Source organism: Acomys russatus, chromosome 1, assembly GCF_903995435.1.
Source record: "Acomys russatus chromosome 1, mAcoRus1.1, whole genome shotgun sequence".
Lineage (NCBI taxonomy): Eukaryota > Metazoa > Chordata > Mammalia > Rodentia > Muridae > Acomys > Acomys russatus.
The window spans coordinates 67,690,776-67,762,864 of record NC_067137.1 but is presented as its reverse complement, the minus strand read 5'-3'; the positions used below and the strand labels follow the sequence as shown (position 1 = coordinate 67,762,864).

Below are 72,089 nucleotides of genomic sequence, written 5' to 3'. Positions count from 1 at the left end.
ATCTATTTTCATTGTATTTTATCGAGAAGCTGTAGGCTCAATTTTTTTAACCAATATATTTTGTTATGAACTTATTAACTGAGCGTACATCACTTATAACCTAACTAACCTAAACAATAGGAAAAGAGGATTAAATAACAACAAAACCATAAGAGTATCAGTTCTGAGGAATGATTCTCTTGGAGTAATCAGTAGGATTTCTCCTGCTGGAACCTGGAGTAACCAGAACCCAGAACCGCAGCAGAAGCCCAGAGCCCCGAAGCCTTCCCTCGAGTGGTTCTCTCTAGGAGTGTCTCGAAGTGGAGCCATGGACAGCCACAACTATCCCAAGTCTCCAAAAACACCCCACTTCTTGTTTCTGGCTCACTTATATATCTCCTCTCAGAGTCCATTCACAGATCTTTTCAGCTGGCAACAATCAAGCTCCTGCACAAGGTGGTTTGCCTTCCAGTGGATTAACATCATCTGTTCTCTCAAAAGACCATTCCCCATCCCACACTTGGGATCATAACAAAATCAGGTTTATGTCTCCTTCAAGAAGCTCATATCTACCCACCCAGGACTATTTACTTAAACTATTCCTTTCTTTCTCTTAAAAACTAATTTTAATTATGTGGCTTGTGATGTCTTTGTTTGCATAATGCATCCGAGTGCTAGTGGCAGAGCCCTGAGACATTGGATCTCTTAGAACTGGCGGTGCAGGCTCTTGTGAGCCTCCTGGGAACTGAACTTGGTACCTCTGCAACAACAGGCTTCCCTCAAAACCTCTGAACCACCTGTCTAGTCTCTATTCTTTTCTTACTAAATTGAAGTGGGACATTCATTATATGTGTCTGGGTCTATTGTTGGCCCTGTTGGTGAGCTATTTGTCTCTCCTAGCCTTATGATACCATCTTATTTGGGGGGGGGTCACCATCGCATTATAGTAGGTTTTTTACCTGATACATATCTTCCCCTTTTCAAGAATCCTTTATGGCAATGGAAAGAATATGTATTTCAGTTTCAAGAAAATCCTTTTGGGATTTTGAGAGGAACTAAATTAGATGTATAGTTCAATTAGGAAAAATGTGACATTTGAATCATTTTTATGTCTAAGAGGCAGTATGCCTTTACATTTATTTATGGCCTAAAATATTATTATCACTATCTATAACTTCTGTTTTCTTATGTATAAAAATGTTTTATATGTTTTCTACTCACTTGTGCCATATGAAGCTGACTCTTCAATGGAATACAAGGAATCTATCTTATTTACATATGGATACCTAAATTTTAATTAAATTAAAATTGGAGCCTGGCATGGAGGCATGCACCTGTAGTCCCAGCACTTGGAGGCAAAGGCAAGAGGATTGCTGTAACTTTTAGGCCAGTCTCATCTACATAGTGATATCAAGCTATGACGCAGAGCTAGAGTTATGATGCAAGATTCATTCTTTATCAAGAGCAATAATAAATAACAATAAAATGAAAATAAATAAATTGGTTAAGACTGAATAGGTTAATTTAGTCCTAGTTTTAATTGGCTATTACTATATTTTCTTTGATATTCATAATTAGCTACTTCACAAAATATGTGTCTTAATCCTAATCATTTTAATACAGTCTCACTAATTTTCTGGGTATATAATCAAAACATCTCAGGTGTTTAAGAAGAGCTTTGGCTAACTTAACCTGGCAGGGGAGAACTTACATCAGGTAAAACCTCAAAAGCTATAAATGATGGATTTGGCAACACACAAATTTAAGTTTCTACATAACTAGCAGCTGGTGTACACTGAGCAGTATCACATGATGTTTATATTAGAAAGAGATGTAAATGTGCTAGAGAGAAGAAACTGGCTACTTATAGCATCTATTAGAGTCATCAGACAGTTTGGGGCATTGATATTTTGAACACAGAGGCAATAGAATCAGAGATTCAAGGTCGTTCTTGACTACATAATGGGTTCAAGCCTAGCCTGGGCTATAAGATCCTACCTTGAATAAATAAATAGGCTACATTGTAACAAAAATGATATTAGAGTCCTAGGCTTCTAACAATCAAAGCCCAGTACTCAATTGTTTAATACCTTATTACTGGGACAGTAGGGTGTCTTGGTGGGTAAAGACATTTGCCCTCCAGCCCAAGCACCTGAGTGGGGTCCTACATGTGGAAAGAGAGAACCAAGTCCTGTCAGTTTCCCCCTGACCTCCACATATGTACTGTGGCATGTGAACACACACACACACACACACACACGCACACACATGCACACATGTGTGCACATGCGCACACAAATCACATCTTAAAGTACCTTATTGTATATTTTCCTGTTGCTCTGGTTTTAGCATTGGAAGCCCTGCATGTCCCAGAAACTCTAGACCCTGGCAAAGCATTTGACAAGTAGAAGTATAAATAATTAAATGCCAATTATCAGTAAATAGCCACGCTCAGGGAGTTAGCTCATCGGTTTTCTTATCTCTGCACATTCACTGCTGTCGGGCTAGAAGCTGGCAAGCCGGATGACTGGCAGATCACCTATGTCTAACACACTGAAGCTCAAAGCCCCAAACCCTTGCTTTACAATCTAACAGACGTATGAGAGACCACCGATGGGCAATGAGAGGCTTGATTTCTGATTTGCCTCTACAGCTTAAGGTTGAAAATGACTTTATGCTGTGAGAAGACCCTTCAGCTTAGGAAGTGATATTAAGTTGAATCATCTTGTGCCATGTTTTACTCTTTCCACTTGTCTGAGAATCGGAGGATGAGAAGTACACTTGTTTCAGTGGACGAACAGCAACAGTAAATGCACAAAACTCTCCTATGATGCCCTTTCCACATTATTTTTCTTCTGAGACAGAACATATCTTGCCTCTCTTCTTAAATGGACTAAATAAGACAGAGCATCAGGAGACTATCGAAAAGTGAGGGCTGTCGTTTATTTTTTCAGCTTTGCAAGACTCTGTCTACTCTTCAGCCCTGCTATTATAATGTGAAAGCCAACATGGAGAAGAGACAGAGCAGTGTTTACAATACATATAAAAACATACAACAGAGATTGGTCTGTTGGACAGTCGGTAGCTTACTACCCTTTGCTTAGGGCAGTGGTTCTCAACCTTCCTAATGTTGCGACCCTTTAATGCAGTTCCTTATGTTGTGACGATCCTCAACCATAAAATTACTTTGTTGCTACTTCATAACTGTAATTTTGCTGCTTGTACGAGTCATGATTTAAATATCTGATGTTCAGGGTATCTGATATGTGACCCCTGTGAAAGGGTCATTTGACCTCTAAAGGGCTTGTGACACCCAGGTTGAGAACTGCTGGCATAGAGTCTTATTGATTGGCCACTGGACCTCAGGAGGATGAGCATCATTAACCAAGATTATTAAGTAAAAGAAGTGAGAAATGAGTTTAAAACAACATTGTTCTTTTCTGGATCCAATACAGTGTGGACCATATAGTGAAACCAACATATGGCAAGATATCTCTATATCCTTGGTATTTCTCTAAACTGCATGACTGTAAGTTAATGTATCACACTTTATCTGACTAAAGAGATGACAAAAACAGAGAACAATGTAACTTCAAACATAGCTTTCCCATGCCATTTATGCCAATAGTAAGATTAGAACTAAAATGTTCAACAGAGAAAAGGATGATGTCACTATGGACAAAATCAAGGATAACATCTTCATTGTAATGTTCTAAGAGTACATGTAACTGTCAATCAAAAAAAAAAAAAAAAAAAAAACGATGCACACAGAGGCACACCAACCAGGTAAGAACACATTGCATTCTAGGTTGAGAATTCCTAACGTACTGTGATGACCTGGAGTTGTGCCTTCCCAAGAAGGCTGGTGTTATGAAATTTCCCAAACTGTAGAAAATGGCATCATTCTAGGTTGAGAATTCCTAACGTACTGTGATGACCTGGAGTTGTGCCTTCCCAAGAAGGCTGGTGTTATGAAATTTCCCAAACTGTAGAAAATGGCATCATATTAACTTTGGCATGAATGAGCAGCAAGTGGTGCACAGGGCACAAAAGCATGGTGTCTTAGGAGCTGCTATTTTGCTACTTTCTCAGTACTGGTGCAGTGGCAGGGAGAAAAGGCCCATAGGAGATTATGTGGGAAAGGCTGTCTCTGTAGAGAACACGCTATTACATCTGTAATTGCATGTGGCATTTGGGCTCTGTAGCTAAATTCAACACAAGTCACATGTAGAAATGCATTAAATGTAAACACTATTGCCAAAATGTAAGAAAGATCAATGGATAAAATGAGCTTCCAGATTTATGAATATGATTTGGAAAGACTGACATTCAATCAAAGCAGCAGCAGGGTTTATGGCTGCAAAAATAAACCAAGTAATACACACTGCTGAATCTAGCAGTGATGAGGGCACCAGACACTGTGCCAGTGAACTCTATCATACAGGAAATAAATACAGTCACCCTTACAGTTATAAAACTCAAATATTTTAAGTTAGAGATAAGTAATGGTCATAGTCAAGCTTTCATGCACTTTCTAAGTGATTTGTTACATTACAGAGCAAATAGTAAAATAGGATAGGATTTTTCTCAGTCCTTAGGGAAGTAGCCCAGGAATAAAAAAGAGAGATTCATTCAAAGTGGCATCGAGGGCTGGAGAGATGGCTCATCCGTTAAAGGCTAGGCTCACAACCAAAGTGGCATCGAAATCACAATTATGTGGTGACTATTGTTGGCGGCTCACTGAAAAAAAAAATAATAAGTAGTAGTAGTAGTAAAAAGAGCTCTTGTGCTCGCTTTGGCAGCACATATACTAAAATTGGAATGATAAAAAGGACTCTCATACTGGATGTGGTGGCGCATGAACTGAGGAGGCAGAGGTGGGTGGATCTCTGAGTTCGAGGACAGCCTGGTCTACATGGTGAGTTCCAGAACAGCAAAGGCTATGTAATAAAACCCTGTCCCAAAAAACAAAAAACCCAAAAGTGCTTTCACATACTATCTCAGTTGTTTGTATCCTTGCTGGGGCAAAATACCTGATGAAAGCAATTTAAAGAAGGACAGAAGGAAGGAGTTGTTTTGGCTCACAGTTGAGGGACTCGCAGTTCTGGGTACCTTCCATCAGGTGGGGAAGCATGGCAGCAGGAAGTTGAGTCAGCTGGTCACATCATGTCTCCAGTCAGGAAACAGAGGATGATGAATGCTGGTGCTCAGATAAAAGCAAGAAAGTTTAATTTAACCTTTGACATTGATTTTTTAAAAATAGTAATAGACAGCAATTGCCAAGGTATTAAGAAATGTCTTGTTAGGAGAACTATAAAGGGAAGCAGGGATTTACAGAATGACTCATTCAGATCCATAAAAATCTGAATTATTTCAATCTAGTAATCTTACTTCTAAAAATATATCACAAGGGGACAAAAATAAAAAAGGATTTATACTCATGGGCATGACTAATATTAATTATAACAGGGAAAACTGAGGAGTGGCCAAATAATAATCCAAACAAGAGTTGTTAGATAGACATTTATTCACTTTGCAAAATATAGTAATTTTGTTTTCAAAATAATAGAATAGTGTGTACTAGACTTATAATTTAATGTGAAATGCAAGTAAAGAAAGGCCTCATGCACTTGGATGCACTGGTTCCCTCATCTCAGCATCAAGGTTTGGTTCTGGATAAAGAAAAAAAAAAAGCAGGAAAGCTAATAGTGCATATAATCCTTACTATAATGCTACAGGGGCAGAGAAGTTTCCCACGTAGTACTCCTTCTCTTTTCACTACAGCTTTTCAAAGTAAGGTGTTATTATTCTCATGTTATACCTGTGTAAAGTGAGGCTCGCCGTGATTAGGTAATCCAGTGGGAGTGCATTCAGAGACTCTATTCTTTTGTTTGTTTGTTTTCTTTTTGCTTTTTTGTTTTTCAAGACAGGGTTTCTCTGTGTAGCCTTGGCTGTCCTAGACTCACTTTGTAGACCAGGCTGGCCTCGAACTCACAGCGATCGCCTGCCTCTGCCTCCGGAGTGCTGGGATTAAAGGCGTGCGCCACCACACCCGGCAGAGACTCTATTTTTAACTGAATCCTACCTTATCTAAGCCTACACAACTGACGCCACGGTCCATGTGCTATGTGGGCTCAGAGAAGAGCCAGGGTCCCCGACTGACTGAGACTACGCTCATGACTTCCGCCAAAGACCACCCCAGCCCTTAAGCAAACATCCTTTGTCTTCTACAGTTTGGGCGCTTTCTGCCTCCGTAGACTAGTCTCGGCTGGCACACAGGAGGAAAAGCTTAGGTACTGAAAGTCTCTGGAGATGGAAACAGACGAGCAGAAGGAAGACAGAAGTAGACACCAAAAGAATCTGAGCTAAGTTTTCAGTTTCCACACCACTGAAGAACTAGGTTTTGGGTTTGCCCGTCAAGCACACGAACGTTCTGGCCAGAGATTTCAAAGCTGAACTCTTGTGATCTTAACTTTGTTCATAGTTTATATTCTGGAAAAATTTGGAGCCAAACTGAAGGTGAAGAGTGAGTGTGGCAGAGGCTTGTGTCCTTCACACTCGAGGTCAGCTGCCTTCTATTCTTCTAGGTCAGTCTCCTGAGGCGCCTCCTGGGTTCGCTGGAACAGGTGTGAGTACTCACCCGTCCCTGGTGAGGAAGTAGTTGTGACTGACATTGCAAGAAGTCATTTCGAATAAAAACTTCTATTTTGAATAGGAGTAAAAAAAAAAAAAAGTATGTGTTCCCAGAACCTCCGTGGGTAACTGACATCCTGGCTGGCAGAAAGAGATATGTACGTGGGTGTTGGCTTCACTTTTTCCAAACCTACTTTATTTGGAGTTCTTTAAATGCTTATACCTCCCTTCCAATCCACCTGCCCTACATAGGAGAAGAAGGAGGTTTATGGGAACAGGAGAAGTAGACCTTGTTGAATTCAGTTCCTAGGAGTGATTCCCCGCTTGTAGTCGGCAGGATTTCAGCAGACCAGCAATTCCACCAAAGCTGCTTCTGGAACCCGGAGCCCCGAAGCCTTCGCTGGAGCGGTCTCTCTAGCATCTCGAAGTGGAGCGATGAACAGCCAAGCAATGCCAAGACCAGAAAAGCCCCAGCCTCCAGTTGTGGGCTCATATATGCATCTCCTCTCAGAGTTTATACTAGGATGTTTTTCAGCTGGCAAAAAACAAGCTCCTCACCCACCCCAAGCAACAAAGTAGTTCAATTTCTAAGTAGATAAACATCACCTGTTCTCTCACAGGTCTGTTCCCCATCCCATACTGGGGATCAAAATAAAAACATGTTTACATCCAATACCTATCCCATACTTGGGACCAAAACAAAAACATGTTTACATCCATTACACGTGGGTAACTGACACCCTGGTTGGCAAGTTGAGACATGAATACTGGCAAGCCCCCCACCCCCACATACACACACAGTTGAATACCCCAACCAATGGGAGGGAACAGGGTAAGTGTACCACAAAGACATGTTCCTATGAGTCCCCGATCCCTAAATCCTCAGCTGATCGGTGGGAAAATGTAACTAAATGTTACTGAACTTGGCACAGATGTTTGTGGATTTCAGGCTTAAAACTCCATAGCACTCTGGCTCGGCTCGCAGTTCAGCTCCCAAGTCTGTTCTGTGGCCCTGATCCAGCAGCAGCAGCCTGAGCACAATACATTTTTGTCACCTGCTTAAACACTTACGAAGACGAACATTCCAAGTCAGCTCCCGAGTCTGTGCTGTTGTCCCCGACTAGTCAGTGTTTGCTGCCTAATTCAAATAAAGATCTTGCTTTGCTGGACTCTCTCATGCTTCGGTAGTTTGGATTTTCAGACCCCAACAACAGGGCAGGCTGAAGTGTTTCCCAAAGTGCGCAGAAAAGGGGATGTGGAATATGTTTTAATGCTGCTGGATTCTCACTTCTTCCCACACTTCTGTGAACATGTTAGAAATGCCCATCGTGTACCTCTCTGACTTTCTGAGACCATGTGTCTAGCTTAGCCTCTGGATCATGAGCACAAATCAAATGGGGCTCTTCCAAATCTAGTGGTTGCTGCCCTTGGCATGAGAGGGGCACCCTATGAGAAGGCCCCTTCTCAGACATCCTAGATCCCTATGGCGCTACAAAGAGAGGCCCCCACCAAGTACTGATGGACACATTGCTTGAAGTTACTCAGACTGGTAGGATGTCTTATGGTTTCCTGTGGCGTTCGCTGGTTTTGATGCCTCAGCAAGCACAGGATAATAACTGATGACCTTCATTCCCTGTTGAACAGATATTCTGTCCTTTTAAGGCAATATGATATAATGTGTCTCAAAACAAAAATATACCACTGTGTTAGAGATGATCTAAAAATGAACTGTCCTGCTGGGAGGTGGTGGCGGCACACGGTTTTAATCCTAGCACTCCAGAGATAGAAGCAGGAGGATTTCTGTGAGTTGGAGGCCAGCCTGGTTGGTCTACAGAGTGAGTACCAGGCAGGACAACCAGGGCCACACAGAGAAACCCTGTCTCAAAAACAAAAGCAAAAAAAAAAAAACAAAAACAAAAAAACAAACAAACAACAACAACAACAAAACCTCGTAAAACTGTTAAAGTTCTGTCACAGTAGGAATACAACTACACAGCCACCATGAAGAAGTGATTGTTAAGCTGACTGAGGATGTCTGAACATGATATGGGTAGCAGTGGATCCTGAAGAAGTATTGCCCGTCTCATCCGGTGTGAGAACGGATTTTCAGCTAGATTTGCAAAAAGAAAAGGAATAAAGAAAGTCTTTATGGATCAGAGACAATAAAGTATTTCCAAGTAAAATCACGTTATGTTTTAGGTTGCCTTTAAAATAATCTAATCAAAACAGTGAGCTGAGGGAAATAGGTTTGAAAATGATTCACAAAATGTTAATAATCACCTGTGTATTCTGAGCTTTGTTTTTTAAGTTCCAATTGTACCACTTTAAGTAGAAACTTAAGGCGTGTCACTTCCTTATTAAATTTTTTCCATATGCTTCCATATTTCTGCTTCTTGATAACCCCTTTTCCACATGTGTCCTGCTTTATCTCATTTATCATGTCTCATTTCAGAAGAAGTTTAAGCTTTCCTTTTTATCTCTCTAAGTTGATAGACCTCTCTCGCAGACAGTCCTTTTCCAGTGCAAATTCTTCTTAACCATCTTGAAGCTGCCTTCCCACTTTGCATCCTTGCCTGCCCCCTAGGATAGTTATCACCCACCTGTTTGTTACCCCTGAAGGTACAGGCCTGGCTTCCTCCACAAAAAACATCAGTGTGCGTGTTTCCCTCACTGTCACCGGGGTTAGATTTTCTATTTCAGTCCAACTCTAGTTAATATAAATTTCAGTTAGCCAGAATGCTAGAATGCTGGAGAAGGATGCAGAAATACTGAAGGTTCCAGGCACAGGAATCCCTCCTCCGTTATCCTGCCACTGTCACTAAAGAAGCCGAAAGCTAATATTCTGTTTCCTTTTGGCCAGTTATTCATGTTAAATGAAAGTGTTTTTGCAAAGTCTCTTTGATGCCGATGCCAGTTCCATGGGTCTCAGGGTCCTGCAGTGTGACCAGCCTGTCCTCAGAGGTCCCATGGTCATTCTTTTTAATAAATGCTGATTTGCACTAGTGAAATAGAACCCAAGTGAGTTCCATGGAAACAAACACTTACATGATAGCTTTGTGTTAACTGGCTATGCTGAGCTCAATTTCCACAACCCTCGTTCCTGTATGTTTGCAATTTCGGTCAGCCACACAGACATTCTTATATGACATTTAAAGGGCAAAAGTGAAGCTCCAGACACTTTTAAAAGTCACACACACACACACACACACACACACACACACACACACACACACACAAACACACACACACACACAAACACACACACACACACACGAGTCACCCTCTGGCTCACCTTTGTTTGCTGGATTTCTGTCTTCTGAATTCTTCTTGAGCTTTTCCGGCTCCCAGGAGAGATGTGTTTACCTCCATCATCAGGATACCTATGCCATCGAGGTTTAGTGAAATGACACCGATTTCAGCTTCTCTGTGAAGGTTACACATTATGCTACAGAGGCCTCCCAGCCCTTGCTCTCCTACGCTTTACACCTGTCTTCCTTCCTCAATGGGTTGTATTGCGATCCAGTTTTTGCAATTGATGTCAAAGCCCTGTGATACAATGCTGCGCATATTTTTTTTTCAGTTAGCCAGAATCCTGGCGTGCAAGAGAAGAATACAGAAATACTGAAGCTCCAGGCAGAAGAATGCACATGGGGTAAGTATAGCATATACCATATTATATATAGGGTACACAATTCAATTGACTTACCATTCATTTATCTATCCATTTATCTTCTATCATATATTTTATTTATCACCAATTTAACATTTATGTAATCTATATGCCTTTATATTCTGTTTCTTACTGGTCTTCATTCTCTTATTAAATCATGATTTAAAAATTTCCATATGATCATGACTCACTTTACTTCCTGCTGTTTCATCTCAAAGTTTGAGACTGTTAGTGTTTCACAAACTCATTCTATAGTTACCTTGTTTCTCATCAGGGGGCTTTCACTTTAATGCCTTTACTTTTGGGCACATGATTTCATCCAAGTAAATTAGAAATAATGGCTAAACCACAATACATTTAAGTACTGGGCCTATGTTACCATTTTCCCCAGCTGTTTGCTAGTGAAAAAAAGGTTTGAAACTCGGATACAGTTTTGTCTGTTTGAGAATTATATAAATGTGGCTCCAGTAACTTTAGTCCTTGGCTTGAAAAATTCAGTACGAATTAAAAAAAATAGGTCAACTTGTTTCAGTTCCAGACATGACTGAATATATAACATCTCCTCCTACTGCATGTAAGCAGAAAACTTGACAAACATACAAAATAACCTTTCAGATACTGGATCCCAAGTACTGCAGGATTTTGATTGTCCAACAAAAGAGAAACAGTGAGGAACACTACATAGCCACCCAAGCCTTTTCCCTCAATAATAATCTGGACAGAGACATAGGAAGGGGATTCGAAGTGGTGTTTGTCAGTCTGGCTTAGCTGAGAGAGCGGATGTGAAGAGGGTGAGGTAACTGGATGTGTGAAGCCGAGCACTACGGAGAGAAGGGAGGCATGCCAAGAAAGAGCCCCAAAACGTGCATGCTGCCTTTGACTGAACACAGGCCACACAGAAACAGAATGAAATTCTAGAGAGCTAAGCAGTGAATGAATACATAAGTTGAAAACTTCCCAGAGCTCCCACTGGGCTGGGGAATGTTTGAATTCTAATAAGACCTCGTAAAGAACCATGTTGGCCTGGTTGCATTTAGTACAGATTGCAGAAATGTTATACCTTAGCCATGAAATTATAATAGCCACAGAATAAATCTACTACAGCTTTGCTCTGCAAGCTTAAAGGTAACCTTCAAAATGCTCCAGCAGACCAGAAGAAACATATCTTCATCGTGAAAGGAAAAGAAGAAATCAATAAAACGTAACTAGCATCCATTTGAAAGTGACTACTGGGCTGAGGAGGTACCTCAGTGGGAGAGGCTTGTTTGGCTGCATAAAGCTCTTTCTTCATTCAATACTCAGGGGGAAACATAACCATACAAAGAGCACTTCCAAAGCAGAATAAAAATCAGATAGTGAGAAGAATCCCAGATATGACTTTAAAATAGTTGCAATAACTATTTCAGGGACTTATAGAAAATATAGCATAATGAATGAAGAAATAAAATACATGAAAACCATCAACAAATGCAACTTCAAGAAATAAGCATACTCACACAAAATCACATACTCAGTAGATGAGCTTTTAAAAAGATTAAACAAGAAGGGGTAAGAAATTGTTAAATTTATATACATGACAATAGAATTTATCCAAACCATTGACAAAGAAAAAGTGCACAGGAACTAAATGATTTGTAAAAAAAATTTTCAGCTGTCTAACTTATAGTTAGGGTTTCTACTGAAAAAAGAACAGGAAAGTTGAATAAATAATAACCCAAACTCACCAAATTAGGTGAAAACTATAGATCTTCATGTTCAATAAATTCAAACGGCTTCAAAATGATAATCACAAAATACAAAGACATATAATAAACATAATTAAATATCTTCTCCTTGAGGAACCATGTTGATAGTTGATATTTCATGATAGTTGAATTTTCATGAAAAATAGTGAAGCCAGAAGACAGTGGAATATTATCTTTAAATTTCTAAAGAAAAAAATTGTCAACCTTGGATTTCATAATGGGCAAAGAATATTCCTTAAATTAAAAAACATAAGGGTCAGATATGGTAGCTCACACCTTTAATCCCGACACTTGAGAGACAGAAGAAAAGGCAGGTGGTATGAGTTCGAGGCCAACTTGGTCTACAAAGTGAGTTCCAGGACAGCCAGGACTACTTAGAGAAGCCTGACTCAAAAATAAATAAATAAATAAATAATAAAAAACAAAGCAAAAAAGGAAAAGAAAAAGAAGGTCTTTTAAGAGTGACAAGAATGAGCCGGGCATGGTGGCACATGCCTTTAATTCCAGCACTCAGAAGGCAGAGGCAGGTGGATTGCTATGAGTTCGAGGCCAGCCTGGTCTACAAAGCAAGTCCAGGACAGCCAAGGCTACACAGAGAATCCCTGTCTCAAAAATCTATGTGTAGCACCTAAGGTGTATTCTTGTGGTAAGAGTAGACTAGTAATTGATATGCCATGATTTTTATCAACTAACAATTAATTTGTATAACTTATTTATCCTAAGCAGTCTGTAATAGAACTTTCAAAGTATTGGAAGTAAACCTTGTATTATAATTGAGTTATATGGGTACAATACCTTATATTAAAGTATATGTATATGTGTGTATATATATTGTGTGTGTGAAGAATAATCTTACATTTGAATTAAACTTATTTTGCATCTGTATACAAAATTCTATACTAGTGAGTTAAAAATAACTTTGTGAGTGACAATTGAGGCATTAAGTTGACGAGTAGATTCACTAATCTACTTTTTGTTCTATTTTCCCTATATATTTTCATATCCACCTTTCTTTCTTAGGTGCAACAGATAGATGTGATTCTATAGAAAGATAAGGTAAAATAGTTAGATAAGGTCTTCAAAAGCTTCAGAGACATGCAGAATATGGCATTTTAAAGTGGTTTTACTATTTTAAGGACTCACTGACAATGAAACAGGTTAGCTCCTGGCAACACACAGGATAACGAGCATCAAAAAACTTCTTTATGGAGATAGATTCAAATATGGCAAACAAGCCACTAGGCAAAATGTCCTTGTTTCTATCACAGACAGAATTCTGGCTGAAAACGAGCAAGCTTGGATGCAGGCAGAGTCGACAGGCAAACTCTGCCAAGACAGGCTAAGCAAGTCCTCAATAGTTCTTACCTCACAAATATGTCTGTCAGATATATTGGGCCAGAAGACTGAAGAAGATGCTCCAATGTTGTACAGAGTTGTGGGTGACTATTCAGGTAGCAAACTGTCTCTGTCATCTTCTCATTTAGAAAGCTACTAACCTGCACTCCCGGCATACTCAGGTAATCAAGTTTATTCCTTCTCAGGTCTCTGATGGAGTTGAAGACCAGGTAGCTTAGGTTTACAATGAAGCTTAGTCATTCAGGGGTTAAGATGTTTTTAGGTCTAGGTAGATGTTTTAAGCTGCTAATGACTAGATGTGATGGTGAATGATTTACATTTAGAACTTTAGATAGGAAAGATGTTTTCTTCAAGGCTGTCAAATACAAATAGCCAAAACAGTAAGAACGTAACATTTATATAATTCCTGATTGTGTCTTGGTTCTTCTTGCTATAGGCAGTTTAATGTGTGTGTGTATATATATATATATATATATATATATATATATATATGTAATTATATATATGTAATTATATATATGTAATGATATAAATGTATATGCAAAAGATAAAAAATTTTTAGTTAAAAAAAAAAAAGAGTAACAAGAGAGGCAGATGTCCTTGCCAACAGACTTCAACTGCAAATATTTAAGGAAATTCTGAAAGGAAATACTGGAAGGAAAATAGGGTCTACACAAAAGGATGAAGAGTGCCCCCAAAATGTTAGTATATCAGTAGATACAAAAGGTGATTTTTGTGGCTTTAAATTTTTAATAATCCATTGTTTCTGAATAAATAGAAATAAAACATACAACAGCACAAATTGTGTGAGGGAAAAGCAAACTGCACTGTTGTGAGCTGTTTACGTTGTATGTGAAGTGTTGTTTGGAAGTAAACTACAAGCCTCCTGGAGAAATGGGTCAGCAGTTATGAGCACTGGCTGCTCTTCCAGAGGACCCAGGTTTGATTCCAGCATCCATATGGTGGCTCACAGCCATCTGCAGCTCTCGTTCTAGGGGATTCAATGCCCTCTTCTGGCCTCTGTGGGCACTACGTGTGGTGCACATGAATACGTGCAGGTAAAATACCTATGTACATTTTTTAAATTTTTAAAGAAAGTAAACTACTGTAGGTTAAAGAGGCATATTCTGATGCTAGATATACCTTTTACAGAAAGAATGACAGAAATGGCAATGACAGTATTAAAAGGTAACACTTAAAATGTCTCAAGTAATAAAGGAAGGCTGAAGAGAGACAGAAAAGAAAGAAAAACATTAGATAAATGCTAGTTTGGTAATATTTTAAATTACTATAAATACAGCCAGGACTGAGATGTAGCTCAGTGGTAGAGTATTTGCTTAGCAAGTACAGAGCCCTGGATTCAATCATTTGAATTATAAGATGAAAAAGCCTAAACGTGTGTGTGTGTGTGTGTGTGTGTGTGTGTGTGTGTGTATCACATAAACACACACATATATAAAATCTTCATATATAATATATTGTGCATAATGTTTTATATATGGTATAAGCATTTAATATGTGTGTGTGGTTTTGGTGATATATATGCATATACATATATACATGTATATACAAGTATATTACCACCACAATCTTGTCATGATCAAATCTCTTATATGCTTTAGTCAATCTTAAGTGAATAAATACCTTTATTTAAGACTAGTAATTAAGATATTTGTGCCAACAATGGTAATGATATTGATTGAGTGCTGGAAGCAAATTGTAAGTGGAAAATCCACTTCTGGGTATCTAATAATAAGAAAGCATAAAACCAAGCATCTGCTACAGGCTTTTGGTCGTTTATTTGATGTTCCACGTGCTACTGCAGGTGTGTGTCTGTCTGCTCTTACTCTTTCTCACTCTACTTCCCACACTGGACATTTTCTATTGATCTGTTTTCAGGTTGTCTCTTCTGCTGTTTCCAATTTTCTCTTCAGCTCACATAGTGATTTATCTTTTTTTGTGGAACATGTTACAGCTGTTTAGTTTCCACATTTCTACTTGATTCTAAAAACAAGTTCTATTTACTTGACAATATTCCCTATTTGTTCAATTACTGTTGAAATATTTTTGTCTTTGGATATAAATATGCATGAGAGAGAAGGAATGAGAAGGAAGGAGAGAGAGATATGCATATTTGATATACTTTTCTGCTACTTCCAAACCTTGGTCATCTTGAGTTATGTTTTGATTAACTGGTATCCTCATATCTTAGAAATTATTTGATGTTTTGTATCCCAGTATTTTTTACTATAGCATGCTATTATGATGAATATATTTTAGAATGCCTGAATTCATCTATTCTAGGATTTTAGATTATCTTCTTACCTCCAACTTTACCATTTGATATTTCACACAAACACATTGGCCCTTGGCTTGCCTTCCATCTTTCGTATGCTATGCCCTGCCCATATGACAGCTTGTGGAGGTAATTCTCACCCAGAGAATGCTTCCATTCAATGTCATGCCTACTTTTTACAACTTTCTGGTGCCTTCAAAAGTGTGTGTGTGTGTGTGTGTGTGTGTGTGTGTGTGTGTGTGTGTGTATGAGAGAGAGAGAGAGAGAGAGAGAGAGAGAGAGAGAGAGAGAGAGAGAGAGAGAGAGAGAGAGCCTGTGTATGTCTCTTAGGGAATGTAACTGTTATCTTAGAAGGGCCTAGTATGGTATAAGGTATTTTCTATTACTGTAATCAGAGCACCCACTCAAAAATATACACTTAAAACAAGTGTTTGTGTGCTCCTTGTGCACTCTGAAGCTTGAGAGCTGCTGTATTAGATAAACTTGTGTGTTTAACTTTGTCTTCTAAGAAGTTCTTTTCCTTACTCCAAAGGAGACATCAAACTCTTCAGGTACATTAGTCACTCTCCGTTAAGCTGAAAGAAAGCACTATAACCCTGCTGGCAATATTTCCCCTACAGTGTGCTTCTTCAATTCTATTTCCACAAAGTGACTGACTCGCAATTGCTAGTTGAAACTCGGGCAAATATTGTAACAGAGTGGAAATAGCGGTGCTATCTCATAGCACCTTGGCTTTAAATGTGGTAATGCTTAAGGTAGAAATTCAGTAACATAACAATAGTGGGACAGCTTCCTAAAATGGTGACAAAAATTTGTATATATAATTTGTAGAGTAATTTTTAAAGATTTATTTATGTATTATTATGTGTACATGCTTTGCCTGCATGTACACCTGCAGGCCAGAAGAGGGCATCAGATTGTTTATAGATGACTGAGCCACCATGAGGTTGCTGGAAATTGAACTCAGGACCTCTGGAAGAGCAGCCAGTGCTCTTAACCTCCGAGCCATCTCTCCAGGCCCTGATAGAGTAATTTTATACACATTAAAGTTTAGCTATTGTGTTAGAAAAAAAAAGGGGGGGGAGTAATACGGAGAAAGTCTCTAAGTAGTAAGTGGGTTTCAAATTGTCTTTCGTTCAAATAATTCCAAAGTTCCAGGATATTAGTGAATGCTGCGTAGGTAGAAATTGCTCTCGCTTGGTTGCTTTTGTTTTTGCAACATGATCACCCTCTATAACTAAGGCAGTCAGCCCTTCTGCTTCACCCTGCCCGCTTCCGGAATGGCAGGCCATACCCAGCTAAGAGTTCTTGAATGTCCCTCTTTAATTGGTGTATGACTTTTTTTTTTATTTGGGAGAGAGAGAGACCAAAGTGTGGATGGAGTCGTTGGAGACTCTAGTGAACCTTTCACAATGCTACTGATTTTACACATCTCTGGAGACAGTAGAAACCAGAAGATACCTTTAAAGTGCTGAAAGGAAATTTATGCTATCACCTGTAGTCCTATACCCAATGAACGCGTCTTTGAAAAATAATGGTGAAATAAAAACATTTTCGAGCATGCAAAATCTGAAAGATGTCATCACCATTCCACCTGTGTTGCAAGAAACACTTAAGCCCCACCCTAGTGGAGGAGCTCCTGAGTGATGGCTGCTGTGGGAGGGAGCTTTCCCTGGAAGTGTGCCCCAGGTGGGTGGCCCCACACTCTGTGTATTGCCAGCACTAACTAGATTCAATGAATTATATAAAAAGAAAAAATAAAAGAGAGAGAGAGAGAAAGACAGAGAGACGGGGGGGGGGTATTCATTATTACTTATTTTAGATACAGGGTCTTAAAATGTAGCTTTAGTTGACCTAGAACTTGCCATCTTCCTGCCTATAGGTCCCAAATGCTGAGATTGTAGTCATGCACCATCACAACCAGCTGTATATTTTCTTGAGATGACACTAATTTCCAGGATTGAATCAAGGGACATGAACATTTATAACTGTACATTTATAAAATAATATATGAGCCAGGTGGTGGTGACACATGCTTTTAATTTCAGCATTCAGGAGGCAGAGACAGGTGAATCTCTGAGTGCAAGGCCAGCCTGGTCTACAGAGCAAGTTCCAGGACAATGAGGACTATACAAAGAAATCCTGTCTTGAAAAACCAAAAATAAATGAATAAATATATATATTGTATAAATTACCATATAATTATTTTATATGCTTATATATTTACCAAAAAAGCTTTATCCAGAAGTGTTACATGTAGAATTAAAAAAACTAAAATGTAGAAAAATTATTAAAAAGAAATTCTCACAGAAAGAAAATAACTCTCACTAGAAATAAAGAGTTACACAAAGAAATGGAAATTCAGGAAATAACGACTATGTGTATGATATAAGAGACTCTTTCGTCTTTAGATGGCCTTCAGTGGTAAATGTGTGGGGCTGGCAACATAGCTCAGTGGTTCAGAGTGCTTACTGGTCTTACCAAAGATCCCAGCTCAATTCTTAGTGTCCGTGTCCAGTGGCTCATAACCACCTGTAACTCCTGCATCAGAGAAACTGGGTCCCTCTACTGGGCCATGGGAGCCTGTACTCACATACCACCACTGGACACATACATGTACACATAGTAAATATAAAATTTTACATTTGTGTAAATATAAAAATAAAACAAATCTTTAGGAAAGAAGCACAAAAAATCTAACTGTGTAAAATAAAGGTAATAAACACTTGCTGTAGAGTTTATATTTAAAAGTATGATATATGACAGTAATAAAACAAAAAACTTAAGAAGAGAAATGGAAGAATGTGGCTTCAGGGTTCTAATACTACATGAAGTGGCATATTACTTGAAGGTAGACTGTGACAAACTAAATAACAAAGTAACTACAAGAATGCCACAAAGAAATTATTGCTAGTAGACTTTTTCTTTTGTTTACTTGTTTCTTATATATTTTGTTTGGGTTTTGCTACAAGGTTTTACTATGTAGACCAGGCTGACCTCACACTCAGAGATCTGCCTGTCTCTCTCCAGAGTGTGGGGATTACAGGTGTATGCTACCATACTATACTGGACTAAGAATTTTTATAGGAGGTAAAAAGAATTGGAGGAAATATTCAATCTAAACAAGATGAAAAGAAAAGTAAAGAGAAAAAGATTGGTGGTGTCTCAGATAGAATACAGGCAACGAGATGGCAAGTTCAAACCCAATAGTACTGTGTGGAGGATGTAGCTCAGTGGTAGAGAGCCCTTGCCTAGCACATTCAAGGCCCAAGGTTAAGTACCCAGCACCTCCCCCTCTATACATGCAAATCAATAAGCCTAATTACACAAATGAAACTAGTCTACGCATTCCAATTACAGGTACACAGGTGAGATTGCCAAAGAGACAAAAATAAATTAATAAAAGCAAAATTCAGCTATATGCTACTCACAGGAACCCACACTGATTACACAGGCGTGAATGTTCTAAAAATAAAAGTAAGAAGATAGATTTCCACTCTACTAATAAACGGAAATCTATATTCATATTGAAAAAGAAAAATGACTTCTGACAGTGGTATGCCAGCAGAGACAAAGGCAGGGCCATTCCACAGCAATAAAACTCTGAATTCAAGAGGCCCTAGCCATTCTAAGTGTTTATAAAACTCATGAGAGAACTACAAAATAGATAGATCAAATGCTGTTAGAACCACAAGAACAAAGAAACTCACAATTATAGCTGAAGATTTCTACATCTCTCTGTAACTGATGAAACAAGTGGGCAGAATTACAGCAAGTGTCTGAAAGTCTTGAATAACGTTATAAAGCAAGCTGACCCAAATGACAGTTATAGAACATTCCGCTCCACAACAGCAGTGTAAACGTGCTGTGCAAATGTATGGACACATTTACCAAGATAGGCCGTATTCTAGGACATTGAATACATCTCCTCGATTCTGAAAAGATTCCAGTTAGACAAGATAAGTACTCTAGTCCCAATAAAATCAAACTAATGGTCAATAATCACAGCAGCTCCAGAAAGCCCACAGGTGTTTAAATTATATAACTTATGCCAAAAGACATCAGAGAAAGTAGGTCCCAGTAATCAAGAAGCTAAAAAAGTTTCAAAAGTTAGAAGGAACAGCTGAGGGAACATGCCACTGCCTGTGCAGAGCCTGTCTTCCTGCTGGCATGGTCATTTAAGACTTCTGGCTCCCCAAAGTGGGAGAAGGTGAATTCTGTTCTCTTCACACCTCCAGTTTGTTCTAACTTATTTCAGTAGTCACAGAAAACTATTATAATCTGAATTGAATTACCTTCCTTTCCACTCAGAAGGAAACACATACATTTTGATATGGGTATAAAAACAAAATGCTGACACTAGAGAGATGGCTTAACAGTTAAGAGCACTGGCTGCTCTTCCTAGGGACCCCGATTTAATTCTCAGCATGCACATGGCAGCTCACACCTGTCTGTAACATCAGTTCCAAGGCATCTGACACTTTCTTCTGGTCTGTCTCTGCAAGCAATAGGCATATATTAGGTACATAGAAAAGCATACAGGAAAAACACTGGACCATATACATGAAATAAAATTTAAATTAAAAATGGAATAGAATTCAAGAATCAAAAGAAAAGCTTCTTTAAGCATCAAAATTGATATGCAAAAATACTGATGAATCTCAGTGATTATAATAAGAGAATAAAAGACAAAATAATTTGATTTCATTTATGAAAATTTCTAAAAGTTAGACACTGTAATATATAGTGACAGAGGGCACCAGAGTAATTGCCTCATGGTAGGGATGAGTGCACAGAAGCACAGGAGATGGGGCTTGCGGAGACATAGATTGCACTGCGAACTGTGGAAAGGAACATGGAGTAATCTGGAGTAAGCCTGATGGCTAAAACAACAGCTAAAGATGAGGCAACTAGGGATGGATGGCTATGGTTAAGAACTGGGTCCAGAATCAAGCGACATCTAAGAAACAGAATAAGTAGGAAGAAAGCTATCTGGCTAGGGAGCTGCTATGAGCTGAGCTGCATGTTACTAAAATGTGTATGTTGAAGCCCGAATTTCTGTTAATATATTTAGAAATAATATTTTTAGGGCAATCATTAATCCATGTGTTACTATAACTGAATACATAAAGATGGCTATTATAAAAACAACCGAAATGTATTCCCCACAGTTCTAGGAGAGATATAAAACGTGGGACCGAGCTTACAGAGTCTGATGGAGACCTTCGTATTGCATCCCCCAGAGGAGGACAGGAATGTTATGTGCTAACACCACAGTACATCACAGGGGCAAGCTGCCAGATGACTTGCGAAGTCTGTTTTACAGGGTGCTAAAGACCAGTAAACAGGAAGAAGCCATTATAGCTACATAAGTACTTAAAGGCATCATCTTTGGATGAAATCTGGATTTTAGAAGGGATACTTTCAAAGTGCAGCATGAGGCAAAATTAAATCAAGTCATAAGCATGGAGTCCTGACAGAATAAAACCCTAGTCTTATAAAAAAAAAAAAAATGTATGCCTCTCAGAGCTGTAGCGATGGTTCACCCACCAAGAGCACTAGCTATTCTACGAGAGAGCCTGGCTCTGTTCCCAGTGCCCACATAGAGGCCAACAACTCTCTGTAACTCCAGCTCCAAAGGATCTGACTCCCTCTTCTGTCCTCTGCAGGCAGTGCAGGCATTTGGTGCATAGACAGACTTTCACCCACACACATAAAATAAAGATAAGGAAACCTCAAAAATTAACTATGTATCTTTCTTCACTATGAAGAAGATGGTCATCTACAAACCAGAGAGAGTCCTCAACAGAAAATTAATCCTGGTGGACCTTCATCTTGGACTTTACACTGTTCAGACAATGAAAAATTAAATTATGTGGGTGAGAAAGTTGGCACAGCAGGTATACACTTGCTGCTGTTACAGAGAGCCTAAATCAGGTCCCAGCACACACATGACAACTCACAGATAATTGTTACATAACCCCAGTTCCAATCATCTCCTTCCTTGAACACTGTATGAATGTGGTACACACACACATTTATACAAGCAAAACACACAATACAATACAAGTAAATAAACATTTTTTTAAAAATTCTGTTGTATAAACCATCCAGTCTGACCTTTTGTTACAGTAGCCCAAGCTGATTATTAAAAGAGCTTATTGGAGGATTTGTATGGTGGAAGCAAAGACTGCGCAAATATACTCAAGGTGTCACTACAATAAGAATACAAGGAAGCAACAAACATTGAGATAGCCTTCATAAGTTTTGATTGGAATGTGTCAAGAAGAGTGGACATGGGCCGGAGAGATGGCTCAGAGGTAAAGAGCACTGACCACTCTTCCAGAGGTCCTGAGTTCAATTCCCAGCAACCACGGTGGCTCATAACAATCTATAATGTGATCTGATGTCCTCTTCTGGCCTGCAGGTATACATGCAGCCAGAGCACTGTATACATAACAATAAATAAATCTTTTTAAAAAATAGTAGTAGATATGTACTAGAAAAAGTAGACTGGAAGATAACTCAGGAGCATGAGACAGAAGTTGGCTAGAAATATGAATTTCAGAACTTTCAGAAATAAATGATGATTGATGGACCATGGGGATAAGTATTAAAGACAGCAGTTCAACAATAGAGTCTGAGAAAAAAAATGTCAAGAGACAAAAGAAGGAAGCTATGGCAGAGTGGTGACTAAAAGGCCAATGTGGTTGTAAGTCCCTGTAAAACATTTTTTATTAAGTTACAAATTTTCTTTTTCTTTTTTTATTAAATTAATTTATTCAGATTGCATCTCAATTGTTATCCCCTCACTTGTATCCTCCAGTTCCTCCCTCCCTCCCACTTTCACTTTGTTCCCCTCCCCTATGTCTGTGACTGAGGGAGACCTCCTCCCCCATTATATGGTCACAGCCTCTCAAGTCTCATCTTGATAGCCTGCTTATCCTTTCTCTGGGTAAGTTACATATTTTCAATACACATTGGCACAAAGTAAACATTTCCTTCCAAAAAAGAGAAAAATCCAGGCATAGGAAGAAAAAACCAAACCAGCAAGACTGGAGGTTCCAAGAAGACAGCACCCAGCCTCTGGTCAACAGATCTCCTGGGTCCCCTCTGGAGACCTACTGGACAATAGGAGCATACAGGGTCCATGTTCTAAGATATCAGCATCCAGCTGAGTCTGAGTACCAGTGTCTGCTGGGCAAGAAAGCTGCAGCATGGTTGATTCTAAAATTCCAGTGTCCATTAGTGTTCCCACAGAGAGAAAAGAAGATCCTGTGTGCCAGACACACATGCTGCTACTACCTCAGACTTCCCAACGACCCCTGCCATGCATGGGTGCAGTTCCAGCCTATGGTTCTCAGCTCTACTAGCTGTCTTGAGGAAACCTGCAGGACCTCATTGGATCACACAGTTTACAAACCCACACCCTAATTCCTTGCCTATAGGTTCAACAGGGACAAACCCAGCAAAGCAGAGCTGTAAGGTACAGGAAGAAATTCAGCCACCACCCCACAACCTAGAGCTGCTTCCACATTCCCAAAAAAGTTAGAAGATTCTGGGAACAAGTAGCTAAATAACCAGGTACAACCAGATGGCTAAAAGCCAGGGTAAGAACACAATCAACAAAAACCAAGGCAATATGGCACCAAGCTCTGGATATCCTACACAGCTGAAACACAGGGAAATGACCTTAAAACTATGCTTATGGAAATGGTAATGGCATTTAAAAATGAAATAAATTAATTCCTCAAAGAAATACAGGAAAATACAATTTAAAAAATAGAGGCCTTTAAGAAGGAACCAAATAAATCACTTAAAGAAATAGAGGTAAACACAATCGTACAGGTGAAGGAAATGAATAAAACAGTTCAAGACCTGAAAATAGAAATAGAATCAATAAATAAAACACAAATTGAGGAAATCTTGGAGATGGAAAACTTAAAGAGAACAGGAACCACGAAGATAAACATTACCAATAGAATACAAGAGATGGAGGAGAGAGTCTCAGATGTAGAAGATACAACTGAGCAAATCAGATATGTCTGCCAAAGAAATTATTAAATTGAAAAAGTTCCTGACATAAAACATCTAAGAAAGAAAGGACAGCATGAAAAGATGAAACCTAAAAATAATGGGAATAGAATAAAGAGAAGATTCCCAGCTCCAAAGACCAGAAAATATTTTCAAGAAAATCATAGAAGAAAATTTCCCCAATCTAAAGAAAGAGATGCCTTTAAACACCAAATAGATTAGACCAGAAAAGAAATCCTCCTACCACATAATAATCAAAACACTAAATCTATAAAACAAAGAAAAAATATTAAAAGCTGCATGGGGAAAAGACCACGTAACATACAAAGGCAAACCTATCAGAATTACCCCTGACTTCTCAACAGAGGCTATGAAAGCCAGAAGTACCTGGGCAGATGTCTTGCAGACCCTAAGAGAGCATAGATGCCAGCCCAGACTGCTATACTCAGCAAAACTTTCAATTACCATAGAGGGAGAAAACAAGACATTCCATGACAAAACCAAATTTAAACAATATCTATGACCAAACCCCACCTTACAGAGATACTAGAAGGAAAACTCTGACCATAGAAGGTGAACTACACCAAGGAAAACACAGGATATAAATAACCTCACAACAGCAAAATCAAAAGAAGAAGAGTGCACAAACACACTATTATTATCATCATCACACTAGAAGGAACTAACAATCATTGGTCATTAATATCTATCAACATCAATAGGCTGAACTCTCCAATAAAAAGACACAGGCTAACAGAATAGGTACATAAACAGGACCCAACATTCTGCTGCATACAAGAAACACACCTCAGCAACAATGATAGACATTACCTCAGAATAAAGAGCCAGAAAGAAGTTTTCCAAGTAAACAGACCCAAAAGGCAAGCTGGAATAGTCTAATAAAATAGACTTTCAACCAAGAGTAATCAAAAGAGATGAGGAGGGACACTTCATTCTCACCAAAGGAAAAATCTACCAAGAGACCATCTTAATCCTAAACATCTATGCCACAAATACAATGGAACCCACTTTTGTAAAAGAAACATTATTAAAGTTTAAATCACACATCAATCTCCACAAGTTAATAATGGGAGACTTCAACACCCTCTCTCATTAATGGACAGATCATTGAGACAAAAACTAAATAGAGAAATAATGACAATAACAGATGTCATGAATAAAATGGACCTATTAGATGTCTACAGAAAATTTCACCTAAACACAGAAGAATATACTTTCTTCTCAGCACCACGTGGAACCTTCTCCAAAATCAACGATATAGTTGGTCACAAAGCAAATCTCAATTGATACAAAAAAATTGAATTAGCCCATTTTTGTTTATCAGATCACCATGATTAAAGCTGGACTTCAACAAAAATAAAAATAACAAAAAGCCCACATACACATAGAAACTGAACAACTTCCTGCTAAATGACCACTAGGTAGAGAAAGAAATGAAAGAATTCCTAAAATTCAATGAAAATGAAGGCAAAACATACCCAAACTTATCGGACACAATGGGACACTACTAAGATGAAAGTTCATAGTACTAAGTGCCTTCATAAAGAAATTGTAGAGCTCTCACAAGAGTGACTTAATAACATACATACCTGAAAGCTTTAGGTAAAAAAGAAGCAAGCATGCCTACAAGGAATAGATGGTAGGAAATAATTAAACTCAGAGCAGAAATCAATAAATTAGAAACAAAGAGAACAATAAAAAGAATCAACAAAACCAAGAGCTGGTTCATTTCAAAATCAACAAGGTAGATAGATGCCTAGACAAACTAACTAAAAGGCAGGGAGACAATATGCAAATTAACAAAATCAGAAATGAAAAAGGGACATAAGCCAGGTGTGGTGGTGCATGCCTTTAATCCCAGCACTCAGGAGGCAGAGGCGGGTGGATCTATGTTGAGTTTGAGGACAGCATGGTCTACAAAGCAAGTCCAGGACAACCAGGACTACAAGAGTAACCCTGTCAAGAAAAAAAGAAAGAAAGAAAAGAAAAGAGAAAAGAAAAGAAAAAAGAAAAAGAAAAGGGGAACATAACAACAAACATTGAGGAAATTCAATGAATCATTAGGTCTTACTTCAAAAGCCCATATTCCACAAAATTGGAAAATCTAAAGTAAATAGATGATTTTCTTATAGATTTCACTTACTAAACTTAGATCAAGATCAGATAAACAGTTAAACAGTCCTATAACCCCTAAGGAAATAGAAGCAGTAATCAAAAGCCTCCCAACAACAACAAAAGCCCAGGCCCGGATGGTTTTTGTACAGAATTTCAAAAAGAGATAATATCAATATTCCTCAAATGTTTCCACAAAGTAGAAACATAAAGAGCATTGCTAAACTCATTCTATGAAGCCACAGTCACCCTGATACCTAAACCACACAAAGACTCAATAGTTTCACTCATGAAAATTTATGTAAAAATACTCAATAAAATACTCACAAACAAAATCCAAGAACATATCGAATACATTATCCATCATTATCAAGTAGGCTTCATCCCAGGGACACAGGGTTTGTTAAACATAGAAAAATCTATCAATGTAATCCACCATATAGATAAACAGAAAAAAAAAAAAGTCACATGATAATCTCATTAGATGCCAAAAAAAAAAAAAAAAAAAAAAGTGACAAAATCCAACACTCCTTCATGATAAAAGTCTTGAAGAAATCAAGGATACAAGGCCCATACAAAAACATGGTAAAGGCTACATAGAGCAAGCCAATAGCCAACATCAAATTAAATGGAAACTCAAAGCAATTCCACTAAAATCAGGGACAAGACAAGGCTGACCAGTCTCTCCATATCTCTTCAATAGAGTACTCAAAGATCTAGCCAGAGCAATAAGACAACAAAAGGATATCAAGGGGGCCAAATCAAAAATGAAGAAGTCAAAGTATTGCTATTCACAGATGATATGATAGTATACATGAGTGACTCAAAAAATTCCACCTGAGAACTCCTAAAGCTGATAAACACCTTCAACAATGTGGCTGGATACAAGATTAATTTTAAAAAATCAGTATCCCTCCTGTATATAAATGATAGATGGGCTAAGAAAGAAATTAAACTATGCCCTTCACAATAGCCACGCATATTATAAAATATCTTGGTGTAACTGTAGCCAAACACATGACAATACCTATATGACAATAACTTCAAGTCTCTGAAGAAAGAAATTGAAGAAGATATCAAAAGATAGAAAGACGTCCCATGCTTATGGATTGGTAGGACTGACATAGAGAAATGGTCATCTTACCAAAAGCAATCAACAGAGTCAATGCAATTCCCATCATAATACCAACACAGACCTTGAAAGAACAATTCTAAACTTCATATGAAAAACAAAAAACCCAGAATAGCTAAAACAGTCCTATACAATAAAAGACCTTCTGGAGGTATCTCCATTTCTGACTTCAAGCTATACTACAGAGGAGTAGTAATAAAATCTGCATAGTACTGTCATAAAAATAGACTAGTTGATCAGTGGAATCAAATCTTAGACCCAGAAATTAACCCAAACACTTATGGACTCTTGATTTTTTACAAGGGAGCCAAAACCATACAATAGAAAAAGAAAGCATCTTCCACAAGTGGGGTTGGTCTAACTGGATGGCTACATGTAGAAAAATCCAAATACATTTATATTTATCACCCTGCACAAACTCATGTCCAAGTAGATCAAAGACCTTAACATAAAACCAGATACACTAAATCTGTTAGAAGAGAAAGTGGGGGAGAGCCATGAACACATTGACACAAGAGACAACTTCCTAAACAATACCAACAGCTCATGCTCTATGATTAACAAGTAATGAATGGGACCTCTTGAAACTCAAAATCAAAGGATATTGCCAGCTTACAGACTGGGAAAGAATATTCACCAACCCTACATCTGACAAAGGACTAATATCCAAAATATATGAAGAACTCAAAAAATTAAACACCAACAAGCCAACTAACCAAATTAAAAAATGGGGTACAGAGCTAAACAAAGAATTTTCAACAGAGGAATCTTGAATGGCTGAGAAGCACTTAAAGAAATGCTCAATATCATTAGTCATCATGAAAGTGCAAATGAAAACAACTCTGAGATTCCACCTTACACCATCAGAATGGCTAAGATAAAAAACTCAAATGACATCCTGTCAAGGATGTAAAGAAAGAAACACTCCTCCATTGCTGGTGGGAGTGCAAACTTGTACAACCACTTTGGAAATCAATCTGGCACTTCCTCAGGAAACTGGAAACAGCTCTATCTCAAGACCCAGCTATATCACTCCTGGGCATATGCCCAAAAGATGCTCCACAGTACAACAAGGATTTGCTCAACTATGTGCATAGCAGCCTTATTCATAATAGCCAGGGAACAACCTAGATGTTCCTCAACTGAAGAATGGTTAAAGAAACTGTGGTACCAAAAAAAAAAAAAAAAAAAAATAGAATCGTATGATTCTTTGTATTTCTTCAGTGTCTGTTGTTAGGTCTCCCTTTTCATTTCTGATTTTGTTGATTTGGATAGTGTCTCTCTGCCTTTCAGTTAATTTGACTAATGGTTTGTCTATCTTGTTGATTTTCTCAAAGAACCAGCTCTTGGTTTTGTTGACTCTTTGAATTGTTCTCTTTGTTTCTAATTTATTGATTTCAGCCTTGAGTTTGATTATTTCCAGACATCTACCCCTCTTGGGTGCTTCTTTTTTTTTTTTTTTTTTTTTTTTTCTAGGGCATGTAGCTGTGTCCTTAAGTTGCTTATGTGGGATGTTTCCACTTTCTTCTTAAAGGCACTTAGTGCTATGAATTTTCCTCTTAGAACTGCTTTCAATGTGTCCCACAAATTTGAGTATGTTGTTCCTCTACTTTCATTGAATTGCAGGAAGTCTTCTATTTCTTTCTTTACTTCTTCCCTGACCTGACGCCATTAAGGAGAGAGCTGTTTGGTTTCCATATGTGTGTAACCTTTTTGTTATTTCTGTTGTTGCTGAAGTCTAGCTTTAGACCATGGTGATCTGATAAAACACATGGTATTATTTTAATCTTCTTGAATCTGTTGAGGCTTGCTTTGTGACCTACTATGTAATCAATTTTGGAGAAGGTTCCGTGGAGTGCCGAGAAAGTGACACCACATGCTGGCGATGATGTGGAGAAAGAGGAACACTCCTTCATTGCTGGTGGGAATGCAAACTAGTACAACCACTTTGGAAATCTGTCTGGTGCTATCTCAGAAAAATTGGAATAGGGCTTCCACAAGACCCAGCTATTCCATTCCTTGGAATATACCCAGAAGATGCTCCAGCACACAACAAGGACATATGCTCAACCATGTTCATAGCAGCCTTATTCATAATAGCCAGAACATGGAAACAGCCTAAGTGTCCCTCAGTAGAAGAATGGATAAAGAAACTGTGGTACATTTACACTATGGAATACTACTCAGCTATTAAAAACAAGGAATTTCTGAAATTTGTGGACAAATTGATGGAACTAGAAATGATCATAATGAGTGAGTTGACCCAGAAGCAGAAAAAGTCAAATGTTCACTTATAACTGGACACTAGCACAAGGGGCATGTCCCATGAAAGTCTTCACTTGCCAGGAAAGTGGGATAGAGGTGAGGACATCCTATTGGGACTCTAGGTGAGAGAAGTATGGGAGAATGGGGAAATAGAAGGATCCAGAGGGTCCTAGAAACTTACAAGAAGAACACTATGATGGGCAGATCTGGGCCCAGGGGTTTTGCCCAAACTATGGCACCAAGCAAGGACAATATGTGCAGTGAGCATCAAACCCCTACCCAGATCTAGCCAATGGACAGGACATTCTCCACAGTTAAGTGGAGAGTGGGGACTGACTTTCACACAAACTCTGGTGCCCCATATTTGACCATGTCTCCTTGATAGGGAGGCGTGGTGGCACTCAGAGGAAGGATAGCAGACTACCAAGAAGAGACTTGATACCCTAGGATCATACTCATGGAGAGGAGGTTCCCCTCAGTCACAGTCATGAGGGAGGTAAATAGGGTGAAAGTGGGAGGGAGGGAAGAATGGGAGGATATAAGGGATGGGATAAAAATTAAGATGTAATATGAATGAATTAATAAAAAAGGAAAAGAGAAGAAAAAAGAAAGAAAGAAAGAGAAAGAAACGGGTGCATTTACACAATGGAATACTACTCTGATATTAAAAATAAAGAAATTGTTAAATTTTCAGACAAATGGATGGAACTAGAAAAGATGATCCTGAATGAGATACCCTGGACCCAGAAACACACACATGGAATGCACTCACTTATAAGCAGATTTTAGCTATGTAGTACAGGTTAAACATACTACAACGCACAGACCCAAAGAAGATAAGTAAGAAGGACCCAAGGGGAGGGGATGCTTAAATCTTACTCAGAAGGGGAAAAAGAATAGACAGTAGAAGTGGCTGGAGAGAGGGAACAAGGTAGGAGAAGGATTGTAGGGAGAAATGAGGGTGGAAATCAGACCTGAGGAGAGTGGGGTTGTTGGCGGGGGGGGGGGTGAGTTGGGCATAGGGAAGGGCAGAGGAGGAGGGCAGAAGGCCTTCAGAGAAAAAAGAAACTGTGGGCTAGGAGGGGGCATCTCTGTGACAAGCTGGAGACCTAAGTCAAGGTAGGCTTCTGGGAGGATATGAGGGGGACTCTAGCTGAAACTCCTAGTAGTCTCAGGGGCTATGAAAACTGAATAGGATACCTTTTAACTAGACAAGACTCCTAGTGGAGGGAGGGGAACACCAACCCACCTACAAAAACTTTGATCCAAAACTTACCCTGCCTACAAGATGTGCAGGGATAAAGATAGAGCAGAGATTGTGGGAATGTCTAAGCATTTGGCCTGGCCCAACCCAAGACCCACCCCATGGAAGAAAGCCAACCCCAACCCCAGAAACTATTAATGATTCTCTGCTATGCTTGCAGACTGAAGCCTATCAGAGTTGTCCTCTGAGAGGATCCACACAGCAGCTGTTCAAAACAGATGCTAAGACTCACAGCCAAACATTGGGCTAAGCTTCCAGAGTCTTGTAGAAAAAGCTGGGGGAAGGAGAATAGGGCCAAGAGGTGACAGGAGCTCCATAAGAAGACCAACAGAGCCAACTAACCAGGTCCTAGAGCGGCCTGTGGAAACTGAAGCACCAACCAAAGACCATGCATGGACTGGACCTAGGCCCCTACACAGATGTAACTGATGAGCACCTCAGGCTTCAGGTGAGTTCCCTAGTAAGGGGAGTGGGGGTTGTCTCTGACACAGACTCTTGCCTGCTTTTTCATCACTTCTCTCTGGCACAACTGCCTTTCCAGGCTATGGGGGGTGGGGGGGTGAGGAACTGAGTCCTGATACTTGATGAGGCAGAGTGGGCAGGTGGGGGAGGGGGGAGGGCTCTTTTCTGAAGAGTTGTCAGAGGAGAAGGAGGGAGGATGGGACTGGGAGGAGAGGATGGAGAGGGCTATGACCAGGATGTAAAATGAATAAATAAATCAATTAATTAATTAAAAACCCCAGCAGGACAAACAACCCATAGCTTGATGGCAAGCATCTAGGGTATGTGCTAGAAGCACCATGTAAGTTCCAAAGGGGTTGGGGAGCCCCATCCATATGCTCTGTTTACAGCCCACACACAGCCTCTTGGGAACAGCTCTCCTCAGTCCCTCTAGCTTCCTTGATAGATGTTCACAGCCCTAGCATCTCCAGCAGAGAGTCTTCATTGTGACTTTAGACTTAGGCATCCCCCCCAACTCTACACCTGAGCTCCAGGCAGTTTTCTGTGGGGAACCAAGACCATAGCCGGCAAGCATCTCGGACCTTGGCATAATACATTGAGTGGACCTGGGGCAGGCTGCCTTGTGACCTCTTTCCCTCCTTGCCTCAGGGTACATTCCAGAAGGCTGCCTTGCGACCTCTTCCCCTCCCTCAAGGTACTTTCCAGCTGTTCTCAGTATGCCCGGAATTACAGAGGCCTTCAGAGGAGAGTGAAACAAAGTCTATAGATAACACCTGTTGGTTCCAGATGCCTAACAATTCCACCCAGCCCCAGAACCACAGGGGCCCTCGCCCTGCCAAACTTCCTGACTTCCTGATATCTTGCGAAAACCACCTACCCAGATCACCTCACTCAGCCTTCTGCTTCAATGGTATATAATTGCCTGTGAGAAAATAAAAATTTGTCAGCTTGATCAGACTCCTTGACTTGCTGTCTGTTCTTCGCGTCTCTTGTCCCCCATTCTCTCCCTAGGGGTCCGAGGGTCCCAGTTGATTGTCCAGCAGGTCTGGACAGTTATCTCTATTTGAGCAACACATTATCCGGTCTCATCAGATTTTATTTTTCCTGGAACTTGACCAGCCTCTGTGGACATGAACTCTTGCTTTCATTATGCTTGCAAACCCAACACTCTATGGACAGTGTTAAGGTCTGCTACCAGCTTGAAAGTAACCAGGCCCCCTTTACCATGGCTGCAAAGACTTCTGAGTGCCTTCATATGTGACTCAGCCTAGGGAAACACTTTTCTGGAGAGCCTTTTTCCAGCACAACATCCCAGAACTCCCCTCCCATTTATTTATTTATTTATCAACCATTCATTTAATCACTTTACATCCTAATCCCAGGCCTCTCTCTCCTCTCCTCCCAGTTCCACCCCATTCCCTCCTCCCACTCTCCACTCCCCTTCCTCCCAGAGAAGGGGAGGCCGTCAATTGGTACCAACCCACCCTGGTATCTCAAGTCACTGCAGGACTGAACACATCTTCTCCCACCCGGGAGTAACAAGGCAGCCCAGCTAGGGGAAAGTGACCCAGTGCTTGGTAGCAGAGTCAGAGACAGCCCCTACTCCTATTGTTAGAGGACCCACATGATGACCAAGCTGCACATTTGCTGCATATGTATAGGGGGGGTCTAAGTTCTGTCCATGAAAACTCTTTGGTTGGTGGTTCAGTCTCTGTGAGCCCCCATTGCTCAGGTTAGATTACTCTGTAGGTCTGCTTGTGGTGTCCTTGACCCCTCTGGCTCTCTCTATCCTTCCTTCCACTCTTCCACAGCACTCCCTGAGCTCAGCCCATTGCTTGGCTTTGAGTCTCTGCATCTGTCTCCATCAGCTGCAGGACAAAGCCTCTCAGAAGACAGTTATGCTAGACTCCTGCCTGCAAACATAGTAGAGAATCATAAACAATGGCAGTAGCTGCCCTTTCCCGTGGATGGGTCTCAAGCCTGGCCAGTCACTGTTTTATCCTTCTCTCAGTCTCTGTCCCATCTCTGCCCCTAAGCTTCTTGTAGACAAGACACGTTTTGGGTTGAAGGTTTTATGTGTGGATTGGTGTCCCTCCCTCCACTGAGAGTCCCACCTTGCTACAGGAGGCACCAACTTTATGCTCCTTAACACTCATTGCTTGAAGTCTCAGCTAGGGTCACCCACATAGACTCCTAAGAGCCTTCTCTGTCCCAGAGATGCCCTCCCCCAAGATTTCTGTTCTATCTTCTAGTTCTTTTCCTTTCCATCCCTGACCTCCATCTCCTACCTAGTTCCCTCCCTCCATCTACTTCAGATGGCTATTGTATTTCTGGTTCTGAGTGAGATCCAAGCACCTGCCTTTGGGCTCTCCTTGGCTTCTTTGGGTCTGTGGATTGTAGTATGGCTATCCTGAACTATATCGCTAACATTTGCTTATAAGTGAGTACATACCAAGTGTGTGTCTCTCTGGGTTTTTCTAGTTCCCCCGAAACTCTCTTTTGAAATATGTTTCTCCAGTGGCTTCTTATTTTTATACCCTAAAGACTTGAGTTGGTGATGGTGGTCCCCAGAACACTTTTACTATTGTCCCAGTGTAAAATATGTGGCACCTCTTTAATTCTTTAACTGCTTCCCTCATGTTCTCTACTCTGCCCATAGAAAATGTGCTCTTTTCCCAAGCCTGCTCACTTTCAAGTATTTCTGAGTTACTTCTTGCTCCTATTTCTCAATGTTAGCCTGGCTAAAAACAAGCAGAAATAACTGTGCTCCGGCCTGAATGATACACTTTCATAAGATTCATTATCCAAATCCATTAGCCTATGGATGCATCTGTAAGTGGTGCCACCCCTGAGCAGGTGGTCTCCGGTCTTAGATGAAGATGGTTCTAGAAAGCTTCTGGCTTCCAGAGTTTTGGCAGATACTCTGTTACTTCTTGGACACAAAGCAGAGCCCATCCAGGCCACCCAGCAAGCACCTCTCATTTCTCCAGGCTTTGGAAGAGCCACCTCACCAGCAAGGGCATGTCCACTTGCCCTCCGACTTGAAGAGAAAAATCTTGTGTTGTGGCTTCTCCAGTCCTGATTTACAGATGGGCCCTTGCAAGTAGGTGCCGTGGTAATTCTAAGACAATCACAATCTATATTGCAGTAGCTTTGTGTAGGCCTATGAAAAGCCTGACATACTGAACGAGTGAGTAATATGATAAATAGTTAAGAATGGGTGGCAGGTTAACCAGTCTCTTTCAACTTACCAGTCTTCCTTTCTCAGCAAATTTTCCTCAGACGCTGTAGAGATACATTTCTACTGATGACCAGTAGAGGGTGCTGCGGATCACCTCGGTCTGCAGCTCTTGGCCTTCAAGACCTAGACAGCAAAGAGGAATCCCGGCTGTTTGGAGGAGATCACCAAAGCTAGTCTGGGACAGTACTTTTCCTGTGGACAAGCATTGGAGAGGAGGGGGCGAGGGAAGAAAAGGAAGAGGTTAGAATAGAAGAACCGGAGAAGGGAACGCCGCTGTAGAGACTTCACGGGAAATAATGCAAGTATACTATAGGCAACAAACTTTGATCGGTGATAGTGGGCAGAAGGAGGTTTAATTATACAAAGCTGGATGAGAGGTGCTGGAAAGGTAGGTCAGTTGCAAAGCGCTAGCCAGGCATGCGCGAAGTTCCGAGTTCCAAACGCAGAACCCAAGAATAACAACAAATGTATTTTTAATATACAAGCTAAACGACGACGGTGCCCAGGTCCTGGGGCAAAGCAACCGTGCCCTCCCAAAGACCTTTGTTAGCATTCACTGCCTCTAAAACATGTTTTTAGAACAGCGCTTACTGGCTGATATTCCTAGTCCCCAGCGCCCACTCCTTCAGAGGAGAAACTGAGTAAAGAAACCAGCTCTCAGCAAAGCTCGAGTGTGCCCCCACGCTGCCTGTGTGTTGCTTTAAGTACTCTTCCCTGCCTGCCACAGATTGTGTCCCCTCACTTCAAACCGTAGTTCCCAAACCTCAGATTCACTCCTGCCTCAAACCCCGTCCCACCAGGGGGCGTCCCTGGAATCTTGGAGAGAGTAAGAGTTTTGGTTAGAACTTGGGACAGAGATTCCAAGACCATAACCCTTAAGAGGACTTGGCCCAAGGGAAGAGCCTCTTCCCCCATCCAAGGCAGGACTCTTCACTAGGGCATTCTCCTCACTGCAAAGGGAGGTGCTGCAGCCTCTGAGATGTCTATCCCCTCACCCCGACTCTGTCCCCACAGACCACTACTTAAAGTTGTTTATCTCAAAGGTTTTAAGGCAAGCTTAGTGAGGGTGACAGTGAGAACTCTTCCTTGCAACACTGCAAAGTGGTCCTGATGCTCACCTTGCCTAGTAAGAACCACCCGCCCCCCCCAGGCTTTCAAAGTTTGGGAAAGCATAGGAGGATCCTGGGAAAGTTTTCAGAGAGCAGACGCCAGGTTTGGAAGGTGTCCTTGGATCTCTAGGTTGAAGAGCACTGACCCCCCTTGCCCCTTTCTGGTGTTCTTGTGCCAGGTCACCCTGACAGCACTCTTTTTAAAAAAAGAAAAATGTGTTTGTGTTGCCTGCATGTATATATGTGCACTAGGGGCATGCCTCGTTCCTGCAGAGGCTGGAAGAGGGCATCAGGTTCCTTGGAACTGGAGTTACAGAAGGTTATGAGCCGTAAATTGGTGTGCTGGGAGCAAAAATCCAGGTCCTCTGCAAGTGTTCTTACCTGTTGACCTCTCCCCAGCGTCTTCAAGTCCTCTTGAACCTAAGTCAGCTCAGCCTGGTACAGCACAGCACAACTAGCACAGCAGAGATCCTGCACTGCAGTGGCTATCAGAGTATGGGATGTCGTTCTACAGAGTGTCAGAGTCTTGGTCCCTAGTTTCTTTAAGTATGGAATACTGAATCAAAATAAGTCCTGTCTGGTAACGACTTAAAGATGATCAAACTCCCCATTCTCTTCCTCCCCCATCTCTGTCTCTGCTTCTCTCTCTCTCTCTCTCTCTCTCTCTCTCTCTCTCTCTCTCTCTCTCTCTCTCTCATTGAAAGGATTTGCTCCAGGGCATGATGGGAGCTCACACCTCCAAAATGGTGAAGCCATGTTTGAAGTCTCAACTCCAATGTTTCAAAGCCTCTACTCCAAGGCTCTTTCTGTCCCCACCAATAGCACAGAAAGATGAAGGAAATGGTAACTAAACTGGGGCACAAACGTTCACTGGGACACCTCACCCCCTTTATCCCCTCAATGCTTATTACAGAGAGACTACACATCATTGGAGTGGTTGGTGCTAATATGGAAGCTTACGGTGGGAAACAGCCAATATGAGGATTGCCAGAAGCTGAATATCTGACCTAGCCCAGCCAGTATCTGATATATGGGTTCAGTGAGTAGTTGATAAATGAATCATGAATTGCAATGAACTTGGAATTGTGTAGCATTAGAAGGAACACAGTGCCCTGGGGAGATGTGAAAGATTTCCTGGGATTTAGAAACAACAAGCTGAGGGATGGGTCGCAGGTGAAGGTGTCGGGTTGGGCATCCTCGCTGAGCATCCTACTTTCCAGGAATAGGAAATTCACATAGCTGCCTATTAGCAGTCCTTTCCCTGTTTTTCAATGAGACACTGGAGCCACACTGTGTTGCAAGACTAGTGGGTGTTCTGTTCCTCTGGGCCTGAGCCTGAGCCTCTGCTGCCCCTTGATTCCTAACCAGTGAAATTAAAATGACCCTTTGGGGCTGAACCAGGGGAAGCCTCCTGAGGGATGGACCCTGTCCTACTGCCACTGGGCCCAGTCCACTGACAGTTAGTTCAGTGCAAAGGAGGGCTATTTTCAAGTATAATCCACAGCTACAGGAGGGAAAAAATACCTCTGGTTTAGCCCGAGTGAGCCCCATTCAAGATGAATCAGAGAGGCAGCATGCTCTTTAGCCAGAGAGAGATGCTGGAACCTGGGAAGAGGACTCCCAAGACCTTTGATTGGATGATCTCAGAGATAAATAAATATGCGACTTTTTTTCTCCCCAAAGGCTTTTGAGAATTCAGTCTTACATTATTGTCAGTGCTCATGGACAATAATTGCAGAAGTGTGGGTGTTTATGAAGGGGGCAAGGACCAGAGAAGTGCATTCAGTTTAGGCCAGGGAGTGGGCCACCAGAGCATTGCAGAGCGTCCCCCATCACCCCCCCCATCCACCGCCCACCCCCCTTTTTAGGCCCCTCCGCCCCCACCCCTACCCCAGCTCTAGATAGGAGCTGACGGTGCTGGTGCGGGCAGGAGAAGGTTGAAGCTCAGTCCAGTTCCCCACCCACAAGGGTAAAAGCCCAGGGGTTGCCCAGACCTCTTCACCTCTTCAGCTCAGGCACTCCTACCCAGGCCCTGTATAGTTGGGATGGGGTTCCTGGTTACATCAACAAGGCTGAGACCTGAGCCGTACTTGTTCACACTCTTCCAAACTGGCCGCCTGCTAATGTTACTGAAGGCCGATCTGCGTGACCCATACATCGTGGAAGATTGAACAAACCTTTCAACGAGGCAAGGATTTGATGATAACTACGAAACAGAAATATCGACATAGGTAGTAAGCATAATTTTTTTCCCCCATCAAACCTTCGGGTGTGTTTTGGTGTGCTTGGTTTTGCTTAAATCTTACAAAAGCCTTTTGAAGAATTATCTCCTTCTGTAAGTGGCAATAAAAGGGGAAAGGAGACAACTGGCAACTGAACACTTGGTGCTTCTCAAGAGTACCAACTACAAAATAACGGAATTAAAGGGAGACAGACATCCAAAGACCTCCTAATAAAACCCCTTTCTCCACTCTGGCAGGTCTGGGTCACACCTTCAGACAAGGTCTGCTTTCGGCTCTGCCTGCTCTTTTTAGCCTTTCATTTGATCCAGCATAGCTTCTCCTCCCTGCACTCTGGACTCCATAGACCCAAGCGCTATCGATGTGGTCTGAGCTCACCTTGAGAGCGCCCCCAGAGAAGTCCCTGAGAAAGGAGAGCTCAGAGCTCTGCTTTGCACTGGTCTTTGGCTACACAATTCACAGCGCACCTGCCCGCTTACAGTCGAGGCTGTCTGCTTCAAAGCCACGGTGGGGGCCTCGGGAAATGCGGGCCCAGATGGGAGGCCCGCGGGGGCCCAGCGCCTTCATTCCTTCGCGACGGAGGTAGGTGGTGAGGAAAGCTAATGTTAGTATAGTCATTGGCTTTGTGTTGAGGGAGTAGAGAGCGCTCTTCAAGGAGATATCTTTAAAAGCAAATAAAACAACTTTCCATACTATAATTGCTATTAATGGAAAGGAGCCTACCCTGCTGAATTAAATAGTTCAAAACTGCTTGTTCATTATCGGTAGCTCCCTCACTACAAGAGGGAAAAGAAAATGTGAAAACAAAAAACCAAAATCAAGAAGCCTCCGCCGCCCAAGTGTCTAGGAGGCACCTGAGGGGCCAGGAAGCACTCCGCCCTCCCAGCCTCTAGCGCGCCAAGAAAGCTCAAACAGCGGAGGAGCAAAGCAAAAACAAAAACAAACAACGAAAAACGCTTAAATTCCAAGGAGAAAAACGGAGGTGGTCTCCAAATCTGTGTGTCATGCAGGGCTTGGCTGGGTAGCCCACTCAACTGCTGATCCCGGCCTGGTAACAGCAATGAGGCTGACGCCCCCGGCCCCGCTAGAGAGTACAGCCCACAGCTCCCCCTTGCCAGGCGCCCAAGGACCCTCAAGGCGCGGGGCTCACACTTGAAGCCTTGGGAACGCTCAGACAGGAAACCCACTTCCTCCTAAGCAGTTTCTTGCTAGCCGGATGAGAGGCGCCCAATTGAAGCAGAATGATCCTCATCTACTAATATCCAGCGTGGCCACAAAGCGACCGGCCATTTACGCCGCCACTTTAGACAAAGATATTTGGTTATTCCCGGGGAAGCAAGTGCACTTTTGCATGGCTGAGCTCCGGGAGGAGGCAAGCCTCACCCCAGCCTCCCGCCCGCTGGGCTGCCGGCGTCGAGATATTCGCCTCCTCCCGGACAGCGAGTTCCACTGGGGTTCAGACTCAATTCCACTCTGCAACGGACCCGCGGGCGCTCCCTCGGCTCCCCGCCTGGACTCTCCCTGAAGCTGCGGGGATCTGGGCTGGGGTGCTGCTGGGACTGTGATGTCCTCGGAAACTCAGCACCAGCTTCAGAAGCCGGAGTATCCAGGCCATGGGCAAGGGTCAGGGGCATCAGGTTTGTTCGAGATGGGGCAACTTCAGAGGTGGACTCTCATGTTAATCCCCTCACCCTCGTCCTCCCAGCTCAGAAGGCCAGCGGTGTTCTTGCCTGGCCCGGCAAAAGGGGTGGAGAAAGGGAGCGGTGGGGTGGGGTAGGCTGGGGGGCTGGTCCGCCAGGGAGCCAGGAGCTTGGTGGGGGGTGGCGCGGGGATCGGTGACAGCCTCCCGGAGGCAGTCGTTCCCTTTACTCAGCTCCCCCTCCGCCCGCTGGGATTCTCTCGGGTAAGGGGAAAGGGGGCGGGGAGCAGAGGTGTCCCTCTGACGGCGGCAGAAGAAGCAGACAGACTGACAGACACATAGACCAACAGTGCAGCCCAGGGTTCACATCCCCAGACTGGCACAACTCTTTTGGTGGTGACTGGGGGCTCAGCGCTTCGAAGCCGATGTGGTCCGGAGGCGGTGGGAAGGCGCGGGGCTGGGAGGCCGCAGCGGGAGGGAGGAGCAGCCCCAGCAGGCTCAGGTGAACCCCGTTCCCTGTTCCCCAGCCCCCTTCTTCCCAAAGACCAGCCCCTGACCCTGGAACTCCGACCGAATTGGACCGCGGTTCCACTTTGTAACTCCTCAAGTTGGTTGCAAAGCGGCATTCACCTTCCTTCCTCCTTTCCATCCCTCCCCTTAGGTTACTCTCTACCCCCACCTCTGGCCCTCCCGCTCTCGGCTCCCTCCTCCTTCCCTCCCCGCCTTTTCCTCGCGCGCGCCACAGGCACCCCACAAAAATGGGGGTGGGGGGTACCCGGGGGAGGGGGAAATTTATGCTTTGGTTCTCTCTCTCTCTCTCTCTCTCTCTCTCTCTCTCTCTCTCTCTCTCTCTCTCTCTCTCTCTCTCTCTCTCTCTCTCTCTCTCTCTCTCTGAGACCTAAAAAATCTTGACAAGTGAAGCTTAAAGGTGTTACCTTGTCATAAGCATGTAAGCTAATTATCTCAGGCAAGATGTAGGCTTCTATTGTCTTGTTGCTTTAGCGCTTATGCCCCGCCTCTGGTGGCTGCCTAAAACCTGGCGCCGGGCTAAAACAAACGCGAGGCAGCCCCCGAGCCTCCACTTCAAGCCAATTAAGGGGGACTCGGTCCACTCCGTTACGTGTACATCCAACAAGATCGGCGTTAAGGTAACACCAGAATATTTGGCAAAGGGAGAAAAAAAAAGTAGCGAGGCTTCGCCTTCCCCCTCTCCCTTTTTTTTTTCCTCCTCTTCCTTCCTCCTCCAGCCGACGCCGAATCATGTCGATGAGTCCAAAGCACACGACTCCGTTCTCAGTGTCTGACATCTTGAGTCCCCTGGAGGAAAGCTACAAGAATGTGGGCATGGAGGGCGGCGGCCTCGGGGCTCCGCTAGCAGCGTACAGACAGGGCCAAGCGGCCCCGCCGGCCACCGCCATGCAGCAGCACGCCGTGGGGCACCACGGCGCCGTCACTGCCGCCTACCACATGACGGCGGCGGGGGTGCCCCAGCTCTCGCACTCCGCTGTGGGGGGCTACTGCAACGGCAACCTGGGCAACATGAGCGAACTGCCACCTTACCAGGACACCATGGGGAACAGCGCTTCGGGCCCCGGATGGTACGGCGCCAACCCAGACCCGCGCTTCCCCGCCAGTAAGTGAGGCCGCCCCGCGTGGGGCTGCGGGCTGAACACTGAAGGCGCGGCCAGTGCCGCCCGCTAGTTGCGCTAGGCATGGGATGGGCAGCCTAACAGCATCTCCTAGGAATGGGGGGGACTTTCTTACCCCCGCTGGGCTAGGCTTTCAAAAGAGGCACTTAGTAAAGCTGGGGTCCTGCGGCCAGGTGCTGGCACCCAGCAAGCGCAGGCTCCAATAACTGTCTTGGAGCAAGACTATAGGGAGCTGAGGGCTAAGGTCAGCAGAGATGCAGGAGGCCAGGCCGGGCCAGAGGCCGCCCTGCTGGGATACATCCCAGCTCTCGGCCGGCTGCCTTGCTTTCTTGAAGTCTCTGTGCGGGTTAGGATGGTGCACAGCTCTGGAGGAGGCTCTAAATGGGTCAGAGCAGGTGTCCTCACCTAGAGCCCACAAGAGAGAAGGCAAGAGGCCAAACGCCTAGAAGCTGGAGCTTTTGAAAGTGAAAACTCCCTTTTGCTAACCTCCTGAAGTTGGGGTCTAACGTCCGCCCCCAGCTCTCTGCACCTCTGAATCCTACCCGGCTTGGGCACGAAAAGAGCAGAAGTGCCCTCTTCCCCTACTGCACATTCTGGGTCTAAAGAGACAATGACACCGATGAAGAGTAGCTAGACTTGAAACTCTTAAACTCTTTCACGGTAAGGCCCGGGGAAGGCACTAGCCATTCCCCAGCTTGCTGGGCCTCTTTTGGGAAAGAGCGCTAGGCGGCCTAGGTGAGGAGGATGCCGTCGAAAGTTGGGGCGGGCTGGCCAAGGGCACAGAAAGTAGGGTTAGCCCGGCCCTGGCCCCAGCCGACGCTGTGCGTTTGTCGCTTACAGTCTCCCGCTTCATGGGCCCGGCGAGCGGCATGAATATGAGCGGCATGGGCGGCCTGGGCTCGCTGGGGGACGTGAGCAAGAACATGGCCCCGCTACCTAGTGCTCCCCGCCGGAAGCGCCGGGTGCTGTTCTCCCAAGCGCAGGTGTACGAGCTCGAGCGACGCTTCAAGCAACAGAAGTACCTGTCGGCGCCGGAGCGCGAGCACCTGGCCAGCATGATCCATCTGACACCCACGCAGGTCAAGATCTGGTTCCAGAATCATCGCTACAAGATGAAGCGCCAGGCCAAGGACAAGGCGGCGCAGCAGCAACTGCAGCAGGACAGCGGCGGCGGCGGCGGTGGCGGCGGGGGTGCGGGATGCCCGCAGCAGCAGCAGGCTCAGCAGCAGTCGCCGCGCCGGGTGGCAGTGCCAGTCCTGGTGAAAGACGGCAAACCTTGCCAGGCGGGAGCCCCTGCACCAGGCACCGCCAGCCTGCAAGGCCACGCGCAGCAGCAAGCTCAGCAGCAAGCGCAGGCGGCTCAGGCGGCTGCCGCGGCCATCTCAGTGGGCAGCGGTGGTGCAGGTCTAGGCGCACACCCAGGCCACCAGCCAGGCAGCGCAGGCCAGTCCCCGGACCTGGCGCATCACGCAGCCAGCCCGGCAGCGCTGCAGGGTCAGGTCTCCAGCTTATCCCATCTGAACTCCTCGGGCTCGGACTATGGCTCCATGTCCTGCTCTACTTTGCTTTATGGTCGGACCTGGTGAGACGTGGGACCCGACTGAGCCCCGCGCGACCTCACAGCTTCCCCTCTGCCCTCCGCAAAGACCACCATTCGCTGCCCCACGCGCTTCTACTTTTCTTAAGAACTTGTTTGTGTTTAGACCAAGGAAAAGTACACAAAGACCAAACTGCTGGACGCCTTCATCTTCTTCCTCCTTTTCCTCCTGCTCCTCTTCCTCCTCCTCCGCCCTCCGCCTCTCTTTCTCTTCCTCCTCTACTACGTTTTCTTCTTCTTTCTTCCTTCATCCTCCTCTCTTTCCTACCTAAAACTTGTGGATTTTTATAACATAAAAAGAAAATAGAATCAGCCAAGCAAATTCAACCCCTTAAGGATTCTTTAAACAGAGAAGGACAGAGAACAAATACGGGGTGTCTTTCTGGTGGCTAAAATCGGTTTCCAAGCTTAGGCATGGCACAATTTGGAGCCTACCGTATGCTACCGTGGCCCTGGACTCTAAAAAGACGGGAAACTTCCCTCTGGATGCACTCTACCAGCAAAGTGATCTCGCTTGTAAATACCAGGATTTTGTTTGTTTGTTTGTTTTCAGAAGGGAGGACAGAAGCTGGAGAGAGGAAAGATTCTTCAGTATAACTACCGCTTGTACCTGACACAAAGGAAGTACCCCCCCTTCCTGGGCCGGCGCCCTCTGGCCCCATAGGTTCAGTCCAGGCTGGCCACTCAGAAAATTGTTTTAGGTTTGATGTGAACTTGTAGCTGTAAAATGCTGTCAGAAGTTGAACTAAATGCCTAGTTTTTAGCAATCTGTACAATATGTTGTAAAAAGAAACCCAGTCCAAGTCCCCAGCCCCTCACTTTTTTTAAAGGGCATTGACAAACCTGTGTATATTATTTGGCAGTTTGGTATTTGCAGCATCAGTCTTTTTTTTTTTTTTTTTTTTCCTTTTTTTTTTCTTTTTCTTTTTTTCTGTTGTAACTTATGTAGATATTTGGCTTAAATATAGTTCCTAAGAAGCTTCTAATAAATTATACAAATTAAAAAGATGCTTTTTCTGATGAAAACCCTTTCTTTTTGTTTGGTTTTTGATTTGCCTTTAAATGGATTGGTGGGGGAGCTCATCATTAAGCCTCATGGGGTGCAAATTGTTGGGTTTGAGCTCAGGGATTCTGACCCAGGTAAGGATGCCAATTACAGACTTTCTACCCCACAGAAGAGGGAATTTTGTTCAGCTTTGAACTTTAGCGGAACCAAATCTTTAGCAGTCATGGGACTATTTAAGAGAAGAGATGAAACGTAAACTACTTCTCCAGAAGGGAGAGGCAGAGGAAGAAAAGGAGGGGGCAAATTTTTGACTTCTTTTTTTTTCTTTTTTAAGAGCCAAGCTTTCATTTTTGTAGGGACCTCAAAAGCTCAGCTTACATGCCTGACCCAAGGTTTAGATGATGGACCCAGCCAACCATTTAAAACAACTCCAAAGGGAGTTATCATTTTTAGTGAATGAATTGCTTCTGCGCATTTGAAAGCCAAACCTATATCCTTAATTCCCACCCACCCTTTGCACACTTAGAATCCTGTTTGGTGGCCATTTTCAAAAGTTTTAAGTGGTTCTGTTTTTGTTTTGTTTTGTTTTTGAGACAGAGTTTCTCTGTGTAGCCCTGGCTGTCCTGGACTCACTTTGTAGACCAGGCTGGCCTTGAACTCACAGTGATCCCTCTGCCTCCCACATGCTGGGATTAAAGGTTTGAGCCACCACCACCACAACCACCACCGGCTCAAGGTTCTGGGTTTTATTTCAACACTCTAAAACAGAGATTCCTCCTGCTCAGGGATCATCAGCTGCCCCTCCCCCAAAACTCCCTAACCACCCCCCCCCCCATCTTCTAGTGGCTTCCCTGTCTCATCTCTGTAGACTTGGTGGCCAGTTTAGGCAAAATACTGGGAGCTTAGGCAAAATACTAGGAGCTGAGGTTTCTATCTTTATCCCAGTACATTCCATATCTGGGAACCTAAATCTTTGCAGCAATGAATCCTCCTACTCCCAACTTTCTATCATTCCCCCAAAACAAAAACCAAAATAATTTTAAATCCCCATCTCTGATTTCTCCCCCCCCCCCCCCAACCCTGGTCATATCCATTATCAGATATGTGTGTTTGGGGGAAACATTCCAGTTGTGGCAAGGGTGAGTGGCAGTGGTAAAAAGTAGTTAAGGAAAGAGACAAACTATAGCTCCTTGGATGAGCTGTTGCTTTTTATGGTTACCCCTAGCAGATCTGTGCAGGCAAGGCAGCCTGTAAGCTGCAGATGCACAGCCCTCCCTAGACGCACCAGGTGCTTGCAAAGGTCTATTACGGTGGTGATTGATTAACTTTAGGCACATGTTCCTTTTTTCACTCAGATGTTCAACTTTTGTTTTTTCCTTTCCATCCCCTTCCTTTCTCTTCTATCATACTCTGCTTCCAACTTCCCCTGGTTCTCCACTGCATCTCTCACTGGGGACCTTGTTTATGTTTTGTTTTGTTTGTTTGTTAAGTATAGTCTTGAATGCAGCAGTCTTTTTCACTGATGTTCAGGGGACTTCTACCCTATAGTGCTTTAGGAATGGGAGTTGGGGCTCCTCAGAAAACCAATGGTAGTTGCTGGGATATGGCTTCTCCTATCTTAAAGGCACTACTCGGATATTCTGAAGAAAGCAGGGTTGGTTGCATCTGCTGAGAGTCCGCAGGGTGGGGGGTGCTCTCAGCAGACCTCATATTATCTGAACAGCAAAACCAGGAAAGTTTAGTCATTTCTGCTGAGACAAGGATGCAGGCTGTTGCTGTCCAGGGGAGGCCGGTGTTGGCAGCTGCTGTTCAGCTTCTAATTGAGTGCTGAGTTTACCTCAGCCAGTCCTGTTGACCAGCACAAGTCCAGACAAGGCCTGGTTGGCTGTAGACTCCAAGCTGCTGAGGCTACCTGCATGCTACAGAATAACAATGCAGTCGTGTTGTAGCACTTCTTATCTTCCTTGGGCTAGTTGGAGTTTCTAGCAAATACATTTTTCTCCAGCCAGCCTAGTTTGAAGTCTATTTACTTGTCCTGGAATTGGTGAATTCAGAGGGATCTGGGGATGAGACCCAACAAACAGGGCTTTGGCCCTTTCTTGCCATCAATCACTCTGATTCCCCAAGCTCCTACCTAGGAGACTTGTGGCAGCTGCAGACACAATCTTGGCATGTAGACCGAAGCACAGCTCCTTAGAAAACTAGGTGCTGGGTTTAAGGTGAGCACTTTCCACAGCTTGGGGACACCTGCCACCCACACAACCTGAACTAGGGTCAGCATCTGTAAAGGGCCCTCTCTGTTTTTAGGCTTTTAATAATTCAGGCTCAAGTCCGTTCTGGCCTCTCAGGAGAAGAAATTAGCGTTAGGGGGTGCCCTTGGCACTGAGATGTTAGAAGAGGGGAAAACCTCCCCAGTGAGGTGATATAACAAATGCCCTAGAAACTGCCCCCCTGAGAAGTACCCCCACCCAACCCCAGGCCGCAATGGTTCAGGCAGTGGGGGGACCTTGCAGACAGCATCCTCCGCTTTGCTCCTCTCCCCCACCCCACCCCAACCCTGCCATGTAAACACGAGGACTTTCTCGAGAGCCCTGGAGAGCTGCTCTAGTGGCTTCAGGGCCTGAAACCCCAGGCTTGCCTTGTTTGATGTTTAGCATCCCAAAGCGGCTCCCCACCCCCGCCCCAGCCTGGGAACCCCCGAGCTGTGGGGCTGTGGAGAAGTGGAAGCAGTTCTCTCAGCTGGAGGGCGGTGGACTGGTTGGGCTCAGAGAAGGGGCGAAAACAACTGGACAGAGATGCCCGGAGCTTGGGAAGAAGGGATCCCAGCATGGGATCCATAGGGATGCAGCTGGGATCACAGTTTGCGGGCATACACTGGAGATTGGGGCCAGTTTGGTGGAGTTAGCTTGGGGTTGGGGAAAGCAAGGTAAACCAGGTCTGGGTCCAGTTAGCGAGCATCAAGACCTGCATCCACGTCTGCTGGCCGATCAGAGGCCTCGAGGAGACAGCGCGTCGTGCCACTGCTTAGGGCTTGGCCTTTTACAGGGAAAGACTTGCTTGGGAGTCTTCCAAGAGATTTTAAATGCTCAGACTCTGCACCTAGGAGCTCCATTGGCGATGCTTGGATCTGGCTTCGTGGTCTTTGAATTTTGAAAGCCCAAGAAGATTCATAGACTTTAGAGGCCGCACCCTCTTCAGGCTGCCAGGAGTCTAGGCAGCGGTGAGCACTGAGGAGCTGTCTCAAGGCGTGAGTCTCTTCTCAGGCGATCCCAGATAAGAGGAAATGAGAGAGAGAGATTTTCTGCCTTCCAACTCATTAGGGATGAGGTAAGGTCAATGCTTTCTCTATTATGTCTTTATCATAAAAGCGGGTCAATTTAAGATAAGGGAAGGGGAAAATCAAGAATCTGTGTGAGCCATGCTGATATAGGCTGACCCCTTTTCTGAGCTAAAGTAAGCCAGGAAGACGTTCATTTTCTATAAATAAAGGAGTTGGGGGATGCTGCCTTGAATCCTGATCTTCAGTCTCTGCTTCTCCTCCTCCCCCCATAGCATAAGCCGGCTGAACACACAATTTTATTAGTGGGAAACCGGAAGTCCATTGGGAAATGTGAATTTGAGATAACAGGATTCTTTGGCTGTTTACTAGCTTGTTTCAAACGAGAAGAAGTGGCCTAAGGGTATTGGAAGGGATGGGGATGGTGTTTTCCTTGCTAAGCCTGTTCAGAGATGCCTGACACCACCTTCATCTGCTTCTCCTCCACACATTACTGGTTGGTGTGTGTTTCACTGCACGGTTGTGTTCCTGGGGCATCAGCTCACCTTGGTGGCACTCAGTTTGGAAACCTGCCCCAACAAAAACTTTTCTGGTCTCTCTTCAAGTAAGTGGCTTTTGGAATGTGTGGCCTCTCTCTAGTCACCCTTTCAATGTCTCAAGGTATTGGTATGGGTGGAAGTAAAGTATTATTTTGTTGAAGGGATGAGTCAAGGATTGCATGAACCCTCACTCCTACCCCACGTATTTGCATTTCCGAACTTTCTTTGGTGGTGTCTTAAAGGAATGGAGGAAGAGCTGTCTCAGTGAGAGATAGCACAGCGTTTGCCTCATCTGAAACCATAGTGGTGGGTGTATTTCCTTTTGATAGTGACCTAATGCCAACTTGGAGGATATCTAGGGGCATCCCTGGTCTTCTGTCCCTCTCATTGATAAGTTCCCATTTTATTTCTGCTTCCTAGACATTTATTTCCTTTATTGTTATGACTTCTTGCAAAATTTTGAGTAAGATTTCAGTAGCTTTTCCTATTTAATGTCTGTTGGTTATGGGAAGGACATTCCAGTAAAAGTTTATCAGTGCTGTGCCTCAACTGAAGGATAAATAAAAACATAAACACAATCACTGTCAGTGCTAGGACTTAGTAAACAAGCCCTTTCCTCCAATAGAATATCCACCTCTGTTCCTACCTAATGTGTGTGTGTGTGTGTATTTCCCACACATGTATTATTTTATGTACTAATTCAAAAGATTTTTCTAAAAGAGAAATTCAAATATACAGCTGAATGTTACAGAATATATTAGTTAGATTGATTAGATTGAAGAAAGTTGAATGCATCCATTGCCTCAATGAAGATATCAAATGAAAATGAGTTTCCCTTAAAGATAAAAAAAAAAATACTTATTTTTGCCCATTTTAAGTTGGGATGTTTATTTCTTTCCATGTGAAATTCTAGAAGGCTATTTATGCTTGGAGACACTATCACCGTTTGCTATCAAGGTACGCGAGACATAGCTTTGTTACGAGACATCTTGTGGCATTATTTTACTAGACTCATAAATGAGTGGGCAAGGATATTACCATCCAGCTAAGAAAACCAAAACAAGACAAAAAGGAAATATTTCTTTCTTTTATTGGTATCAAATGGCCTCTCTGTGTGGGTCTATCTATAGTAGTGGAAATAAGAGAGCCTGTCTGCTCTGCTGCTGGCAGAGCAAACAAGAAAAAACTCTGCACTTGCCTCCCACGTTCTAGGACATCTTGTCTTTAGTAGTTAACACTCAGTTATCAGGAGCAGGGACTGTTGGTAGAGTGTTCAATATTGCATTCCTAGGACTTGAGGTGACTGCTGTTAAAATTTATTTCTGAAGTATGAGAAATTATCCCACACATACTGAGAAGCAATCCTGGGGTGCTCTTTCCCCCACTACTTGCTGTGATTTGAAATGATTCTGTGGGAAATCGCCCAGAAATACCACCTTTCTTCAATTTCTACCACCCAAAGATGTTGTTCACAGTTTCCAAAAGTGCCAGAGAAACAAGGTTATTTGGTCTGCATGCTAGTGATTTACTTGATCTCCTTAGTGCATACACTGCATATCATGTGTACAGAGATGTAAACCCAAGAACTGCCCTAAGGATCCTCTGAGCTGGTTGCTTATTATGTATGCCCTAACTAGGGAACCCTAGACAATATTTACTGAGCTGACTATCCTGCTTAGCTTAGAAAGTTAGGGGCCCAGTAGATCCCCCCCATCCCCAAGAACCAGGTTCCTAAACAGGCTTGCAAAGGCAGGCTACTTCAGAAGGTTTAATTGTCTTTCCAGACCTGGCCACTCCTTGGTGCCTCAGGGTCTACAGGCCTGTGTAGGGAATACAGGGGTGGGAGGGCTAAAGATTGGCAGCTTATTTTGTCCTGTGACTTTGTTGCAGAAAAAAAAAATGCAGCCCTGAGTTAAAAGCATGCATACATCATGACCGCTAGCCAGCCAGGCAGAAGTTGTAGCTACCATGAGCCGGCAGCATTACTTGGTCATTGGTTGTTTCTCCCTGGCTGCAAAGCCTGGGCTAGGATGGGTGCAGTCAATTCCAAAAGAGCTAGGTTATACCATAACCTCTTTTGACAGAGCAATTCAAGCTAGGATTTTCCCAAACTACCATAGAGCCTATCTTCTTCATACTGAAGTCAGATGGGGGCAAAATCCAATAGAAATACTTACGGACAAGAAGAAGCTCATTTCTCTGTAGCCTATTGCACAGCCCTAGATAGGGTTAAAGAAAAACATCTGAGATCAGTGGTGTTATCCAAGCGCCTTTCTATAGAAACCCTTTAACAAGGAGGATGTCACAGCAATACAAAATTAATTGTAAAAACAAACAAACAAGCAAACAACAACAACAAAATAATCTTGACATGGCTTGCCACTCAGATACTATCAATCACATGACTGAAAGTTGGGAGCTTATTGGTATGTGTTTCTTCGCTTCCTGGCAAAGCAGGAAAAGAAAAGAGAAAACTGGAAGGAAAAGAGGGGAGAGCACCTGTGCCTGGTGAAAGTGTGGCCTGATGTCCCTAGTTGTGACATCTGAGAGGTGCTAGATACAGTAGTGAGTGGGTCAAGGTGATGTGGTGAAGTGGATCAATGCTGGGTCGGGCATGTGTGGTTTAAGGGTTAATGATGGTAGGGCTGGGGCTGGTCTAGGGATGGCTGGGAGGCGCTGTGTGTGCGGCGTGTGAGCTTTGGGCCCTAACACAATGGTAACGTAATTATCTAGCTGAAACACGTTCAAATGGCAAGAAGTTGCAAAACACAGAGGTCTTCCTGAGAAGAGAGGGCGCTGGTTACAGAGGCCAGCAACCATCATCCTTTTTTTTTTTTTTTTTTTTCAATACATTTTAAACAAGAGGATCTAGTGAGTGATTCTGATTCAATACACATAATCAGTTTGCAAGTCTTATTTCCATTTGAAAACAGGGCCATTTGCAATCATAAGAGCCGGACACGCTGAAAGATACGCAGCGCATTAAGAGCAGATGATGGGCGACAGAATCTGTAGGCAAGCACTAAATATTTTCTTCTAGTCTCAGACCTGCGCATCTTGTGTGTCTTTAGTGCCGGTGTGTCACCTGTGAGTCGTGTGTCTTTAGTCTCAGCGTAGCACAAACGGAATACTCTTGTTGGCTCTATAACTTACGTGCTTAAAAACCGGGACTCTGTGATCAGGAAGGGGGGAAAGATAGCCAGAAAGATGCCACGTTAATTGTGTTCCTTCAGATTGCTTACTAGTCCTGTTTTTAAAAAGGTGTTGCCTAGGACTAAAGTTCACACACTTGAGCCTTGCAGCCCTGTATTTTGTATGGGATACCTCTGCTTGGGGCAGAGGTGCAGAGCCTGGAAGAAAGCCCGCGGACAACTCGGAGACCTTGTAATTCCACAGCTTAAGACGCGACGCGGGGCCCCTCTGCGGCCTGGTGGCTCCAAATTGGTTGTCGGGGTCTCAATGAAAAGTATGGGCTCTTGAAATCTCTGGAGCTGTTTGAAGGTCTTCCATTCAGAACCAAGACAAGCAGCTGCTAGGAGCTCCCGGCTTCCTGCCTGCACCCCCGCCCCCACCCACTCCACTCTCCCTCCAACTTCTGCTCAAGGCTTCCTCTCACCGAACGGAGACCGCCGCTGCAGCGCCTAAACCACAGCCTCACTTCCCCAGATCCCTGCCCTTCCCCAGCGGGTGACTCTCCATGCCTTAGTGAGCCTCCAGGAAGTACAATTTTCGTTGCGCACCGCCTGCCGACTCCACCACAACCCTCCCTCCCCAAACTGCACACACACCCCTGGTGTGAGCAAGAGTAAAAACTCCGATGAATTCTGAACCGCAGAGCAGATAAATATTAGTTCACTGGGTCAGGATACTCATCCAAGAGTTTAACCCGAAAGAATTAAACATCAACAACACTTTAAGAAAACCCAAACGGGGCGGGGTGTGGGGTGGGGACTGGAGCACTAGCTGCCCTTCCAGAAGACCCGGATTCAATTCTCAGGACCCACATGCCAGCTCGCAATTATTTGTCACTCAAATTTCAGGAATCCAACACCCTCACACAGACATAGTTGCAGGCATATAAAATAAAAATAAATAGACCCTTACAATTTAAAAAAGAAAACCCAAACCAAAGCACGCAGCAGCTGGTTGATGGGGGATGAAAAGACCTAACTTTCCAGCAGTCTGGAACTCTAATAATGGAGTGTACCTTTTGTGTACTTCATCTTTCTTTCAAATGGGGCGTAATTTATGACCCTCAGATCGGTGTCTCTTAAGCAAGCACAGATTTAGAATTCTTTCTAAAGTGTTTCCTCTCTGGGATGATCTCAGGAGAACCAATAGACAAATAATTAGGGATGGGAGAGGAGAGTTCCTGTGTCTCTGTCTGGCTCAACTTTCTGCAAAAACCATTCCGAAATCAGAAACAATAAAACACTCCAATATTCTGTTCAACAGGCACCAAAGATAAGGACCACAAGATTCTAAAGACACCATCCTCACACCTTCTTCACCATGCCCCAAAACTCTCTACACCACCTCCCCTACCCCCCACCCCAGAACCTATCCTATGGGTAAACTACAACTGTCTAGGGGCAATTGTTCACCTTGGGAGGAGGGGGAAAGGGTTCAGACTTCCCAATTCTGCAAACTGGGAGGAAAGAGATCCTAACTACTGGGAGGAGGTGAGTATGAAGCTGAGATCAGCAGCGCCTAGACTACTCTTCTCTGGCCTGGGACAGGGTGGAGAGTGGCCTTGCCAGGGTGGTCCATAAGAACTTGCCAGAGAGGGCTGGAGCCACAGAGAGGCAGAGCAGGCTGTTGGGGCAGGAAGCTGCAGCCACCCTAACAGCTCCCTCCAGAGGGTCAAGTAAGCAAACAGCAGCTACTCTAGAAGTTGGGGCTGATTTATGTTTATTCCTTTATACCATTTTGGGCCAAAGGTACCAGGATCTGGATTTCAAGGCCAACTCTTCAAATGTAGACCTTGAGAGAGGAGACCTTGGCTTGGCTTCCCCAGGAACCCCCTCCCCCCACCCTTGGCTGCCTTCCCTTAAGTCCCAAAGACAATCTTCAGGAGCATCTTAATTCTTGTATTCATAGCCTGATGTGACTTTGGCATCAGTTTGTTTGCTCCCTTAACCAGCTTACTTTCCATTTCTTCATTTTAGTGCCTATTTCACTTGCTTTCTTATCCAATTCCAGACTCGGAGCTGCAGTCATATTTTGTAGGCAATTCAGTGTCATTTTCTTAATGCCACTACTAAGAGGAAGAGCAGGTAAAGTGGATGGGCTAAACTGTAAGGAATAAAAGCCAGTAAGGTCTACACGGAAGGCCATTTGGAGAGTAAGAAGCCCAAAGAGTGGCTAAGGTCTGCCTTCCAGGGGACAGAGGAAGCAAGGAGAACCCAAGAAATTCAATCAATACCAGTAGCAGGAGAGGGAGGAAAACAGCCTCCACAAAAAGCAAGCCTCAGTTGTGCCAGCAGAGCCCCAATCTGTCTAGAATAATACTGCGGAGAAGGGGCAACTCTGGACGATATCTCCAGGGCTCAGGAACAAATCTTGCCAGAACAAACTAAGGAGCCTCCTGGTTTCAGGCCAAGCCCACCCTGTCTAGTATGTTACCACCTGGCAACTCAGGGCTCTATGCTGCAAGGAGGCACACATTCAGGGGAGACTGGAAGCAAAGGATGCAGTTATGGGGAGGGAAAAAAACAGTGGGTTCTTTCTTTAAAATTAAAAAAAAATAGAAGGAAAGAAGAAAGGAAGGAAGAAAATGGCTTCTGGAAACTTCTATAGAAGCAGGCAAAACTTTCCTTGGAGTCACGTGTTTCACTACATCCCTCCCAAGCTGGGAGACATGCTTTTGAACAGATTTGAACCCACGAGTCAGCTCGTGGAAGGGCGACCCAGCTGTCTAGGAACAGGGCGGGGAGATGGCCCAGGTCTAAGACAGAATCCCAACTCAAAGCCCTCACTTTGGAGTCCTAAGCTTCAGGAGATGGAAGACCTTGATCCTTTGGGGCTGTGATTTGGCAGAGGCAGCCCCTTTTAAAAACAAAACAAAGCAAAACAAACCAAACAAAGCACAACTAACCAAACAACAACAAAAATAATTGGCTAGGGCCAGCTGGCTCTGTGGGGAGCACATAGCCTCGGAGTCCAGAGACTCCCCGAGTCTAGCGGGCGGGCGGCGAAATGTGTGTGTGTGTGGGGGGGTGGTTTCTAACCAGCTACAAGGAAGTCGCCACTCCACTTCGGCCCCCTTAGGAGGCATCTCTGCCGCGCTGGGGCACCCGGACGCTTTCTATTTTAAGGGTCACACACGCTGTGAAGTATTTTAGCTGCATCACAACCTTTTAAATACCCCAGCATGACACTGCCTGCCTGAATAAGGACCTCATTTGGGTGGTGACCGGCCGAAGTGTTCATTTGAGACGCTTGGGAAGCATTGAAGCGCGGGCTCGTTCTGCACCGGCGGGGCCAGCTGGGTGAGGTCTTCGGGAGGGACCTTGGCGCTGCCGGCCGGTCTGGGACGGAGGGAGGCGGTCCAGGCTGCGGGCCGTCGGAGTCCACCGCTCAGCTTTAGTGACTAGAGGTTGTGTGCGTCCGAAGCAAGGGCCCGGGAGGCTCCGCCGTCGGACTTTTTCCGTGAAAGAACCGGGCTGTGATCGAACTCCACCCGCCCCAAGGCTGTGAGGCCTGTGTCCTTCCTCAACTCGCCGCTCGCACTGCCTCCCCCTGTTCTTAGGCTCTGATAATTTTAGAAGCAAAGATTTCCTTCCATCTTTGGGGCAAATTTGTTTCATCTCTCCTAAATTCAGAAACGGAGTCTTCAAAAGTCTTGATGTGTGTGTTTATTTATTTATGTATTTATTTATGTATTTCTAGCGTTCAAATGAATGCGAAGCCACGGATCGAATCCTGTCACTCATTTGGGGTTAGCATCTCCCGATATTTCACACGGAAAACAAAACTTGGGTCTCTCTTATTTGTCCTTAACCTTTACAGCAACTGCCGTAGATGCGGCTCTGTCCTTTCTCTAATAGATTTTTACCAGGGACGGGTGACAGAGAACTGATTTCTTTTCTATTAGGGTTTAGCACATCTTTGTTGAAGGCCTGTAGAACGACCAGGGATTAGATTTGCATCTCTTAGACGCCCTGTGTGGTCTTTGTGCGAAGCTTGTAACTGTTAAAAATGACTTGTTAGGAAGCGTGTGGGCTCTCAGCACTCTCCTTTTGACAGAAGGATTGAGAAATTCAGATTGGCCCTGTAGGATTTAGCCTGCAGATTCCACCTGAACCCTAAGCAATTAGACCTTAATCTCACCGCAATCATATTTGAGTTAGGATTTGTTGCACTTTGTTTACTTCAATTAAAAGCAGTGGAATATATATATATATATATATATATATATATATATATATATATATATATATATATACACACACATACATATATATGTATATATGTGTGTGTGTGTGTTAGCTTTTAAAGTGAAATCTTGAGGAATAAAACCTAAGGATTTCTTAGAAACGGTTTTGGTGGCTATGGGGGATTTTCTTGTGAACCTTCCTCCTAGCCCTCTTACCCCTCCCCCATTTAAATCATTCTTCTCCTGTTGCTCGTTGTAGCCGCGATCATCCTCCCGGGGGTTGAATTCGGGTCAGGGCGGACAGCTTCTAGAGGCTCCTAGCAGAGAGAGGCGCCTTGCCGGGAGATCACGCGGGGGAAGTCCCAACCGGGGCGCCTACACCCGACTCCACGTGGAGCTCCCCCGTGAAAGCTGTTGCCTGCGTAGGCTCCGGGTGGTGGGCACCCAGCGGCATCGCGCCAGTTCTCTCGGGGTGCATGAGGGCACTGCTGATCTAGGAACCGACTTTAGTAGACCCGGTTCTCACTGTCCTGGAACTTGGAATGCTGCTGACTGGCTAGCCCCGCTGCCCGGCGGGCCGGGATGGAGTTGGGTGGACAATGCTTTTTGGTTGGGGCTTGGGCTTAGCTTCTAGCCTCATGTGGGGTGGCACGCAGAGTTGGCCAGCACCGGTCTTCCTTGGCCGGGTCCTCTTCTGCTCTAGTACCGGCCAGGCTGGCTTCTGCTGTCAGTCTCCCTAAAGCCAAAGACTCTCAAATACCGAGCATCCTCCGCTGGCCTCTCTGTTTTGATTGCCAAGCTTTAGAGGACACCAAACCAGGCCTGTCTTGGTAATGCCTCTCCAAGAGGTAGCCTGTAGTTAGTGCCAAGTCAGCAGAAACTAGAATCTGTGGGAAGTTTATAATCTTCATTGTTTAATCTACTAAAACTGGCATTTAGATCTGCTCAGAATATTTCTTCATTTGGGAGCTAGCAAGGACTCAGGAGTTAGTGCTTCTCCCAATTTGATTCATGTCTTAGCTCTCTTAGTCCGTTTGATTCCCTTTCCTAAATTACCTTTCCCAGCTCCTGCTAAAGGCAGCCAACGCTGGATATAAACACGAGGAGGACTTCTCACAAGGAGGACTTCAATGCCATTAATTTTTGATCCGAAAGAGGACAGCGCCACTTTTTAAGCTACTCTTTAACTTTTAAATAGTCCCTTTATGATCACTTGCTCCAGGGCGCGGGGGGGGGGGTGGGGGTGGGTGGGGGGGTGGGTGTATTTTAATGCTTTCCCTTTGCCTTTGAGTCCATCAGAACCAAGAAGAAGCCCTCTGCCAATGTTAGTGAAGTGCCCTATTTCGCTAATACTAAGTACAGAGCATATTTACTGGTTTAAAGGAGTAACGCCTTTCTCAAATCTGTATAGAATAGGCCACATCTTTAGAATAATCGTTATTACTAGTTACTATGGGCTTCATTAAGAATGTTTTAAGCATCCAAAAAAAATTCAGATTTTTTTTTTCTCATCTTGGATGTGGGAAACAGAGTACAGTTTAGGAAGAGAAGAGGGGGCCGGTGTTGTAGTATTAGTCTGTGTGAGATCTACCAAGAGAAGTCTTGATGGCCTACTGGGTGAGATCCCAGCTTTCTGCACCCTTTTATTTGTGAATTGGATCTGTAGCAAAACCCTCGCGTGACCATGACAATTGGGTAATCACACACAAGGCATCTTTGCTAATGGAGAGATTCTGTAAATATGTTTCTAGTGAATACAGAGACCACAGTCACAGTGAAAGGGTCAGGCGCCACAAATCATAGATTACTCTGCCAAGGGTTGCCAGCCATCTGAGGTTTGGAAGGACATTAACTGCCTTTGCGTTCTCAGAATACTCTCCTCCGATTGTGATTTCACTTACTTGACCCTACTTCTGTTATTAAAAAGCTGGCAGGCACAATCAAGGGCAAGCAGGTTGGCTACCTACCCTTCTGGCAGCTCTCCAATAGTCCCATTTAGCTGCCAGGAGACGGGAGAGAGAAGTGAATCACTCATGTGATCCTGAGGTAGCATCTAGAAGGTACCAGGGAAACTTCAGTAGTAGTTTGCAGGGTCACCATTCCACCTCAAATGTGAAACAGACCCCTGGGGGAATTCATTCCTGAGCGGGCAAGGAGGGAAATGACAAGAAGTGACTTAGATAAAGAAATTCTGAAACAGTTCCTTGGTAGAGTAAGTTGTATCTTACTAGAGAGCCTCAGCTTTGAAAAGTAACATAAAAGTAGGATTCCATTACTGATTGGAGCAAAACCCAGGAGTTCCCCTCATTAGATAGTGGTGAACACTGCAGAGAAAATCAAGTGCTGTCAATGAAATTTGGAGGAGTGCTACTTCATGTCAGCTGAACAAATTTCTGGCTTAAAGCATTTGCCTTAATAAAAAGGCTTTTCTTCTTTCTCCCTAAATCCATTAGAGATTAGACACCGAACTTTCAGAGAAATGTGACATTGGGATTATGTCAAAAGTTTTGTTCTACTTCAGGTTGAAACACAGTAGTATTTGGCACACCGGAGGCATTGTAAAAGTAAAATACACTTCTCTCAAATACCAGTGTTCTGTATATGAGTCTACAAAAGGCAGGAGTGGGTCACCAGAGAGTGCTACAGGTGAAACTTGACTATGTAAGTCTTTTTGGTTCAGAGGATAAGGCCCATTTCTCACAGTCTTATTTTGGAAATAGTTTTGGAGACCTAAGGTGAGCTATTATTACCAAAGAAAAAGCCATAAGTTACTAAGAAAATTCCACGGGCTTCACTGAAATTTTCTCCCAGGTTCTGCACCTACATGAGAGGGCTTGTAACACTTTTGAACAGAAAAGAAAGTTACAGTTTACTGAAGTGTGAGTGTGCAGGAGAGATAGGAAAATATATCATTTAAAGACTATTTTCTAATATTCTAAGTGAGTCTCTAGACGTAAAGTGTAAAAAACAAAACCTCCAAAGTTAATTCTCTAAAATGATATCATCGCATTAGTATATTCTTAAAGAGCAGAGACAGACATTAACCATCTACGTTAGCAAAGGGAGAAATATTTCAAAACCAGATGACAGATTTGTGCCTTATAATTTAAACAATACTGAATGATGAATAATCTTCCATGTTCATTAAACAGAAAGAAGAGAGAATGTCTGTAAAAGTGAATGAAGGAGACTTTTATTGAACAAATATGCCTAAGCCCTTCCCCCCCCCCCCCATTTTATTAGCTGGTAATACAAATCAACCCAGGTTTTTGTGCTGAGAGTCAATTTCATGTAACAAGCCTTAATAAAGCTGACGCTAAAGTCCTCTTGTGACTTTGGGAGGAACCTTCAAGTGGCCACACCCAAGCTGAAGACTTTTTCTTGTTACTAAGTTATAAAGTTAAAACTGTTGCTCAGGAACATTTTCCAGCTTGGCTAACACTCTCTGCTACATAAAGACTTCCTTCAAGATCTCAGAGAACAAAAGGCAAGAAGGAACATCTTAGCCTGTATGACTTAAGTGGCCACATTCCAGATCCAAAAATTAAAAGTGACAAAAAAAAAAAAAAAAAAAAAGACATAGTTTTTCTTTATGTGTTTGCTGTTTATTCCTTGTATCCATGCCTGATACATGCTATTTGCTGAACACTTTCTTACTCAGTTTGTGAAATATCCTCATTAATTATTTTCTTGTAATTCTTATTGGATTCTCTTTCTCCTTCTCCTTCTCCTCCTCCTCCTCCTCCTTCTTCTTCTTCTTCTTCTTCTTCTTCCTCTTCTTCTTCTTCAACATTTATTTATTATTTACACAGTATTCTGCCCACACATGTGCCTGCCCACCACAAGAAGGCACCAGATCTCATTACAGGTGGTTGTAAGCCACCATATGGTTGCTGGAAATTGAACTTGGGACCTTCAGAAGAGCTTCTAAGCCAGCTCTCCAGCTTCTCCTCCTCTTCTTCTTCCTCTTCTTCTTTTCTTCTTCTCTTCCTCCTCTTCCTTATCTTCCTTTTCCTCCTTCTCCTTTCACTTCCTCTTTTCCACCTCTTCCTTTTTTTTTTTTTTTTTAATTTTGAGACAAAGTCTTGCTATATAGCCCTGGTGTCCTGGAACTCACTATGTAGGTCAGGCTGAATTCAAACTCATAGAGAGTCTCCTGCCTCTGCCTCCCAAGTGCTAAGAGTAAAGGTGTATACCACCATGCTAGACTATGGTATTTTCTTCTTTTAATGTTAACAAAACACATAAACTTTTGATAAAACAAACAAAGAAAAATGACAGGAATAAAAGGTCCATCCTTTGCCAGTTGGTAAGAGAGAATTGTGCTGTTTTCCTAGTTGAATTATGACTGTGTGGCATGATACTATTTTGTTTGAAACAAACATAACATCCCAGACATAACACAACATGTATTTAAAGAAGAAATAATATGTAAAGCCTTATTCTTTTATACATTTCAGATGTAAACCCACTACAGAACATCCATCACTCAAGACCTTACCATTCTAAAGTATGACCTTCTTCTGAACTGATGAATGGAATTCAAGGTCACAAACAGTATTCCTCCTTATCAGATAGATTTTGAAATTGATAGGCATGGCCAATCAACCAGAAAAATAAAAAATAAAAACTAGTGCTGGTTGTTAGTCATAATCCCATATAGGGATGTTTTTAGGAATGTGACCACAGCAAACTGTTGAGCTGTGTTCCCAACCTCCATCCCTAAGTGAGTGCTCTTCACAGTTTACTATGTAGCTTGGGGCACCATGGAGTCAAGGACATGAATGGAAAGTGGTGTGGGACCCTGTGTTTAGAAGCAGCCATAGGCCTGTGCCTTCTTTTAGCCCAGTGAGTGGATGGCTTCTTCATTGATTGGGGGCCCTGACTCAAGGTTATTTACAGTTCTGAAGGATAAATAAGAGGGTATCATTTCATAACATCATTCATTGATGAATATGAGAGTACATGTTTATGTAGCAGTGATATTCCTAGCTTCCCTAAGCAGTCTCTCATAGCAGACATTTGTATGTGGGCAGTGTCTACTCATCAAGATGGACAAGACTGAAAAGAGTCAAATTGTAATAGTAACAGTACCCCCAGAAACACTAGATCATACATCTGCGTTCAATTTGGTTAAGGCAGAGAATCCTCTTTTAAAACACTTGCTGTACAGGTGGTGTTGATATCTAAATGTTTATGTACAGGCTTCACAGATTTCAATGAGTCTTTCAACTTGTATTCCTAGTAAGACATGGAAGTGGTGGTACATTTCTGTAATCTGAGCACTTGGGAGGGTGAGGGAGGATAATCAGGAGTTCAAAGTCAACCTCAGCAACATGGGTTCAAGGCCTGGGCTACAAGAGACTTGTCCCTAAAACCAACCAAAGAAAATAAATAAATAAATGGAACCACTAAAAGAAATCTCTTTACCAATGTCCAGAGCAACTAGTGGCCCATTTTTCTTTACTCAAGAATTTACCTCCTCATTCACATGAAAGATGGAGTTGTGATTTCAAACCTGATATCAAAGTCAGTTCACTACCATGAGAGGATGATTTAAAAGATCTACTTGGAAAAGATGGCTGATAAAAACTCAAGCCAAGTTGTTTCAAATATCCTGTTGTTGATACATCCATTTAGAGATTACAATAGAAAATCTAGGGCTATCATCCCAAGACAAGGATGTCATAAGAACACACAGTAGTCTATTTATTGATTCATTTATTCAGCCAGCAATTATTCATTGAGTTCTTACCCCAAGCAAAGTACTAGCCGTGGAAAGAAAGACTTATCTTTGATCTCAAAGGCACACTGTATGGGAGAAGATAGATTTTTAGACAGATGATACAGTTCAGTGCAATGAGTTGTGTGAAATCTGTGTAAAATGAAGTAGCATCTCAGGGGGAGGCATACCTATGTCCAGCAGCGGAGGAAAGGTGATGTTTGAGTTCACTCTTGGAGGAGAAAAAAAAAAAAGTTTTTTTGGATGTTCTAGGTAGAGAGAAACTGTATGTGGAAAGGCCCAGAGATGATAGGGAAGCCTGCCAGGGTCAAAAAGAATCACAGCTGCTCTGCATTACCAGAGGAGAAACTGTAAAGAGAATGTTGGAAGGAAAACTGAAGGGTGGACACAAGTTAAAAAGTTAAAGATATGAGAGTATTAGACTAAGAAGTTAAGACTTTATCTTGTGTACCAGACTGAAGGCCATTGTAAACATTTGAACATAGAAGTGCATTCTAGCAAGGCCATGCCATTCCCAGATTAGAGAATATAGGTTAAAAGTAGGAGCCAATGAGCAAACAGTAGTTTTTACATCTGCTGGTCTGGTGTAAGGCTGCTAAAGAGAAATACTCTTCATTAAACACATCTAAGCTCTAAAAGCATGGCAATAATCAAAGCATAAAGATATTTTCTAGTCAAACATCTTTTTAAAAAAATGACTGCTCACTCTGTATAATCGTGATTGTTAATTTGGTATCACCCACGCATACCTTTTAAATGCATACGTTGTTTTACGTACTTGATTGACAAGCAACTGAGTGGATGGTTTTATGACTGTAGTGGAAGACTGTATACTTTCAGAAAGAATGCTACCAGAAGCCAACTGACTTGCCTGCCCATTTCATGTTTTTGTCTTTAAAAGATTTTGGGGGGAAGTTGCTGTATCTCCCTGAACCACCCTGTCCTCCTTTGTAAAGTGAAAGGCACAGTGCAAAGGACTCTCTGACTCACAGCTTTTCACTCACTAATCCCTCTTAATGCTTATTTCTTATTTCATCTTAGTGCTTTTTATTTACTTAAAAAACTAAAAAAAAAAACAAAAAAAAAAAACAAAAAAAAAACAGTTTTAAAAAGTATAGAAGCATTTCAGAGATATCCCCTCAGGGTGTCATTTAGATAGAATTCCTTTTTTATTGCCCCATTCTTACCTCACTTAGCCTTCTTCCAGGCAGGCTGTTGGTTGTTCCCAGGCAGCGGGCTTGGGGCTCACACAAATCACACTGCACCCTCAGAGGAACTCTTCAGTCACTTTCTGGGTCTACTCACTTAAATGTACAACTTACATTCTAATATCTCAGTTATGGATTTTCCTGTCCAAAATGATTCTGTGTGACTCATGGCACATAACTGCATGGTCTCAGAAAGGGTAGTACTGTACAAAATTGTAGTCGCTAAAATGACCGACATCATGTTGCTTCTAATAATAGCTCCTTATATTAACTTGCGTCTTTCTTTGGAAACTTCCTGTTACTTAATGCTTTTTCCCTCCCACTTAAAAGGCTGTTTGCTTTAGTCATATATCTCCTGGAACTCTTGGAGCTTCTTGGAGTTTGTACCTACAAAACACGGCAGCAGAACAATTACTATGCTTCAGAGACATGCAGGAGTCCCAGAGCAAATCCAAATGGTTTGTTTGGTTGTTTGGTTGTTGTTTTGTTTTGTTTTAATGTATGACATGTGTGAAGTTGATGAAAATCCATGGCTTCTCTCCAACAAGGCCGTTTCAGCTTAAATCATCTGAGAAAGGTGAGTGCAAAGAATTCCATTAATATTTTAAATCCTGGAATCCTTCCCACTGCAAAGAACCCATGTAAGTTCTATGTTTCAGCTCTGTTCTGTTTAGCAGCCTGATTAAAAAGCAAAAGAAAATTAGCAGTTCACAACTGCCTTTTGGAGCTTCCTGCTTATGCTGTTGCCCAAATATACAACTTCTAAAGGGGCAGTGAAATATGGTTTCAGAACATAGTCGCCAAATATAAGTGTGCAGAATACATGTGGAGGGCCATGTGGGTACCATTAAAGTTTATTACTTTTTTTGTGGTTTAGAAATATCTTCAAATTTATCTTTCAGAAAAGAATCTGAAATATTGACGAAAATAGGGAGTTAGCCAAAAGGCTGCAGATACTGTGATCAGCTGTTATTAAGTAAAAATCCATTGAAAGCCAAATAAAAGGCATTGTGTAGTGTGTCCCAGCTAAAACTGAGAACACCAGAGCATCACAGTTAATTAGAACCAATCAACGGGATGCTTTGCAACACCTTTCACACCAGTGCACCATCTGATCTTCATAGTCCACATTTCCCACAGTTTTGTTGCAAAAAGGACGAGAAGGAAAGATTCGACTCATTGCACACTGTGATACATTTGAGTTTCTCTTCTTTTTAGTTCCTTTAACCATTATAGAAAGAAGATCTTGAAAAAAAAATTCCTCGAACGTCTATTTTATGTGTACATTTGGATAATCTGACTTAATTTTTTTTTAATTTTATATGTAGTTGAACATAAGAAAAATACTGATTTAAAAAAATTAAATTTAGAAGATGAATTTGAGCTACTATATCCTTTTTTTGTAACTACTACTACAGTTGTGAAGAAGAACTGAGCCTTTTCAGAGCCACTGAATATAGGGATATTATGAATGACTAATACATTGCAAATAAGTATCACATTACATCTATTCCCATACTAAGAGAGGACTGAACTAGGTTAACTATGTAACATCAACATTTTGCATATCTTAAAAGAACACACCCTGTTTTCCCAACCCATTCACTGCTTTCTTCTACCCAGAAAACGTCAAGTTTAGGTTGATTTATTAGTCTCAGGAAAAAAACACTACAAGGGAAAAATACTACTTTTATCCTATTTTCATGAAGTTCATGGTGTGTTTCTATAAGCAGTATTTGCTTTCTTTTTCCTTTAAAAATTTTTGCCATGTAGCCCACACTAAAAAAATGTCTGTTCTTGTTGTTGTTGTTAGTCATCCAACATGAAAGGTAGAATGTTCCGAGTCCTGAGCTGTGATTCAGAGCACTTTTAAGGACGACACATGAAAAAATGTGCACATGTTTTTGACAATAATTTGTTGTCAAGTTTTGCTCCCCCCACTTAAAAGCTAATTTGTGAACGGTTAGCAGGTACCGTTTTTTTTTTTTTTAAGAGGCAAAAATAGCCATAAATCTGGTGCTGCTGCTATACATGAGATGTCTTAGGTAGGAGCCCATGGTCCAGTATGTTTATGTTTATAAAGCACCACTTGTCACTGCAAATGAGCTCCCAGACTCTGCAGCCAGCCATCTCTTGGGGGAAGGAGACATGTTTTGGAGGAAAGCTAAAGCAAGCTGTCTGCTGTGCACTGTTTAGTTTTTGTTTATTTTGTTCTGGTCTCTAGATTGTGTCCTCCTACATCATACAAGATGTGGCTTTTACCCTTATTCATCACCTCCATATTAAATAAATAAATAAATAGCCTTTGCTAAATATTCCCTTTCTTGAAAACTCATGTGCCTGTAGAAAGAAAGCACGTTTCAAGAATTATCTTCTCTCTAGTACTAAACAGTTTCTTTTTTCTCTTTGCACAGATTTGCTCTTCAGCGTGGCAAGAGGGTGCACCTGTGACCCTTAGCGAACCCACCCTTCCCTCTGCTGAATAGTCACCAGCAGCCTCAGGACAAATATCTTAGTTTGGATATACATTTCACAAGTAATAATAAAAAGGTATGTTGGGATGTGATTCCCTTTTCCTACCTACGACACAGTTGCACTAGCATTTAACTCAAGACTGTTGCATTTGTCTCCAGGGCTGGTTGTAAATACTGCTCCCACAGAAACTGCTTTCTGTAAACTATCAGTTCAAAATCAGCTCTGTCGCCCACACTTTGATTTGCAGGAATTAGGACAATCATGGTCTGAAATATGCATTATATAAACTCTGCTTATCTCTAAAAATAAATTAAAAGGTAAAATAAAAATCGGTATTTCTTAAAGCAAACAAGTGAAGCAGAAAAGTCATTTGATAAAAAGAATTGGTTCAGCCGAAACAGGGCTCACATTCTTCTGCCAGATAATGATTCGGTGGCAACACTAACCTCGGCGGTACTCATTAGACACAGTTCCCATTCAGTCCTGGGGGCGGGGCGGGGGGAGTGCAGTAGTTTAAAAATAATTTTAAATAAGTAAACAAATGCAGGGGGTGGGTGGAATAAAATCTCTGTCACATTAACTTTGTGTGATTCAGTTCCTCAAAAATTTTCTCAAGGGGCACAGGAATGTCGTGCACTAAGCGCCAGGACAAGGATGCCTTTTAAACTGGAGAGCTTAAAGAAAAGAAGTTTGCTTAGCAGATGGAGGCTCAACTGGGCCATAAAAACTATCCAGATTGCAGCATTAGGACAGGACCTAAAGTCTCGTGAGCTTTAGAACTCAGGTTACGCTGGTCTGCCACAGACAGCAGCTTTGGAACTTCTGGGACAAACAAATCCAGGAGCACATTATTTCATTGTGTTTCTTTCCCTTTCTTAGCTGGGGGAACTAGGAAAAATTACATACTTTTAGATTGTTCCCAAGAAGTGGTCCTATGTAGATGGTGTGTCTTTAAGACAGAAGCTTAGAAGCGGACTAATTAGCAACTATATTGTTATGGTTACAGTTGTTTGCTTTGGTAAATAACCAGCTTATATGGAATGAATATAATGATTATTAACATTCCTCGAATGTTCTTTAGTTCAGCAATTAACCAAAAAGCCCCTTGCGTGTGATTCATTGTCTATCGTCAGCCCTACACGCATTTGTATTTTACTGATCAGCAAATACTTTTAGCTATATATGTTTTAGCTATATACTGTGTCAATGTGAAGACAGTCTGTGCCAAGCTAGCTGAGTTCATTCAACAAACTTGGCATTTAAAACTACTTTTAATAGTTCTGGCTTAGATGCAGTTCTATTGTTAATTTGCTAAAGTTGCAAACATTTTTATGAAAACATCTGACTGCTGAAAACAATGCCATGGTGCTGATAAATACTGTCTTCCTTGACTACTTTACCTCGCAAACTTTTAATCTCTTTAGAAGCATAATTGTATGTTATTTCAAAGGGACAAGTAAATCAACGTAGTTAGGGTCCAAATTTACTCTGATGAAAGGAAGTACAAAACCCTCAGCAGAGCCATGAGCTCCTCACGTGCCTTCAGTTTACCTACCTTGTATATAAATTGAGTTCCCAAAATTAACTAGTAAGCACTGAGCAAAAATGAGAAATGAACGGGGAGAATAGGCAAGAAGGGACAAGGAAGAGTTTCAGGAAATGATATTTTCCCATCAGTGGATAGGCATGCATACATTAAAGCTATAAAAGGCAGCGGGGAGAGAAACAAAAGCTGAGCGCTAAGGATCCTGTGAGTCTCAGTTAACAAAATGGGGGGGGGGGGGAAATCATTCTGCGTATAGTTGCTCACTAATAAAAGGAGAACCGCTTTTATTAAACATGCTTGATGTGATTATCAAGCAAAATTTTTTTTTCTCCCAGACGTCTATGAATAAAACATGCAGTTTGCACATTAGGTAAACAAACAATAAATGGATGAGTTCAGTTGCAACATAACAACATTTTATTTAGAAAACATATATAATCATATTTGTATTGGCAATCCAAATGTAATGACTTCTTTCAATAAAGGCAAAATGCCTTTCAAATGCCATTACTGCATAAGGGCTGCTTTTTTCTTCCCCCCATGTTTTTTTCTGTTTTGCCAAAGAAAGAGATTTTAAAGGTCTCTGCTGAACCATACATAAACTAAATGAATTCTGATTATTTTGGAAATATTTCTTTTAACTAATCCTAATTGTAGTTTATACATGCTGTCAAACAAAACAAAAACAAAAAAGCCATATACACTTCTGGGACAGAAGACAAAGTGTTTCAAGTCTGTGTTGTTCGGGCTGATTGAGGCAAACTGCAGCTGAATGGCAGTACTCTTTGCCTTATTAGTCGCTTCATTAACACATCTGTAAAATATGAATGAGAAGAAACCATTTACAATAAGGAAAGCAAACAACAGAATGAATTTCCTCTGTTGGTGTTTTATAAGACTGTTAAACAGAAAATGGAGGCAAGAACTCTCTTTAGACGATATCACTTAATTAAGTAAAGCGCCGTAATCAGAGTCCCCTCCAATTGTAATGACTGTAGGGAGTCAAGTACATCTCTGTCTATATTAGAGTATCTAACTGCAATGATTTATTGATATTTATTTTAGAAGTACAACACAAAAGCAATAAAACAGCAGAGGCAGGGAGACAGGGAGCATGTCGTTGCTTTTTGAGGTGAGGCAAGAACACTTTGAAAACATTCCTAATTTTCTCGCGAGAGGTTTTGCTTTTTAAAATCAGAGCACACCTCTCAAGAAAAGTGTTACTTTCCCCGCATTTGATTTTTCCACATGTTCGCTGCGACGTTTCTTTGTCCATTGGGTAAATCATTGATTCACTTTCTTCACTGCAAGAATCACTGCAAAGGAGTGGATGGGCACCTGCTGTTTTCTGCAGTGACATTACTGGATTGCATTCTACGCTGATTTTAGTCTTAAAATACGGCTTCTCTCTATGGGAGAGAGATTCAGGGAAGGAGAGTAAATCTACTGTATAGGCAGGCAGACGTTGGCTGCCCTCCAAGTTGCACACAGCATAAACCTGTTTATCTGCCACATTTCACAAATCTCAAAAACATGTGAATAATCAGGATAGCAACTGGATAAATGATTCACACTAGGGAACCTTACCAGTATTCTGATCAGAGGATACTAGGCTTCTAAGACATTGGTACAAATAGACTTGAATTGTAGAAATGACATGTAATAAAGTCGATTAGTGGTTCAAAGAAGCAAACAGTCTATGCTAAAATAAATTTGAAGAGCTATCTCCATCCTGTGGGTTTGGTTTGGTGTATTTATGTGCGAGCTTTCTGGAGAACAGAGTAGAATAAAATATGTACTCTCACTCACACGCCACCCCAATAACCAGTGCCAGTGCGCCTCCGGGCTTTATAGCATTTATTTCTAAGAACTTGAATCTAAATATCAGAGGACAGTGTTTTCAAACACAAATGTGCACCAACACACACATACACACACACACTTGAAGTTGGATTGCCAAGCGGGGTTACAACCTGTCCATTTCAAAGGAGCAACTTTTCTTTTAAAAAGTTGCATTATTTTTTTATACTGCATGAGTATTTGGGTATTAAAAAAAACTGGCTTTTGATTGTGCTTTTTTGTTTTGCTTTCAGTTTCTGTGGGTTTTTTTCTTCTTCCTGATTTGCTGATCTTTTAACCCCTTTGCCTTACCGCAGTGATCATGGGGCATGGGCATTCAGCTGCAAAGTAGCTCTCTAAGTGTGCAGGGCCTGATCTCCAAAGCACACTGTGAAAACCTTAAGGTTATTTATGAATTGTAGACTTGGTTCACACCAGTGAGCTAGACCTGACTTTAATTACACACACACACACACACACACACACACACACACACACACACACACACACACACACACACGGCTTTTTGAGACAGGGTTTCTCTGTTTAGTCCTGACTGTACTGGAATTCTCTGTAGACCAGGCTGGCCTTGAACTCAGGGATCCACCTGCCTCTGCCTCCTGGGTTCTAGGATTAAGATGTGAGCTGCCCCAGGAGAAGGTGTGCTGAGTGTTGAGTCTATTGCTGACTATACTAGCCAAGTGTTTTTTCTTGCCTTGTCGTTTTCTCATCCCCACTCCCTCTGTGTGTCTCATGGTGTTTTCTTCAAGATACAGAACCAAGGCAGACTGAATAGTTCCAATTATCAGGGTGTGAAAGTCTAAATCAGAATCTACTACATCTTGTAAGTCTACCCTACTTGAGCATGTGCTGGCCCATGAGAGCATACCAAGAAAGTTTGTCAGTTCTGTGACCACCAGTTAAGGTCAATCATGACTGTTTCCTCAACCATAATGAGCCCCTGTAAAGCAGAGTTTTTGAAAGTGATGACTATTTTAAGTCAAAAATGATCACCAAACACCACATACCTCATACACCAAAGAAACCCAAGAAATAAGAGCCTGTATAAGTGAACTTTGCAACTACAAAACAGTATACAAAACATCTAAAATAAGAAATGCCCCATTTGTTTCCTTGTTCTCTCAGTCGCATTCCTTAATGATGATCATTAGTAATAGCCTCTCATATTTTTCAACAGACATTTTTATTTCCATGTAAGTATGCTTTCTTTTAAATAAAATTGTTCAGTAAGTTTCCTGTTTTAGCTTGACTTTTATTCACTTAGCAATGATACTGACCATTGCCCCACATTCTACACAATGAGGGTTACCTCATTGTTCTAGCAGCTTCAAAGGATGTTATATAAGATAGCATTATGAATAAAAAAAGATGGTAACATACTTATGGAAAATTATTTCATTTAATTTTTGTCTTTAAAAATGATGCTTCAGTAAGCGCACACACTGTGTATTTTCATAAGTGTACCAGCTGAATTAATTCCTTGAAGTGGAATCACTCTCACATTTGCAATTTTTAAATGTTGCCACTACCTTATTGATGCAGCTGACGAAGTTGTATCAATTCATCCTTCCCTGATGGCCTTTGAGGGATTTTCACAAGGCCTGAGATGAGGGTTGCACATGGAACACCTGTGACTGCCCTTGCATCTGTTCAAACTCGGCTAACCACAGTTGGCTAACCACAGCCCATTCTCCTCTGTGAGGACTGATGACGACCTTGTGGAGTGAGAGAACATTCACTATAGCCTACTTGCTGGGCTCGAGCCTCTAGAGCTGCAGGGGCTGCATGCCCCTTTATCCATCTCTGTACAGGCTCTACTTTAAGGGTGCACTCGCCTTCCCGCCTTCCTTGCCTTGGATTCTAAGTATGTGCTACTCTCAGTCTCCATGGCTTCATCAGGCAGGGCTTCTCCAGGTTCCCTCTCCACCTTGTCATTCAGACCCTGTGTGTGATTAACCCAGAGATTTGCCTGACATTGACCCAGTCTCTGCATTGAAGAGTTAACCTTATCCTTGAAGCTGCCACTCCTTCCTCATTCACTACTTTTATCTTTATCAGTCCCATTTTCATCTTGAAATAGAAGCACAGAAGTGCCTCAGTCTGCACCTGAACCGAGCCCCTTAGTTGAAAGGTTACACCAGTGTTATCAAAGTTATAGCTACGGTAGGACTCTTGGCTTGTATTCAGCATCAACATGCTAGGTACTATGGTAAGAACTGTAAAGAGAACTGAAACACATGCTCCATCTAGAAGTTTATAAAACCATGAAGAGACAATACATGTGTTAAAGCATATCCAAATTAAAATTCTATGATACCTTAATTCTGGAAACTTATCCTACAGATATACCTGTGCATGAAAAAAAAAAAAAAAAAAAAAAAAAAGACCAATTGCTCAGTGCAGGATTGTATGTAATAGTAAGAGTCAAGAGGGATTTTGATTGTTGACAGGACAATCTGTCAGTTAGGAAATGTTCTCCATGGAATAACATGGAGTGACGAAGCAGAAATTTCACATGATAAAATCAAATAATTGCACATGTATAATGTATGTTTTCCTCTGTAGAAAAAAACTGTGAAATAGTGTGTATTAATGCTTATCCATATATCCAGGCATTTGTTGAAGATTATTCAGTCAATGATGGGTAACAGATATGGTGACAGATTAGCCCCATAGATTACCATGGAGCTTGGAAGTTCCTACAGTCTACTGATGTCTTAGCCACCATAGCATGGTAACTCACGTGCTTGTGAACACATTGGTGCAGACAGACCTACTGTGCTGCAAGCTACATGGAAGTCTGTGTTGTGTTTAATACTGGATATTGATGATAATGATTGTGAACATGCTATGCTAGACCTTTCTTTTTCTTCTTCTTCTTCTTCTTCTTTTTTTTTTTTTTTTTTTTGGCAATGTGAGAGTGTCCTCCTTAGTCAAAAAGAGTGTGCTATAAAACAAGATTCCACTTTAATTTAGAAGAGACTTTCATATTCATTTCATTTTTTGCCTCCATCATGACGACTTGTCAAGTTACTCTGAGCAAGTAAACTTGGAAGGGAAGACCCCCCATGCCCCCAAAAAACAGTGTAATGCCTATAGGGGAATTTTAGTCAGAAGGTAATTGTAACTTTTCAATCTATATCTCTTTGTTTTATTTTAAGTTTATTCTTTACCTCTATGTATACACTGTATTATCATATATTGGTTATACATAATAATGGGTTTGTTATGACATATGTGCTTTCTATACTCACTCCTTTTGCCCCCTCTCCCATTTCTACTGAACCCCTTCCTCTGCCCCAGCTAGTCTGCACCCTCTCGCTCCCCACCCCCAGGTGTTTCCTTTGATTGCTAACAGAAGCATGGGTGAGGGGAGCATGAGAAACTCACTAGTGGCTGCACCACTGAAGAAAATGTCTCCCCCTTTCTCAGAATCCTCAGGGGTGGGTGGGCCATTTTTGTTTTTCAACCATTTGAATGTCATCAATATAAAAGCATCATATTAAATCCTTTTAAACTTTAAAAATCAAATCCCTCCTAAAAGACTGTTTCCTCAGGTGTTTGGAAGTGCCTGACTACTTTAACATGGGATAAAGAATTTTACTGGATGAAGAATCTCTGAGCAGGAGACAGACAAACCATGGATTTTGCTACCTATCCATAAACCCACTGTCTATCTTTAGCAGATCTAGGGGGAAAGAATGATATACAAAGTTCTCAGAGATGCAATTTCTGATGAGCAGGGCAAATGTTAAGACAGGAGGAGGGTGTTAGGAGTAGCGTTCAGCCTTCACCCTGTTGGCAAGGCCATTGTAGGTGGCCTCCTCAGGTGTTTCCACATGGATTTGGTCATCAAGGCATGATTTGCCCACGCCTTGCTTGAGCTAACCTGCTTGCGCTTCCAAGATGAACAATATGAAGATCCTCTTCTTCAAGCTTTAAATAAAAGCTTTATGCTGAGTTGAAAGGAAGAGAAATTAACTGCCTTACCACCAAGATGCTGCTGTTCTTTGCAAAGAATGTGTGCCACAAATTTCCCAGAACATCACATTAAAGTGACTCGGGGAGAGTTATTGGGATGAAATTAGATCTGGAGGATTCTTTGGACTCTTCCATGAACTGAAATTAGGATGCTTTACAAGAAGGTGGGAGAGAATTTTTTTTTTAATGAGAAAAATGCTCGGTGATTTCATGATTGTAAATGACATTGCCAAATGAATATGAAACATTTAAATCATCACACAAGTCACACAAGGACATATATGAAGAAAACTTCAGAGCCCTATCTATCTCTGCATCATGGCTCCTCACTGCGACCATCCTGTCTTTGCAGCTCCTTTTAGTCACCCCCATCCTCAGACTTTATCTAATAGATTGTCTTGGTTTCCTAGGATGCTAGGGTCAAATGGCTGGAGATGTGGAGGTCAGTGAGCATAAATGTGGTGACTCCTGTTTCTTTCCCTTCTCTTCACCCCACCCCATTCCTCCATCATGGCTCACAAACATTTGCTACCCATTAGAAGGAGAATTTCAGGTATGATAAATGTCCATGCAGTTTATCTGGCCTGCATCTAGTGTTGGTTTCTTTTCAGGAAAACTAGTGGTTCATTATT

At 42.6% G+C, this 72,089-nt stretch overlaps 1 protein-coding gene and 1 long non-coding RNA gene across 3 annotated transcripts; both read left to right on the top strand.

The window, feature by feature from the left end:
• The first annotated feature begins 38,407 nt into the window (after window positions 1-38,407).
• On the top strand, window positions 38,408-42,627 carry Nkx2-1 (NK2 homeobox 1). 2 transcript variants are annotated; one of them, XM_051146388.1, is made up of 3 exons: window positions 38,408-39,196; window positions 40,446-40,831; window positions 41,688-42,627. In XM_051146388.1, the coding sequence occupies exons 2-3, from the start codon at window positions 40,459-40,461 to the stop codon at window positions 42,431-42,433; spliced, it is 1,119 nt and encodes a 372-aa protein (XP_051002345.1). In that variant the 5' UTR covers window positions 38,408-39,196; window positions 40,446-40,458; the 3' UTR covers window positions 42,434-42,627. The 2 variants fall into 2 exon arrangements, with proteins under 2 accessions (XP_051002345.1, XP_051002355.1); XM_051146398.1 differs by lacking the exon at window positions 38,408-39,196 and having other exon boundaries at window positions 40,331-40,831.
• A 3,825-nt stretch (window positions 42,628-46,452) lies between these two features.
• Window positions 46,453-64,376, top strand: LOC127189515 (uncharacterized). The gene is made up of 2 exons (XR_007830659.1): window positions 46,453-46,777; window positions 64,010-64,376. It is a non-coding gene; the product is annotated as an uncharacterized LOC127189515 (long non-coding RNA).
• The last annotated feature ends 7,713 nt before the right edge of the window (window positions 64,377-72,089 follow it).

What these genes read in the sequence shown, in the direction of transcription:
- Nkx2-1 (XM_051146388.1), top strand. Translation starts at nt 40,459, where the DNA reads ATGTCGATGAGTCCAAAGCACACGACTCCGTTCTCAGTGTCTGACATC. An exon ending in AGACCCGCGCTTCCCCGCCA is followed by an intron (nt 40,832 to 41,687) that starts GTAAGTGAGGCC and finishes TGTCGCTTACAG; the next exon opens with TCTCCCGCTTCATGGGCCCG.